The following is a 72,089-nucleotide window of genomic DNA, read 5'->3' on the forward strand; positions in this document are numbered from 1 at the left end:
TACTAATATAATAATGTATAATGTAATGACAACAAGCTTGAAGAGACTTCAGCCATCACACAAATCCAGGTTAACTGTAGCCTTCAGCAGAGTACCCAAAAATGGTAAATATGTCAAATTAAATCACCTCCTCGTAGATCTTTGAACTAACGATGCCGCAAAACTTCCAGACTTCAGCCCAGAATTCAGCATAATTCTCCACTGACCATTGATACAGCTCGTCGTAGGTGGCTGAGGATACATTGTAACAATTAACATGAAAAAAATTAGCGCCATCGCAACCAGTACAGAATCCCGGGACTTAAAGCCCTTTCAAGAGACACGGTTAAAATGTCAGGCACACATAAGTTAGCTTTGGTGCTGCAGTGACAGCGTCCCCCTAGACAGACAACAAACTGAAGAAAATACGGACAGATCCTTAGAAGAGGCGGCAGTGTGCTTTAATGTATCCTTAAATGTATCCCTGCGCTGACACTGAACAGCCAGCTAGAGCTGCCGATTCATCAACACTGACATCACACTTCTCCATACTAATCCCATGCTACTGAAGCTAACCTCCTAGCCACCGAAATGTGTGTCCCATTGGTCCCGCTTTTTACACTTACCCAGATTCAGCCCGAAATCCCGGTTCACAAGGCTCCTGAATCTGTCCATTTGGGTATTTTTCTTGGAGTCCGGGTACCACATTACCTTCGACTCCATGATTTTCTCACTTCTCTCCATTTCTTTAGACATCGCGAATCCTTGTACTGTACCCGAACGTCGTCCTTGCTTAGCTTGGTCTCCAGCAACAGCTAGCTCGATTGATTCATTCACTGTCCTCCCGTCTTCCTCTAACCCTGTAAAATAATTCACCCCTCCCACATTGCGTCGCCTCATGACGTCTGACTAAGGCAAGTTGATTATCACAATCAGAAAACTTTTACGCGTTGGTAATTGCAAGTCGTTTTTTATTCCACTTCAAGCACACATTAATAACGTGCCAATCATATATTACTGAATAAACGAACTCAGCTCTCGTATGAGAATTCTCTTTAAATATTCATGACACTGCACAACGTGCTGTTCTGCCCAAAATCAACTGACTATATAGCTGTTATTCGTTCTGAACAAATGAAAGCAATTAAACATTAACCACATACTAAGAAGAGCTGTAAATAAGAGAATTGTGCTTTGCTAAGCATGCTGATATCGCTTGAGACACGTCTGAGAAAGTCATATAGTAGCCTCCTTCATCCGAGGCCAGGCGGAACAACATGCTTGCTGAGCACGCCACCCTCACGGCTCACATCTGATTGGTGTATTAGCTGGTTCCATATCAGCTGAGACCTCAGTACACAGATACGGCAAGTGAGCGAAGGCAATTTTGACCAATCACAAAACAAATTGGGGTTCCGCCTTCGATATGGAACGCTAGTTATCGACCAATGGTAAAGCTAAATTTTAGAGGTGTGCCCAATGAAACGCCCGAAGGCTAAACCAACGACAAACGGGGAAGGAGTCTGAAGCGTTGTCTGAAGAAATGCAGAAACAAAAAAAGAGAAGAATTTGGCTAAGCGGCATTATTTCGATTAATCGTTTAGCAGTTTTTAAGGAATGTTTTATGGACAACTCTCTCTCTCATATATATATATATGTGTGTGTATTATGTGTGTTTTAATTTAAAAATAAAGTTGCATTTCAGATTTGTTTCGATATTTAGCTTAATGGCCGTTTATGTTATTTGTCTTATTCAACGCGGTTGATTTAAAAAAAAAATGATAAATGGCCTTTATTTGCCATTTGCACGAGTACTAGTATAGGTACACTTAAATTCTTCTCTTCACCTACACAAGGGGTGTCAAACTCCAATCCGGGGGGGCCGGAACCCTGTGTAGCTTAGCTCTTTCCCTATTCCACCACAAATGATTTAGCTTATGACAGGGGTACCCAATCTTATCCGCAAAGGGTCGGTGTGTATGCAGGTTTTTGGGATAACTTGTAGGTCAGCTGTTCAAACCCAGGTGTGAGTATTCTTTCAGCCAATCAGTCCTCTAATTAGTAATCCAATTAGGGAGTTGCAGCGAAAACCCGCATACACACCGGCCCTTTGCGGATAAGATTGGGTACCCCTGGCTTATGAGCTCTGTGGTAATATTAGCCCAAGGAGTTGAATCAGGTGTGTTAAATGAGGGTAAACCCTTTCAGGAAAGTTTCACACTCAACTATTTTGCTGAACAACATTTGTATGTGTCCATATAACTGTTTCTGACATTATGAAATATGGGTGTTGTTTTGTATTAAATAACTACAGAAAATATTTCTTATTCTTTATTTCAACTGAATGAGTAAATGAATATTCATAGACAGTTATATGGACACTTACAAATGTTGTTCAGCAAAATAGTTGAGTGAAAGATGAGAGAGGGCCAGAGAAACTCATTGAACTTGGTTTAATGTTGATTCGTTTAAAAATGAAAGAGTTATTGCAATTTATCCAACTGCAATATTGATAGACTGTTATAGGACACATACTGTACAAGTGGTGTTATGCTGATTGGCATTGCACTTTCAAGACGGTCCCTAAATTTTCCGGCAGTTATGTGTGAGCAGAAGGATATTCCCATCTTGCTTTGTATTTTTAATTCATATTGCTGGAGAATGTGGAACTAACTTAGTGTGAAATATTTTCCTCCTTTAACTTCACATGTGGAGCCTCATCTGAAAAGAATTGCCATCATGATCCCGAAGATATTGCAGTTTAGATGTCAGTGAAATGTAGCGAATATGGAACATAAAACCAACTTCACCGCGGTTTGATATTGTATCACCGGCGGGGAGCATGTACCAGTATGCCCCGCGTGCAATTGTAAATAGCCCTTGCTGTGTTAATGTTAATGGTCCCATTTCCCTATTGTCGCGCGTGTGTTTGCCAGTGTCTTGTGTATACCCGGTCCGATCGTCACGTGTATTTAGCTTATGTGAATCTCCCACTGTATGTGCATCTTGCAGTTCGGCGTCTGACAACCTTGTGTTTCCCATCTGCTTATCTGCTCTTTGGATGCCTGTTGTATTCCTTTTATGGACTGCTAATAAAGAGCGTGTTTTCCCTGGCAAGCAAGTCTCCATGTTTCTCTCTGCTCCCGCGATGCCTCGGTCCATCTGGTGCCACAATATCGAGGGGAAATTGTCGTGATAATTATCGTTATCATTTTGTCACCCAGCCCTAGTTGTGAATGAACATTTCTCGCAGGTGGCTCCTCCAAAGTCTGATTTTGTCTTAATTTAGTGTCTTTACAATGAAATTGTTGGGTTCCATGCGTTTTTCCACAATGACACCAGCCCATATGCCACATCAACCCGTAATGGAGCTGTTTTTGAGTCATAGTATTTTTAACGTGCGTCCCCAGTGACCATTATGCTTGATTCTTCGAAGGCCTTCTGATGGTCTGTGTCACATGTCCATATTGTTGTTTTCATTAATTCCTTCTGTGTGTGTGTTTTCTTTGGCAAACTTCAGACTGTAGGGCATGGTGGCTAAGTCTGTGACAGCCTGTAGAAATGTAGAGTTTTGAACACCCAATTGTCGTTTTACAGGTATTTTAAAAAGCGCCTCCTACTCACCTGCAATGCTACATTATTGTCTGTGTGAAAATAGGTAACCTGTGCAATGCTGACACTGATGGTTCATATGATCATTTTTTCAGTTAAAGCATTTGCATTTAAACTACACATTGGCATAAAAACATCCCGGATATTTTGCATGAAGATTTATATTCATGACAGTATTTCAAAAGACAATTTGTTTGAGGTAATTATAATGTAAAGGGAAATGCAGGATTTCCTTTATCTGCTGTTCATGGACCTGTTATTTGCGATTTTAACTCTTTAATGTATTAGTATCCAAAGAGAAGTTCTTTTAATCTGTGTGTGGAAGTCATTAACAGTAAATCAAGAAATCAAACACTGGGTATGTTACACAATATAAACTCCAATGAAATGCCACAAACTTACACCATATTAACGGAGTTTGAAAATCATTTTGAACAATTGTGAAAGCCTGACTAGATTTGGAAAGAAAATGCAAGCTGACATCCAGCCATATTGGGTGTAGCGGGACCAGCAACCAATCAAAATGTACGGTAAGCACACACCACATGATTATGCAGGTCTGACTGACTAAACAGCATAAATCAGCACCTGTCTGATCACCCCACAACCATTTCATCATAGGAGACTTTGGCAGTCTTTCAGTTGAAGTTACAGTAACTCAGAGCCAGATTTAGGTTAATAAAGGTCAGAAGTGGACAATGATTTTTAATCACACTGTCCCCTTGGTGAATAAATTAGTTTGTTAAGCTGTTTGTGCTGTTACTTGCAACTTGAAACCCATTAAAAAACATTGACACAAAACCATAACAGTAATGATAAAGTAATTTAATTCAATTCCAAGCCTCTACTTCACTTTAAAATTATACCTTCATATCACAACACTCATAACACATCAGTAGTCAACAGCAGGCATTAGATATACCACTCCCAAAACCACAAATACTGGAAATTTTCATATCAAAAGAAGAAAACATACAAAAAACAGAAGTACTTGCTATTTCAAAGTTTTAAACACAAAATTCAGTGTTTCAGTGAGAAAAAAAAGAGTGAATGAGGAAATGAATATTGGCAATAGCACATTTAAGGTGTATTTGTCAAAGAAGTTGTCTCTTTGTGCTGATTCTCACAGTATGCTACTCTCCTTTATTTCATTTACAGTGTCAATACTTCCCTTCTTTAAATAGCAGTCCTTCACACACTACTTCAAAACCTGAATACTTGCAAATATTCTGAAATGATACTTTGGTTGAACCTCACACCAGCAGAACAAATTAACCCTGGTCTCTATACTACAGTGCAATATGCAGAGAAATAATCAGCTCTTCAAAATACAACTAATAGGCCTGCTTTCTTGCATACACTAACACGCACATGAAAAGTGTTGTTGCGACAGCCAGCAGCTACATAGCACAAGAGATGCAAAAATGAAGCTTATTGCCTGGGAGCTCCACAGCTTAACTGATGAAACTAGGAAAGCATAACACTACTACCCTGTGGATTAACTGCTTTTATTTTTAAGCCATTTTTCATTTTTAAATGGTCATGTTTCTACAGCACTGAAACATTTAAAATACTATCCAAAGACTTCCAAATATCAACTTCTTAATCTTTAAGAATTTCAGAATCTAATAGGAGGACCCTAATGTCACACTATCACAAAAAGCTGTTTCACTATGCACAGAACGAAAAGGCCAAACATGCAAAGCAGTAGCAAAAATTTAACAGAAAAAGGACCAGGTAACAAGCATGTCAGAGTAATCCACATGCAATGCTGATTTCAGTATGAACTCGATGGCCTGGACAGAGAGTAGGGCAGGTCGCCCTCTAATGGCACCTTATGGGAATATTGGTTCAGCCTTCGGACTGGGCACCCCCCATTTACATTTATATTTCACACAGCATTTCTGGCCACAATTCAGATGCTAAAATATATCAAACTGTAGCATATACAGTGAATTCCCCCATGGTTGAGAATGAAATGATAACAGCAGAGGTTCTTGAAAACAAAGGAAAAATACTCTTACTATATACAATAATATTCTTGTTTAATAATGAGCACAAAGATGCCTGAGATATTAAATTTAAGTGAAAGGACAAAAGCCAGAGATGAGTATAATCCTTTTGATGAAGGACCACACTCGTTACAGAATTTGGCTCAATGTCTTCAATCAAGTACTGTGGAATCCCTTAGATTTAAAGAATATCTAACATTTTAATAAAAACTCTTGATAGATAATATTTTTATGAAAATGATCTAGTTTTATTTGCTTACAGTTACTATTTTTAACCCCTAATTTGACAGGCCTTTGAAAAATAGAGCTAAAATTAATTCAAGCTTTAAGAAAAGCCAATATAAAATTCAACATGGATTCATGAATAAGCAGAGATCTTACACATTTCCACAGTAGCACATGATGAAAAACAAGAATCTGGACAAAAACGCTAAAGATCTCCTTAGTCGATAGTAAATATAAATACAGAGGCATGCACATGTGATTTGAGATGCAACAGCAACGCAAGGCTACTTGGTCACCTTAAGCCAAGCGTGCAATGAGCTACTGTAGCTGTCTTACTGTACTTGTATTACACCCACCAAAACGGGTGGGGCTGCTTCCCTGGCAAATCTTGTTTAGCATTTCTGCTTATAAACTAAGCTGTACTGGACACATTGACTTAACCAGCACTGCTATAACAAGCTTGAAGTTCTCCTGCCACATTACTAGTATATCTTGTTACTGTAAAATTTTTGAAAACTACATAGATATCTGTCACTGAGCCAGCTGAAACTGCTGTGAAGCTGAGAGTAAATAAAAATGGAGGCCTACATTTTTGCTCAATGCTAAGGTGTAATATAACATGGAAATCTTTAACTTCACTATCATGGTTTGACCCACTAACACATATATTGATAAGGTCTTCAATATGTGTAGAGTTTAATCAGCTTACCCTCTGAAATGTCTAAAAATAAACTGTCGTGTTATTACACATAGACCATATATGTTAAATATACATAACAAATATCTATATAAAATGAATAGCCAGCTAAAATCTGACTAATTTGTGCCTGGAACACATTAAATGCATTGTTCCCAGTGCTAAATGAATTCAATCTAAGGCCAACCAAATCCATTCCCAGGGTATGCAGCTGCCTTTAAGAGCTTTGAATCTAAAAGGAGTTGACAGCTACACTCTCATGATTTACACCTTAAAACACAAACTTACTGTGTGAAACACAGGTGCAGTGCTTCCCAACAGCAATTCAGCAAATACAAGGTGCTACAAGAGATTCTTATAAGCAATATTTAACGAATTCCTTCCTCCGGTATTTGGAACGTGTAACAGATTTGCTATGATTTAACCCTGTGGAGTCAAACTTTATGGGGTTTGCATGTTGAGAATGTTCCTTTAACCTCATTACACATGGCTGACAGATGACGTGTAACCCTGTGCTTCTTAAAAGTCTGCGTTTCCACACAGTGCATCAGAATCGTGCGAGACAAGTCTAGATCATGTTAGCAGTTTTACATTTCAATCATTTTACTCATTTATACACATGCAGGTGTAACATAAATACTTCCTAGGTCAGCTTGACAATCTCTCTCTCTCATACACATACACACACAGAAGGACCAGCCCTCCTATTGGTCCATGACTAAAAAAGACCTGAAATTAACCTGGAGAAATCTATTGCTATGGAGGAACATTGACAGTTCATTCAGGATGGCTTGCTGTTTCTCAGCACTGTCCAGAGAAAGCAATCTATTACGAGCAAAAAAGAAAAATAAAATCCATTACTAACAACAGAGACCTCGACTACTGCGGTTGATAAATGGAATGTACTGACCTCACCACACTCTGCTTCATCATAAACTGACTTTAATAAAAGACCAGACAGAAATACACTGGAATGACTGTTGGCTGTAATTAAACTTGAGTTTTAAAACACAACTGGACTTTTATACAAGGGTGCTTCTTCTGAGCTGTTAAGATAAACCTGATTTTCAAAATCATAAGACTATCATACAAGTTCTAGGAGTAGAGGAGAACATGGAACAGCCAGAGAGCAATAATAAAGAAATAATTACTAATGTTAACCTACAGTCCTTCAAGAATGTGAACAGCAATACAGAAGCATGTCTAGCTTTCCAGTAGTAACACGATTTTCATTACAATGCAGCATCTACCACTTTTAACTTTCCATTCCATTCCTGACAATCATCTTGGAAAGCAAAAATGCACAATTTACCAAATTTAAAAAAGAAAAAAAAATTAACAATGAAAACAAGCTGAGACTTGGTGGCCTTTGGGTGGTATAAAACAGCCAGGCCGTGTCAGAGTGTATGTGCCATTATAGTGTTGTTATGTTGGAAAAGAACGTAAGATGCGGTAAAGTAAACATGGAGGACAGAGCGGCTTTCACTGTGTGGGGCTACATGACAGACACTCTGAAAAATCCAGCCAGTCATTTCCTCTGGCTGAGGAAACATCGATCACAGGCTGTCGGTAAACACTGCAGTGCTGTTACCTTCCCCTCATTAGTACTCTAAGAGCTTCCATGACCACCTTCCTGATCTTCCATACATCCGTCCTCTGACACACCTTCACTGTGCTTTGCAACACTACACTAATACTGAGATACGCCATACTGTACTGAACATCTATGTCCTGTAGGTCCCTGTCGTGGTTTGGAAAGTTTAGAAACAATCCCCCCCACCCCCACCCCCCCCCAGATTCAAGCCCATAAATTCAGTATATTGCAGTAACCCACCCCCCCACCCCAGCCCCCCATATCCCTAATGCATGGCAATCTACTGGTCAGCAGAACGCTCCAGGTTGTCGATGACCCGGCTGAGGCGGATGTTGAGCAGCCGGACCTGGGTTTCCAGGTGGTCGATCTTTTCTTCCAACGAGCTGCCGCCTCCCCGGCGCCAGTGGGCCCCAACGGGCCCCGTCATGAAGTAGACGGCCATGACGGCACACAGCGGCAGCACGGCGCGCTCCGGGTCACCCTCGAACTTGTGCAGGATATAGAGGCAGGAGAGAGCAAAGAGAGCTACACGCACCAGCCAGAAGAAGCGGCCAAACGCCAGCCGCAGCACATAGAACAGGCTGCCCAGGAAGAGTGACAGCAGCCAATAGGCAAGCAGCACGGCGGCCACCAATAGCAGGGCCCGCGCTGGCGAGCTGGCAACGGAGGCGGGACTGAAGTAGTGGCTCAAGTTGGATGCTGGGGAAAGGACAGTGTGACAGAAGCACAATGTTAAGATCATTTTATTTTTAAAATAATATTATCATTACCAAAACTATTCTTCCCCTTTTTCAACTTCCTGTACTCCCATTTAAAATGGTCTGACTGCAAACTGTCCAGAATAAATATATGATGAACTGGGGTTAACTTATTTATAACATCTTATATTAAACAGTGTCAGAGGGGAAGAGCTGAACCATTATCAATAACGCGTTTCCAATTTACTTCAGCTGCAAGCCATCGGTTAGGTCAGGTTGGGGAATAGGCACTGGTACAGTGTGTTGCCGATCCATCTGCTGACTTCATAGGAAGAGTCACCAGAGACATGAATGTCACTGCCGAGGTAAGTGAACCTCACTAGAAACTTTAGATCAGGATTTCTCAATTCCGGTCCTGCAGGGCCAGAGTCCAGCAGTTTGCAAATTTCCCTGCTCATACCATATTCAGCTCACCAGATAATTGGCAGGTTTAGTAAGTGTGTCTGATTAGGGAAATCGGCAAACTGTGTTGCAAACTGGCCTTCCTGAACTACAATTGGGGAACTTTGCCTTAGATGTACCTTTTTAGCTAGGCCTAATGCTAATGCTATTTATTTTACTGTCATTCATCCAATTTCTTGGTTTCTCAGACATAGTCTAACAAAAACAGTACAATTCAGAACCATTCCAATTAAGTACATTAAGTTCTTGATATTATTACAAACTTGAAAATAAGCCTTTGCGCGGGAAATCTGCTTCAATAGAAAACTTACAATCAATTCCCAGAACATCCAACAGGTCTGTCCAAATCTTCCACACAGTGTCCAAGAACGAGTCAACTCCATGGACAAAGCGCTCAGTTGTCTTACTGAAAAACTGAAATTAAGGTAACTGCATGATTATGTGGTACATAGTGTGTCCATTTCAGCACTGGAATGTTGTGCAGCATCAGGCAGCCTACACTTATGAACCCAGTGATGACAATTATGAATTTAAGGCTTTTTCAACACGCCATAGTCTTTTACACGATTTCACAAATACATATAACACATACGATAAATACAGATAGCCTACAAGATGCAGCTATAGCAAAAGATAAACAAAATGTACGGACTCAGAAGAAAATTATGTTAGTTTAGTTCAAACCTAGCTCAAGATTAATTAATTGTGTAATTAATCGATAGCCTTTCTAATATAAAAAATATGTGTTCCCCCACACCTGAGGGTAAAAAATATTGGAATAAATAACTATAATAAGCTAAAGTAAGCGTTAATAATATAAAAAATTTTGTTTGCGCCCGATGATGGATGAAGTGTAAATCAGAGAATACATGTAGCAAATTTCTACACCAGTAGAAGATGCTAATTGCTGTTATACCCTCGATCACTAATTTGCTTAAAATTAAATTATTATAGAAAATGTGATATGTCCGTTTTCTTAGAAGAGTGACGTTTAAGTTTTATAATAATACAATAACATCAACATCTGCTTTCAAACTGTTATTTTATAACAGCGACGAAACAGGTATGTCAAGTAATATATTTATTATGCTGAACTTTCGTTGTATTTAAATTGCCATTAAAACACAATGTCATTTGCAAATAATTTAAAGGAACAATATGGAATTTAATCTCAACGTTTTTCCCGCTCAATGAAGTCTTATAACCCAGAAGGAGTCATACAAAGAAAATGTAGGAAATGACAGCATTATGATTACAAGATACGCAATTGCAACATCGACATTTATGCCAGCAAATAACTGACTCTAAAAGCGCCCGGCATGAATTAGACATTTACCGCAAGATGCATCTGCTGAAATTACTTTCTGATCGAAGGAGCGAATGATCAGTAATCAAAAGCATTAACACTCACCTTATATAAAGCCCTGATATTGTCCTCTCCGAAAATGCTGCTCAGGGTTTGGTAAAAAGCGTTCGCCACCCGTCTGAAACTGTTCTGGCTGCCGAAGTCTTTGCGAGCCCGGGCTGAATCGGCACCGTGCAAAGAAACGAAAAGCACCATCGCCAGGACCAGGATCAGCTTTACACCCTGCATTGTTTTCAGCGACTGCAGCACGAGGCTGTTTATGTGTCAATGTTACCAATACGCCTAAGGTTAATTAGCTTCGTGCTATAAAAAAGAAAAAGCAGAATAGTGACCCCGGAACATGAAACAGTCCATTTCGCTTCCGCCTTCTGACAGTTGCCGCCTGGTGTTAAAACTGGGAAGGTGCCAAAGGTGAAAATCGTTACGTAATCCTTTCCAATTTATTTCATATCATGGCATTTACTTATAATGTTTCTTATTAATATACATGTACCATCCATTGTTCACCACTGCCACTATATCATATTTGTTTAACTGTAATCTGGGGCCAGTTTGGGGAATTTATGGTGCAAGGCAGGATTACTAGGAGCTATCGCATAGTATTCAGATATACAGAAATGTATAACAAATGCTATTTACATTCAAGCAATTAATATAAACACCATGGAAAACTCTCCCTTTAGCGAGAAACCAAACGCCATACCCAACCTGCATTCGAATACATAACCACGGCGTTTTGTGGTTCCTTTAGTTTAGCTATTTAAAAGCAGTGCCAATTGTATGGTGGTTGCGATGATCAAATCCGGTAGTGGATGTAATGCGTTTTTCCAGTTCAAGCAGTATCACTCATTAACATTGTTAACAGAACAATGTACTTTAATTGTACTGAGGGATTAATGACTCTTCATTAATTTAGTTATTTAGATATCGTAGCGGGGGTCGGAAGCTGCACGTCGGAGATATTTTCTGGGTGCATTCGCTGGTCTTTCCGGGGGGGCGGATTGTGTGACGGACCTGCAGCTTCTGCGTGTATGTTAACGTTTGAAAAAATATTTCGTATTTCTACACATATAATCTGGTATAGCTCCCGACTGAAAGTACAGAACCCGATTTTTTGAATTTATCTAACAAGCGTCATTTGCATTCTTATCAAAATGGGGAAGAGACAACATCAGAAGGATAAAATGTAAGTCTTCAAAGTTTTTTGTGCATGTATTTGATGTGTTGCTGTATGATGTATCCCTGTTATTTTTTGCACATTATCTTTTTGCGCAATTGTCAGCATTTATTTTTTTTATGTAAATGTCAGTCTGTGATATACTTTTTTCATTGGCAGTTATTGTGTATATAATGAGCTTCTTCTTGTATCTGACTGTCTGGTTTTGTCACATTGATAATGATTTTGATATTTATTTTATTCCTAGGTACATAACATGCTCCGAATATACAAATTTTTACGGCGGGAAAAAATCTGGTAATACTTTCATATATTTTATGTGTTCGATAAAATGTTTGAGTTCCGAAGTTTAGATTTCTGCTTTTAGCTTCGCTTGGTTGCTGAGCTTGTGTATTTGCATGTAACTTACACGCAGAATGTGATAACGGATTTGAATGCAACATAACATAAAAGACAAATAAATAGAGATTATTTAGGAACCTGTAAGGGTTTTCGTTGGCAAACTATTACAACGTTCTGTTTCATCTCTCTTTTTGAATAGAAATTCCACAGGCCAATTTCCGACGTCTCCCATTTGACCACTGCAGGTGACCAGTGTTACGTCACACGGGGTTTATGTGTTTTTCTGATGTTATATAATCCATGGCACTTCACTGTAGGGAAATCGGTTGTCTACTGTAATAGTAGTTTATTAATCTAAAGACTTGTTCATGAATTGTAGTTCGGATTGGAATGTATAGTGTTTGCCTTGTAAAGTTACAATCTAAAAGCTATTTTAAATGATTCTGACTATTTTTAACTAAAAATTGCAACTTAGTTGTGTTGCGTAAGTTTCAGGTAATTTTACAATGTCCTCATGGTTTATGTCTGGCTTGTTGTCTTCTTGCTTGCCTTCCAGCTTGTCCCTTCAGCCATTTGAGTATCCCATGTGTACAGAGGAGGGGGTCGTATTTGATTTGTTGTGAGTATCTCATGGTGAAACTTGTAGCAAATCTTCGATCAGAAAGTAAGCTTTCAAAATTTTGTAGCATTTTGTAGCCATGTTCTTTACAACCTTTAATAATGGCATTTGTCAGCAACATCTTACAAATCTGAACACTTGAGCCAAACAATCCACCCACAAAGGGAGAGCCTGTCAGATTGCCCCTAAATAACCTCCCTCAGTGGTGCCAACCCTCAAGTGGAAGAAAATAGTGTGAATCACTGCATATCCATGCTGCCCCTAACTGTAATTAATAGAAACATTTTGAGTTGTGGTTCATGGGCACTGCAATTGCTCTAAGGATTAGAGAGATACTGTTTGGTTTGGGGACAGCATGATGGTGCAGTGATTAGCGATGCTGCCTCACGCCATACTAGTGGGTATGGAAAATCGATGGAAGATTATGCTTAGATACCCAGTCATCAATGTGGTGAAACAGCTATATAATGTAAAGTAAGCAATATAATTATGTTTACTAAGTTTAGCCTAAGCTCTAGTTTGCAAATTATTTAAAGCATAATTCAAAATCAATGATAAATTTGGTAGTTTCGGTGTTCTTTGTTAACAATGAATGTTACTGTTAATATTGGCTTGGCTGCTGCGCAACTTTAATTATAGGTCTCACTGAAATGCTAAAAGTCTTCTGTTGCTGTTTGTGTAGGAGCATAGTTCCCTGGATAAAGAAGTATGGCACAAATCCTATTTCTGGGGAGGTGAGTTTTTCATGTTTTGGGCAGTGGACATTAGGGGATGGGTTGTCAGAGAGCAATTTTGGAGTCACCACCCTCATTTTAAGAGATATGAAAATACTTAGTCTGTCCCCCACACATGGTTATTATAATACCTTCCCAGGTGCACAGAATTGGTATGCAAAGGTCTCCGGTATGGTTTCTCAGTAACATTTTCACAGTCAGGTTTATTGGACACTTACTTGCTATGGCCACTAGAGGGAGTATGATACTACTGAAAAGAGGAGACCGCAGTTGCGGAAATGACGGGTGAATGAAGCTTTGAGAGTTGCGGAATTGTACTCATCCAACCCTTGGTGTTTCTTCTGTGTTTGAAAACAGTAGACAAATATGTTTACCCTGCAATGTTGACTTTAACTATTAATTATGTCACCAAATTCAGACTAAAAAATGACCTAAAAGTCCATATTTTCCAAATGGCTACATTTTTTTTTTTTTATAATTGTGCAAGTAACCAATATAGGTAGTGATGTGTCTTTGAAATAATAAACTGAAATCCGGTTGTGGATTCCTCTTATTTTCCCCTTGCTGTTTGGATTAGTTGTTGACTTCCGTGGGCTATGGAACATGCTTCATCTGACTGCCTGACAGCTGAGTACTTGTCAGCCATAGCGAGACCAAGGCTGAGTGCCTTAACAAAGGCACTGTGTGGTCATCTCCGCTTATTGGTGTTAGTTTTTAGAAACTCTGCATTCCAGCTTCTCCTTACCCCTTCTTACATTTATATAGTTAAATGATTATTATCTAAGGCAACATACAAGAGTATGGCTTCAGACAGTACCTGCAGCAGTTCAGTGTAAAGGCTTTGCTCAAGGTCCCAGTGATGACATCACTCTCTCCACTACAGGATTTGAACCAGTGACCTTCTGGTTACAGGCCTAGAGCCCTAACCTGCCGAGCCATTAGCCATCTCAAAATCCCATAATGTTTTTTACTAGAACACTAGTGTTGGTAAATTAATGCAATATGTGCATAAGTTCTGAACTTTTAATTTTTAAGTATCACCATTTTTTTGACCTGCTGTAAGTGGCCTCAATCATAATCGTTTGAGAAAATGTGACTGACAGGAAAACTAGTCGGCATGTTTCTTGTTATAATAAAATCATTCAACAGCTGCTGCTTGTGTGGAAGATGCAGACTGAATTGTGGATATTATTCAAGAAGGCTGTGAGCTTCAGGACAAAAGGTCTGACAGTGTTTCCCTCGCACAGACTGCCCATTCAGCAGCACTTGGCAGTTTATCAGCAGGGAAACGGTCGGCGTTGCTGCTGGACAAGTGAGGATTTTATGTTTGTCAGATTATGGTGAAGGGGGGGGGGTGCTGTGAGCTGGAGCCTGAGGTCTGAGGCAAGGCCGATTTTTTTCGGCGGGGTGGGAAGCTCTCACAGACAAGCCTGGGCAAGTTAGCAAGTAGCTGCAGCTGATACGAGTGGCTGCTGGATCTCAGCAACGTTCAGATCAGATGTCCCGGGAATCGGACTGACCCAGCCTGGCCAGCCTCATGGGCACTTCTGCAGCGATAAGCAGTTCCCTCTCAGATGGGAAATGTCCACATTAACCTCATTTAGACTCCATCTGAACTATTTTGTGCACACAATCCTTAAAAAGGTTTCATGATTACCTTGTGCACAGCTGACAGCTTTAATACTGAAGCTGTGGATGCCGCCGGCTAGGAAGCGGCCAGGATGATGTCTGACTGGTACATGTGAGCATGTCAGGATCTCCGCTGTGCTTTTGAGGTGAACATCCTGGCTGATAGCCGAGTGCTGAAGTGGCAGATCAGCTGGATGAGCGGAGCGACTAGGTATAGGGAACACACAGGCTAAACTCGCACAGCAATGTCCTGCGGCAGGATTGTGGAAGGTTGATTCCTGAAACTGTCTGAGTTTATCATGTCTGTCAGTGGGGTAAGAAGAATGAGGAAAGGATGTGGCAGCAGCCTACTTGCCAGACTCCTGCCGAGTGCTGGGTTCCTAAACACTCTGAGCGTAATCTTTACTCTGTTCGGTGCGACGCCCCTATAGCTGCCAGTCCATGGATGCAGCAGGTTGAGCTTCCAAAGGACTTCTGGGTACCGGGCTGTAAGGAGAAGATGAGGCTTGGCCACTTATGGCTTCTATTTGGAATGGCTGGAGGAGATGGATGTGAATTGCCCTGATGAGCCCTCTGTGATCCCTGAAGCTTTCTCATGCTCTTTGCAGCCGCCTGTATTAGCTAGACGGTGGGGCTCCTGTCTGTCATTTCCTGTGTGCTGCTCACGTTGCGCAGTAACCTTGGAGATGAAGGTGCCTACTATGAGGTCATCAGTGGTGTGAGTGCAGTGTGTTGTTCTCTCTCCAGGTTAGTGACCCATCCAGCATCCCGGCGCTCAGCGTCAGGCTGGGATTGTCACCGGAGTTGGACTGGTACTCGGGGCTGTTTTTGGCCTCTGGTCTGATCTTGCGGCAGGGATGTGGCAGGGGACAGAGGGAGGGTAACCCCCTGCTCACTGGGTTCACCTTCCTCGTCCTGGGGCAGAATCCCTGCACCTCATCGCCACCCTGCATCTTAAATCCCACCCAGTGCTGGCGTGGTTGCCCGGTGCGCTCTCGGCTGCCTCTGACGCACATTCTCTGACCGTCTCCCCCTGTCAGCCCCCGTTTCCATGGCGACCTCTGGGGGGGCCCTCCGCGTCACCCGCGAGCCTGTTGGTCGGTGGCTATTTCTGTTCCCCCTCAGCATGACTAATGTCTGCATTTAAAATTGCTCCCGAAGCTTTTGTGCAATTATCGTTTCAAAGCAGTTGCCCACTGCAGTTGTATGTGTTCGGCAAGCATCGGCTGCTTTCTCCTCGGTAGCCCTTAAATTGGGCTGCTTTTTGTTGCTCCTCGCAGACATGAGAGATTGTGTGTCCAGAGTGAGCCCCATGGGGGCATCGCGTTCCGTCCCGCCAGCCCTGTCACACATGCGCTGTCCCCTCTCTGTCTGAATGACTGGCGGGCAGAGACGCCTACTGTCATTGGTGTATTAATCTGTAGATTTTCTTTTTGTTTCCTTCCAGAAACTTGAAGCCAAAGCTCTCATCAAGCTGAACTTCGCCAAGAATAATGATGGTATGTCTGGGTGTGAGTAGCAATATCATGCAAAATAAAAAAAAAAACGACACTTGGTTCTCAAATCTGTACCACGGTGTGGACATCATGTTTTCACCAGGCTTCTTAAGGTGATTAGTAAACCTTCTCCAGTCATACAGCTGGATATTTTTGCCCAGGGAAAACCATTTTGGCTCATGGCTTCTCCCTGAATACCTGTTGTGTCAGTGGGTGTGTGCAAATGTAAGGGAGCTGCATCCTTTTGCCGAGGACCTTGTTAGTGATGAACCACGTGCTCTGATGTAGTGACATGTTTGCACGATGGCTCTGAAAATAACGCTACCCTGAGGTTTCTACATTGATTACCCCCCCCCCCACACACCTTCCAAGGTCAATGTCCTTGTCTTTAGCCGACTCTGCACTTTATTCAGAAAGGTTGTGAGTCATTCCCTTGGCAGTGGTCGTTTTTGACCCACAAAAACCTGGGTGGGTGTTGGTCTTGGTGTGGGGTTGAGCACTGGGGGGGTGCCAATCTGTGTTTATCACACCTCACCGTATAACACGCCAGGCGGGAGCCACTTACTGATAGACATTCACGTTCAGTGGTAGTTCTAGCTTGTATGGCACCCTGAGCGAACCCCACTTCACCCCCCCAAAATTCTTAATAATTTTGCCAAAACCAAAAAAAAAACTAATTTTAAATCAACAATGTGTCTTTGAAACTATATATTCGCAGTATTATGATTTATGGAGTGTGACTGATTTCGCTATCAGCGTTAGCACTGCACAAAGTTGGAGCTGTGCTATTTGATAGATTCCCCCGCTGCCCCTACTTCAGGCTTCCAGTGGGGCGACCTGAGTTTAGCCCAGTCCCGCCCCCCTTCCCATCTCCTACTTCTGAGTGGTAACCTGACTAGCTTACAAACTAGAATCAGGGCGCCTGCTCCGACCCGGCTAATTGACCCACACAGAGACATATCATTGTGTGAATGAGCAGTGGCCCATGTCATTCATACCTAAATCTACCAGTGTTCACATTACTGGAAGGTACACTGGGTCACAGGGCTCGCAAAATCACTAGCCTGACATCCCAGGACAGTCAGGTTTTTGCATTGGGCTACCAAAATGCAACAACACCCTGCCTGATGGGCAATCAAAAATGATTGCCTAAGAAAACTAAAATTTCCTCTCTTATTAGCCTTTTTTCGCTCTTTTGACTTGCTATCTGGAGAACCACCAAGTTGTTGATCTTGATGATGGTTTGTCCGCTGGGAAGGGTGCACTTAAAGCCTTGATTTATAGGAAGCTTTATTTATTGCACAATTGTCATGGTGCATTGTCGGTCATGGTAACGGACTACTCCACCAGTCAAGTACAGCTTTATTATCACATCAGTACACTGCAAATGGTGATTAAAAGCAAATGCTTTAAAGAGAAAACTGGTTAATTCTGGATGAGACCCATACACAGCAAAATGGTTGTGAGCTGCCTGCTATGTGTTATGGAACTAAAAGTCTGGAGGATGAATTTCTTTATTTCTGGCTGGGTACAAAACCTGCAGATGGAAAAAGTCTGGACGAAATGTTTTGGTGTATTCATAGGCAAGCATTATGTTATTTTCATCGTGTAATGGTCGTGTTGAACAATTACGTTGCTCTGTACTGTACTGTTAAGGTTACAGTGCTGTGCCTCTTGTCATTATTACTACAGATCTGGTTTGATCACACATAAGTGAATGTGTTTTAGAGGCAAATTGTTGATCGATTTATTTTATCCCTGTATGTGCGCCTGCACGGACTGTCTGAGGAGTTGTTTCTATTTGCTCTATGTCTGTGATGTTGACAGACTGCTGTGTCCTATGTTCACTGCTGGTGCCAGTTAATTTTGCCTCTATCATACATAGTGGCTGGTTTGCCTAACATGAGCAGATAAGAATGGTCTTTAGGATATGTTTCCACATTTTTTATTGCTTTCTCTAGTATGTATACATAGAAATTGTATTTTTTTTTATTTGAGCTAGCCAAAATTTATTTTGGCTGCTAAAATCTTAGGAATGCCTGCCCAGATTTTGTGAACCCTGGGTTAGACTCTTAGTACTATATATGTGTAGTTATGTATGGTCTTCATATTATGTATTTGTGTTTATGTATATACAGTACTGCACAGAAGTCTTACGCAGTCAAAGAAAATGTTTCAAGGTTACCTGGGTAGTAAGTGTATATTTGCTCAGAAAAAACACAATGTAACATTAGAACATATGTAAATTAACAGTAAAACGATAAACAAGGATTTCTCCTGTTCTCCAAAAAGTTACTGATATTTAGTCTGATGGCTAGATGAACACTGCTTTAGTTCCCTAACCTCTCCACAGGGGCACCTCAGTCATTCCATGTATTTAATTTCACCACTAGTTCAATTAATTAATTTAATTAATTGGTTAACTGAATGAGGTATTGATTAACCAAGCAAGATGGTGTAGTGGTTGAGTAAAAAAAAAACTTGGGTATATTGGACTGTTGTTGCAAAACGTTGCACAAGATAAATAGGATTCAGACTGTATAATATACACAATGTACACAATAAAGGAACAACATTACAGGTTGTACCCTGTACAAAAAGATAATGGAACAGTTATTGCACTGCGATTTGCATTTTGAAGTTCTAGTCTGGTATCCATAAGAGGCGTCGTACCAAATCTGCTGTTTAAAGGGTTGTTACTGCACTGACCCGCACTCATAAAGATATCACTATTTTGATACTCTGAGACCTTTTGATATGGTAGACCGGAACATTCTGTTTGAAAGGCTCATACATTGGGTGTGTTTTTGTAGGAACATGTAAGATTCATTCCCCACTCATGTTTTTTCCCAACTCAGAAACACCTCTAAATTCTCATGCTTTCTTTCATGATTCTGCATAATTCATGTTTTCACACAATTTCATTTAGATTATTGTAATTCTTCCTTCACCTGCTTCTGAAACACTGTTCAAAAGAAACTACAGTTGATTCATAATGCTGCCGCTAGACTTTTTAGCAGAAGTGGCTGTAGAGCACGTTTCTCCTCTTCTGGTTGCTCTACACTGGCTCCCACTGAAATATAGGAATCATTTTTTTGTTTACTTATAAGGCTCTTAACAATCAGGCAACCACTTGTATCCATGACCTTTTGTCCAAATACGCAGCCAACAGGACACTCAGGTCTTCTGATCAGGGCCTTCTTATTACCCTGCCAGGTTCAGGTTTAAGACCAGGGCTGATGGAGCCTTTGTTGCCCCAAGGCTGTGGAACAGTCTGCCTGTGACATTAGATCAGCCAGCATTGTAGCTGTTTACATGCCATCTGCAAACTTCTGCGTACAAACAGGCCTTTAGTGATATTTGAATATCTGTTATGTTACCAGTGAAGCACTTTGTGACATTTGTGCTATATAAATAAACTGCTTACTTGTTTACTCCAACATGAAGATCATTTAAACTAGGAATATGGTTGATTTTTTTCAGTTCCGATCACAATACACAACCGCTGATACCGATACAGTTTCTGATACAAGATCCCTTTTTATTTTAATATAAAATATATTTATACTTTAATATTTTTCAACTAGAAAATACATTTTTCATGTGCATGCCAAAAAAATCTTTAATCAGGCTACTAGACACATACATAACGTACTGTTCCACCTCTTGTACATCTTGTTTTATGTGTTTTTGAGGCATTTTCAGTTCAGTTTGAATATGTTCCAAGCGAGGATATGGAAGTGGGAAATGCTTAAATTGTGGGGCATTATTCTCTCCCACTGGCAACAACGTCACTCACACTTCATTTTGATAGCAGCCCCTCATGTACCACAAGCTGTTGCAAGTGAGCAAAACAGCCCAAGCTAGCGACTCCCAACCATCCATTGCCTTTTCCTTATTACTCTTGTGTCACACAATTGTGTGGGCTTTGTTTAGTGAGTTTCTCCACTAAATGCTACATCCACCTCTCAAAACTTTAGTTTTTACAAAGACTGTAACTGCAACTAGTTGTTCATTTAAAATGTAAAATACTTCCAGATTGTCACCCTTTTATCGGGCTTTCTTATGCTCCTCATTCATCAAAGGGTATGCATGTGACATCACAGCAGGTGGAAATCACTGCGCTCACCCCTACTGAGTAGCAGAATAACTGAGTGGCAGCTTGAATGCCACAAAAACGCAATAAAGAGCTGTCGTGTGACTTATGAATCAGTTTAACAAGACATAGAAATCTTTAAAAATAGGAAAGAAGAAGAAAAGAAGAAATATTTTTACAGACTACTTTAAACTAAATAAGTATCGGACATGGATTGGTTGCATTTGGCCAATACCGAATCCATGTAATGGGCATTGATTGGCACCGAATGTGATTGATATTATAGGTCACTACAGTTTATTTTTGTAACTAATAGTTTAAAATTAGAACGCAGCATCTTCATTCATAAATGCCAACTTGTATTTCTGTTTATTCCCTCTCTTCTCCTGTTTTGGATCAGGAAAGTACCACTGCCCTGTGCTGTACACCATCTTCACAAACAACTCCCACATCGTGGCCAATAAGGTCACAGGAAATGTGTTTTCCTATGAGGTGAGCTGCAGATTGAATTTGACTGTGGCCGTATTGCGCCCCCCCCCCCCCCATATCTGCTGTAAATGAGTCATTTACAACCATGACTGGTCCTGAAGATTTTCTGTTTTGTGTAGGCAGTGGAGCAACTCAACATCAAAACAAAGACTTACAAAGACCTGCTCACTGATGAGCCTTTCACACGGCAAGACATCATCACCCTTCAGGTGCGTGCGTGCGTGCGTGCGTGCGTGCGTGCGTGCGTGCGTGCGTGCGTGCGTGCGTGCGTGCGTGCGTGCGTGCGTGCGTGCGTGCGTGCGTGCGTGCGTGCGTGCGTGCGTGCGTGCGTGCGTGCGTGCGTGCGTGCGTGCGTGCGTGCGTGCGTGCGTGTGTGTGTGTGCGCGTGCGTGCGTGCGCGTGTGCGTGTGTGTGGGTAGTGATATGCATTTTATATTGTGGGGACCAAATGTTATTTTTGTTTGATTAGGGCTGAGCTGGGGTTAAGGTTCTTATAGTAAGGATTAGAGTTATGTCTATAGAGTCCCCACAAAGACAGGAATATGAACTGTGTGTTTGTGTGTGTAGTCTACATCTGTAGAAAAGATGGATGAGAGAAGGGTAAAACTATAGCCTGCTGCTTAAATACGGCACCGATCAGGTCTGTTTAGAAGTAGGCCTGTCACAATTATTAAATATTAAATATCGCCTGATTGCGATTGATGACAGATTATTTTGCATAATTGCTAGAATTGTTTGCATTTATCTGTATAAAAATTACTGGGTGAAACATCAGCATCATATTTCTGTTATTTCCACGGATTGGCTGAGCTGTACGGATTGGCTGAGCTGTACGGATTGGCTGAGCTGTACGGATTGGCTGAGCTGTACGGATTGGGTAGCGTTGTACCACTTGCCCTATTTGTACCTCGCACATCAGCGCATATTCAGCATTATACTTCACGGCATATTTTACAATGGTGCCAGATTTGTTTTACTTTATTTCATGACATTTAATTTCTTTTTATGATGTCAGTTTTTTTTTTTTTTTACGGACTACTTGTAAGTGACCTCCACCAAGCTATAATTGTATATTCAGCCAGATATTCCGATTTTGGATTCTTGTTTTCTGTTTACTGAGAGTTCTGCATAGCACCTGCTCTTGTGTCCGTGTGCGTTTTTATGCGTCTCGTTCGGTACCCTAGTTACACTCTATATGTCCCTGACAGCTGCCACTATTTTTGCTGCAGCAAAGTCAGTAGATTATGCTAATTGGGAAAATGTATATTTTGGCTATTTTTTTTCCTGATCCCACTGATTTGCAGTGATATAAATAACAAATGCAAAATACTCCAAACTTCATATTTCAGTTTTGATTAAACCAAAGCTAGAGGTATACCAGAATACCATGTCGACGTTCAGGAGCAATTTCAACTAATTGAAATGTAAAATAACATTTCATATATGGGATTTTTAGGCAAATGTTGATCCAAAACTGGAAACAGATGACCAGAATTAACACTTAAAATGAAGCAACGGAAACTGATTTTTTTTTCTTTGCTCAGTCAATGGAATCATGAACAGCAGGGGCCTGCATCATGACTGATGAAGCAGAATTTCTTGCTTAGCCAGAAAACTTGTGGGATTTAAGGAAACCCAGTTGAAATGGACTTTCTTTGTTCACATATTTAGCCCAGACTACCTTAATTCCGACAAGTTATCCGGCTAAGGAAGACATCCCGCTTCACAATACAGTTCTCACTAAACAGTAAAGCGACTATTGCAGTTTGTTGTCAATGTAGACAATACGGTTTGCCATAAAATAGCAGGATGAATGGATGAGACAGTGCCAGGTAATGAGATGCAGCGTATGTGTGCGGAAAATGCTGTTCATGCGCAAACATGCAAGTTACAAATAAGGCAGGTGGTACGGATCCGGTAGTGACGACGGCAACTGATTATCTCAAGGGGTTTAACTTCGTTTGTTATTTATGTCATATCTGCCCTGTACAATTTTTGTTTAAAAAGCTTAAAAGGCAAACATAAATCCAGTTTTTATTTATAAGTTCCAGTGTTCAATGCTAATAAATAGCTCTTCTTCATAAGGCGTATGTGTACAATAAAACTATGATTATGCTTACTCTATAATAGTGTTATAAACAGTATTATCCAGAAAGGGAAATTATTCAGATAACAGATAACATAAATCTTTAATCACAATTATTTGTATGACAATCATTACCTAAAATCTCATGATTGTGACAGCCCTACTTGGAAGTGGTATTTGGGAGCCTGTATGCATGATGATGGCCTGTAGCCTTTACTGGAATTATCTGCTAGGCCGATTAGTACTGCCGGACATATGCTCACATCATTAATGATTAACCTGTGAGGACCAGGGGCAACAGCTCATGCTTTTCTAAGTGCTCAAACTGCACAATGTGATGGAAACTTCATCAGGATGTGGGAATAAGGATTTCACCTGTGGAATTTGTGTGTGTGTGTGTGTGTGTGTGTGTGTTGATTTATGGTCATCTGGGAGGTATTCCGCAAAGCAAGATTTCTCAGTTAACTGGACTAACTTAAACTAGAAGTCATGATTGTCCAATCAGAGTTTAGGTAAGGAGCATTCCTATTGGACAATCATCACTTTTAGCTTAAGTTAACCCAGCTCACAGAAATCATGCTTTGTGGAACACTGCCTTGGACAGCGGGGGCAGCTGAGGTGTAGAGAGGTTGTGGCCACGCTAATCCTCAGCAGAAGAAGCTTTTCATCATGGAGGAGGCTCCCATCCTGTGGGATTTTGTCAGGCTGGTCTTTGAATCCCTGGAGGCCCTTTGCTATCCCATAGTGCTCAGCGGAACAAAGCCAGCAGCCCCAGCCAGACCACATGACATGCTCTCATTTGGGTGACAGGTGGACAATTTATTAGTCTCTTGTTGTCATGCAGAGCACATTACAGTTCAGCTGTATATGCAATCAGCTTGTGTCTCATTTGCACATACTAGAACTCGGCCCCTGATTGGTTGGTGCACAAGAATGTTCCCTCACTACTAGGCACAGCCGTAAGCCAGCTGTTTCTGGTTGTGATTGGCTGTGGATTCACATGTGAAGCCTGCCATAAGCACTCAGGAGCCTAAGTCTATGGGAGTGGCTGTATAGAGAGGTCTTTGACTGGAAATGGTTTATTTATGAGAGTTCAGGTTAAGTGATTTATGGTGCCTTTTTCTAGAAAGTTGTCATCCTGCCTCTCATGGGGAGCATTACAAATACATGATGGCAGAATGTACCAGTGTGCTTTATTTAAAGGCTTTTTGGCAGTATTTGCCTATGAATGTCTCCTGCCATTCACCTCTGGCAAGGTGTGGGTGCTAATTTGACCATCTGCTTCTGAGAGCTTTTCTAGATTAATGTTCTGACGCCTCATCCCACTTAGATTCTGTCCTCAATTTTGAAGTATAGCCCTTTTATTAATGAAGCTAGATGCTGGGAATACTAATAACCGTAAAATATAATTATTAAAAGTTAAGTAAAACTATATGCTGGGTATATTGATATGGTAAGATTTAGTAACTAATTTCAGGAAGTGACTAGGTATATTACAAAATCTTATAATGAAGAGTTTTATTAATTATCATCTAATGTTCAGTATATGAATGTTGACTTCCACCTCCATCGTGGAATCTTTCTTAAGCTAATTGGAATCTCAGAATGCATAAATCTCACTGGTGTTGTGTGTTTCTGCCCACCGATTGCCTGGCACTGTACCACCCCCACTGTGCACCCTGTGCTGCCTGCCACAGGCTCCAGCTCCCTTGTGGCCATGCCCAGGAAGTGCGGCTGGAAGATGCCTAATGATGAAATAATGCTAAACTAATCCTCTATGATTCTGATGTGAAATAAATGAAACTAAAAACTGAAACTACCTTTAAAGGTCTTGCAGAAATAAACAACGTCCCTGAGACAGGTTACCCTGAGCGGCTTTTATTTTGTATGGCTGGTACATGACTGAGAGAGAGCTGGAGTGGCCCAGCCCCCCATGCTTATGAGGAGTATTATTACTCCTATGCTCGTGAGGAGTATTATTGCTAACGTTCCCTTCAGGAGTATTATTACTGTCATGCAGCTGCTGCCATCTGTTCATGTTTTATAGGATCCCACCAATCTGGATAAGTTTAACGTCTCCGACTTCTTCCATGTGAAGAACAATATGAAAGTTCCAGATCCAGGTCGGTGCACTTTTCATTAGAGCAAACACGCTTTAAATGAGGTTGCGTAGATGGTCTGCCAGGTTACAGAGGACATCCGTAACTGGTGATGGAGAACAAATTACATAATAATGTGCCTCACCACAATGAGCCAGAAGAAGCCTAGAAAAGCATCATTCTGTCAAAAAGCATCAAAGTCTATGTGGACCACAGTGATTCAGATCAACCAAATGTAAATACGTATTAATCTGAATCACATCCTGAGTTTTAAATGGTTTTCGTTTCGGTGACCAGCACTAGTAACACTGATATTCCCTTATTTGCAGTTGATTCTGATTTAGAGTATTTAATTTGCTCTGTCATAAAACGTGTTATAGCCAGTGTGGATCTTCACTTAGAAGCACTATGTGACAGATGTTTAGTCTTTCAGTATATTTCTGATGACACAGCTGTGATGCGACGTCGCCGTGACGCTTTCGGTTTCCCATGTGTTCCTCTGCACTCAGATGAGGAGAAGGCCAAGCTGGACCCAGCATATCACCTGAAGACCACCAACCTGGAGACCAGGGAGACCCTGGCTGAGCTTTACAAGGACTACAAGGGGGATTCACTGCTGGCCTCTACCATGAAGGAGCCAGAGAAGAAGAAGACGGACAAATTCAATGCCGTAAGCATGACAAGAGCACCTGAGACGGCTGTGTACCTCAGGCACAGCCTGTTCCTCATGCAGCTCTGTTTCTCCTGTCCCTTCCTCTGTCGAAAACAAGGTGCACGTGGCACATTCTCACAGCTAGCATTGTGGAGCAGAAGGTCATTAGCACAGTAGTCACTATCCATGGGCCAACCATTACCATGGCTTTTGGGGCCAGTTTGTCTAATCCTAGTCCTGCTGTTCCTTTTTGTTTTACCTCCATGGCTGGGTTTTTTAGAGTAAGCAGAAAGCAATATTCTCTGTGGAGCGTAAAGTGGTTCAGCACCTGACTAAAAATCCTTTTTCTTTCTTTTGGACTCCTTGTGTTGCATTGAGTTGCATTTGTACCGGATAGCACCTGGTTCATTACCATAATTAATGATGTCTCCATTAACGCTGCTGCTCTTTGTGGACCTGCAGCATGTGCTGTCTGGGGACATTTGTGCCATTGTGGAGTTAGTCTAAGGGAGTGACCGGACCATTGTTTCAGGAAACTCTTTTCTAATCAGTGTGAATTTAGCAACAGCAGGAAATTGTGCTATTTTACCGGTCGCTCCTATTTTGCTGGAGGGAGACGGAGGGAGCCAGGAAGCCATTTAGATGGCCCTGGGGTGAAAGCCACATCCCCACTGAGTGAACAGTGCTCCTGCCCGCCTGACTGCATGCCATCCAGAACCTTCAACAGGAAGGCCAATTAAGACAAAGTTTCTACAAGTAGTTACTCCCTGTACAAAAAGTACAATGAACTGCTTCAGTATGGGGACCCTCCCCAGTATCAGTGCTGATTATCATCGATTTGCTTTTGGGCTGGATTTACATACACTAATAATCTCATTTGGTGGGTATTTTTGCCTCCCTCTCAACAGTAGGCTTATAAAAAACACATCTGTCCATTGGGTATTTGGTCTTTTTATATTTGGTAATGGGATGGTGTGTGTTCTTCTGTCCAGGCCCATTATTCCACTGGTCGGGTGTCGGCCTCTTTCACCTCCACTGCCATGACCCCACAAACGACTCACGAAGCAGGTAAGTCCTACTGCCCGACACCCATGTGCATCCCGAGTCTAAACACTCCGAATCAGTCTGGAGAAAATGCTGCTGAGCTCTATAGCATAGTATCCAGTGTAACTTAGTAAGTGGTATAATTACTTACTTAGATGAGGATTTTTGATATTTTGTTTTGATTAAACAGTAGGACAAAACTGTGCTACCTGTTCTGAAATATGAACAGGCGGTTTTTGGGCTCAGGCTGTCAATGAATATGCCAGCATCTCCTGCTGAATACCTTCCTGAAGCACATAGAGACACACCAGTATCAGATAGCAGGACCGATGATACCTGTGTTCCTCTCTGTAGATAAGATCGCAGATGACGTTGTGCGCTACCAGTATGTGAAGAAGAAGGGTTACATTCGCCTTCATACCAACAAGGGCGACCTCAACCTCGAGCTGCACTGTGACAAGGTAACAGTCCCGGGAAAATCACCAGAGAGGCGTGATCTCCATGCAGATAAGCACCAGCTTCCAGCCCAGGACACTTGCTGTGGTTAGATCAGCATGAACCTCCGTGGGATGGGCTGCTGTATTTCTGCCTTCGAGGCGGCACCTGTGGACTGGGCTCACCGCCTTCACCCGCAGCTCTTCACATGGGGCTCTTTGCTCTGATGCAGACTAGCCAAAAGGTGCATTAACATGGCATTCCACAGGAATGAAGACGTTCTGCTTACTGTCAGCAGACTCGGCCCTTATTTTGTTCGATTTATTTTTAATTGATTGAAATGGTTTTTTGGGAGACATTGTATATTGAGTGTGGCTATAAAGGTTTTCACTTACCGGTTTCTTAATGTAATGAAAAGCCTCGGGACAGAACAGATCCACTTCACATTTTATGTTTTCGATATCCTAGCCTTACTTTTTGGCTAATATAATTATACAGCAATTTTTTGCATCCTTCTCCAAAGATCCATTCCATCTGTGGATCTGAGTGCGTCATTCTTCGCTTCCCCTCTCAGCATTGTTACTTGGGTGTTTTTTTTAAATGACCAAGCAATTTTGTTGTTTTTTTTTTCTTCATAAGTGGAACTAATACATAAAATCCACTAAAACCAGCTTGTCTCGTTTTGTAGTTGCGTGTGTAAGAAGCAGCTACGTCAAAATCTAGAATCCATGCATTCTTGTCTGTCTTGTTTTACACACCCAGTACACAAGTAACAAGTTTCACTATAATCATGTAATTTTTAAAAGGTCACTTGAAACACAACCAGTAAATTCTTTAGATGGCTATGAAAAATTAGTGAGATTCATGTGTCCAGTCATATGTACACATGTCAGTTTAATATGTATATAATTTTAATTTGAACTTAATTTAACAATTAAAATTTTCAAAAAGAAAAGAGAAGGCCATAAGAGCACTTTCTTATGGGGGCTGCATATTAATTCTCGATTGGCAAGTAATCTGTTTAACGTCTTTGTGTCTTCCCTGTTTCTTTTGCTGCATGTGTTTAATCAATACTGCCCCCATAAGAAAGAGCTCATATCGCCTTCTTGTCCACGTGCACCATCCTCCCCCGACCTGTGTTAATGACATTTCTGTGCTCTGGATGACATTGTGGTTTAGTTATGCTCTCTCTTTAGTTCTGTTCTTCACAAATTTCCTAGGAATGAACAGGTATAAATGGGAATGACTCCTTTTCCCTTTAAGTTAGACTGGGCTTGTGGCTGCCGCTCCCTTGATTTAAATGTGCGACATAAGGGCTGTCTCTCGCCCTTTCTCGTCAGAGTGCTGGGCGTGATTAGAGTGAGTAATTAGGATTAGGTAAGTGATTAATGGTGCACTTATTCTGTTTTGTTGTATTCATGTACAGCTGTTGTATGTCTGTAATGCACGCTGTTGTGGGCTTTTGGGAGCTCAGTGTGCATCTTGCTCTGTGACTTCCTGATCGCTGCGTATCCCGGTAGTACGTATCCCAGCCCCAGGTCATTGTCGATGGATTGGTGGGCAGATGAAGTGCAGCAGGGTTTCGTGTTTTAACCTACTCTGTTATTAATGAACGCTCTGTGCACTGGGTGTGTGTGGCTGCTGTGCCCTCCGTCGCCTGCCATCAACACGGAGCATCTCCGCTGGTGGCATCGTGGAGAAATCATGGCCCGGGCAGCGGTAATGGAAGCCGCTAAGCCTAACTCCCGTGTGCCCGGCCATGTACAGGCTGGTGCTACAGAGCGGGCAGATCTCCCAGCCCGCCCTCTGTTTGGCGTATAATTCATGCCACGGTGGTCCTTTCTCAGGCACAGGTGGCAGGAACAGATAACTTGTTTAGGTGGCCTATTTACATGGAGTCTTTTCATATCTCTTTGTCCCCAAGTTCACCCTATTTATCTTTCTACTAAAAATGGCATCCCATAAGACACACAAAGCATTGGTGCCCATTGGCCCTGTGCGTGGGGTCAAGCAGCTAATATGGTCATCTTATTATTCACCAATAAAAATGAGCCCCTTCAGCAAGTGTGTTTTCAGCCTCACTTGAGGGACAAAGCCAGGCTGGTTGTGCCAGTCATTGGGCCGCCCAATCAGCCTCCATTTGTGAGGCTCTCTTGTACCTCCTATATCCCTGGAAAAAAACCCAGCTGATCAAATTTCTGTGTTCTCATCACTACTCGGTTTAAAAAGGAAAAAAGGGGCAAGCTCTTTGTGTGACACTCACTACATTTTATAGACCAATAACTGCCTAGCTAGCTGTCATAGATACAGCTTTCCTTACCCTGGTGACCAGCTGCTTGGTGGAATGTTACTTCCCTCGATTGGCTCCCTCAGCGTCCAATTAGGATAAAAACAGGAAGTCCTAGTGATTAGAAAATAGCCCCAGCTTCCATTCTGAATATTTTTTTCTGTGATCTAGTGATCTGCATTTGTTCAGCTTTATTGCACCTGGTTTTATGTTCCTGGTGTTACTGACAAATAAGGAAAGCATCACTTTTGCCATTTTCATGTAGTTTTTTTTTCTTAATTGCTTAGAATTATTTAATAAAATACATTTAATGATTTTCAGATGCATGTATTCATGATAAATAAAAATTACACTATTTACACTAGCAGTATGTGCTCATTTTAACTACCTATATTTAGTTCATACATAATTTTTGCCAGGTCCTATATATGCCTGCCAACGAAATATGTATGCTTTCTAAAAATTATGCTTTACATTTTTCCCCCACAAACCTTAATCAGCCAAGGGCAAAAGTACTTTTGGATGTTTATAGCGTAGTTGAATTTAGTGTAGATGCGGCGTGTACCACAGACATGTCCGTGCGTTTCAGCCACTGCCGACGCACTCATGCATCAGAGAGCTACAGTTGCTTTCTCTCTTTACACTTGCATATAATCAGCTGACGCTCTTGTCCAATGTGATGTACGAGTCTCCACAGAAGTAAAAAGTGATTATTTATGACTAGTACAACCCTGCTGTAGCCATGGATAGTTTTTTTTTCCCCCTAAAGCATGAAAATGAATCATTTTTGTGCAACTTTTATTAACTGTTAGCATAAAGTTTTTCTTTAATTTGATCAGCAAACTGCCATAAACTGAAACTGACTTTTTAAATCCTTGGTCAGTTTCATCATATAGATGAAATACAGATTTGGTGTATTTTTGTTTTGCTGTTGGCTTTGGACTATTTAGGCCGTGTCTGTCATGAATAACTTTTCAATGTGGGGTAACACAGTGACTAGTGGGGGGTCATTTCTGGTTTGCACCTCCCCGGCTGCCGGTTCGAATCTTCCACGCCGTCCCCTCCGCATTTGTCATCTTGGGTCACTTGGCTTTGCTATCGCTTAATTGCCTCTTGTGTATGGCTGTGAGTGAGTGCCCTGTTATCCTGGGTGTCTGCAGCTCATGACCCTAAACGGCATGAGCAGTGAGATGGTGCATACAAAAGGTACATCTTCAACTAACCATTTAAGGCTGCTTTTATAACACTCATTTCTATATAACTTAAGTCAACCTCTCCAGCCACACATCCAGTATAGACTAGGCACAAGCAAAGGATCATGTTTTTAATCAAATCTGTTTAATATGCTGTCAGCAGAAGTGGCTGGGATCTTAGATAATTTCCCAAGAAGAAGGAGTTTATATGACCATTGGCTGGACTGTTCTGTGTGAAGTCACACCTAGGGTGCATGTCGGGCTGGGTGGAGGTGTTCACGGTCGCGCTGGGATTTCTGCCTCTGAATGAGGAGCCATTTGCTTGAATGAATCATTTATTGCCTCATTTGATAGTTCTGTTCGCAGGTATCCCTTTGTGGTGATGGTGATGATGATAATGATTTTCAGCCGGAGCCAGTATCTTCTGTTCAGTCTGTATTTTCGCCCTTTTATTGCACTGGCTCTGGGCTCTACCTGTTGTGGTTATTTCATTATGCCAGTGAAGTCATTAGATTTGCATGAGTCATTAGGCTGCCTCCCTGGCTCTGATTACAAGCTGTTCACACGAGAGCAGAAAAAAATTATGTTCATGTGAAGTTGAATGTTTGAAATCCAAAGGAAAAATAAAATCATCAGTCACCAGCTGCCTCAATAATATGGGCCCACTGACCAAAACGCTAACACTGGGAATGTTGTCCTCCAACAGAACAACTGAGCTCATCTGATTTTCCATAGTACAGAACCCATCCAGAAAATAGTTTTGTTTGTTTTCAGACCTTTCATCCTGGAAGTTGAATAAAGCCTTCTAAAAATTTCAGAAGTATCTCCTCAAATAAGTTTTGCCTTAACTGCAGTGTAATTTTCACCGTCCTGCTCTTCATTTATCAGGTTCCCAAAGCTGGTGAGAACTTCATCAAACTCTGCAAGAAAGGCTACTATGATGGGACCATCTTCCATAGATCCATACGCAACTTCATGGTAAGTAGCCAGTCATGGGAGATGTAATATGCATTGATATAATTGAGGCTGTAATAAGTTTCCATGAGATGATTTAGCTTCTTTAGCAGACGTCCCTCGTGTGAGGGAGATGCTCGTAGTGTGTCTTGGTGGCCAAGCGGGGTATGATTCATTCATCGCACTGCAGAGCCCGATCCATGGAGTCTCCGCAAGTTCAGCAGCTCACCGTAGAGTTTTCTGCAAGTTCTTTATCAAATCATCGCAAAAGCCACCTCACTGAATATCCTTTGCCGCTTGCAGGATAACTGTTACCTTGGCCGACAGCCGGCGGTGCCTAATTAGTGCCTACCAGGTGCTGCATCCTGGATTTCTCACTTCACCGTGGCGGGATGTGCCCCGGGTTGGGGGGGGGGGGGCTTTGCTGCCAGCTCCTGACAGCTGGCCTTGTGCTGCTCTGCCTAGGCGAGCCTGTGTGCCCCTGGCCCCCACCTCCCTTTGGGTTGGCACCCTTTTGTCTTTGGTGTCCAGCAGATACTTCCAGTAGGAACATGTTTCACTGTGCTGCTCCCCGCACCTTGTACCACGGTATCAAATCGCATGTGGTCAGGCGGCTTATTAAGAGATGCTCCAGTGGGCTCACTGGGCGCAGTGTCAATCAGGGAAACTGCAGCATCCTCAGCATCCTTTGCTCATCCAGTCGTTTATTAATTAATTAATCTACAGTCATCGGATGAGTTTATTTAAATATAATAGAAGTTAACAGAAGTGATGGACATGGGTTCTGAGTGAAATGACGTGCTCATTGAGGTAGACGTGAATGATGATGACCTGCTCCAGAGGGGTTGAGGAGGTGCTGTGTTTTAAGGCTAGTTAAGGAATTTGTGCTTTTGTATTCCAGATTCAAGGAGGGGATCCTACTGGATTGGGGACAGGTAAGATGAAATCATATTTGTATAAACATTGCCTGAAGAATTCATATTGCAGTAGTGGATGGAACACAGGGCCTTTATAAAGGTTCTCTCCTGATGTGTTATAAAGAGAGAAACCTTGCCAGTGTACACAAGCACTGCTGCTTATGGGTATTTCAGTGGGCACATACTTGGGGGGTTGGGGCACATTTTGTTTTTTACTTTTAAGTTTTTTTTTTTTTTTAAAGCTGCGAACTGATTGCATGACATTGTTGGAAGGGAGAGGTGCTTCTGGAATATAAATGTGTACATGTGTGAAATTAGCAACCTTTTTATCACATGTACGTAAAGCTGGTGGGTTTCACCTTTTATGTCACGGCTTTTATTGTGAGGTGTTTGCATTGCTGCAGTTTGGCCTGGGGGGGGGCAGGTGCTGTCCTGGGTTTATGTGAGGGACAGACGTGTCAGTGAGCACGCAGTGCTCGTCTCCGTCATCCTCTACACCAGACCTCCCCCCCCCCCCCTCAGATTACATACCCCCCACCTCCCCAGCCTATCACTGAGAGGATACAGCGAGTGAACGAGCATTGGCAGTAGAGGAGTAGAGGAGATGGTGTCACTGCCAGCGCTGCAGACGTGTACGCCTTAGCGCTCAGAGACCGGGGGGGTCCAGCCATCTCTCATCCTCTGCGAGGCTCACAGCAGCCGGGCAGCAGTAGAGCACCTGGCCAGTGCAGAAGCTGGCGGCCCTGCAACTTAGGAACTTACAAGATGCTAAAGTTACCAGCTTTATGTTCTGCTCCTGCTGAGTAGGTAAAATAAAGCAAGTGGAGGTTGATTTATTCACAGACTTAGTCCAGGTCAGAAGAAAGCTGATAAGCAGCATCCGCTTAATTATTCTGCACTGTCTAATCAGTTATTAGTTTGGCATATTACTGTACAAAAAGGTACAGAAATCAGTGGAGGAAATGCCATGAATGCTGAGAAGATTAATGGATGAGAGTCTCCATTCATCTGTGGGCATAATCCTAATCACAATCATGACCACCCATACTCAGCCCTAACCTTTAACAATAAGTAACAAAACGAAATACAAGACTAAAAGGCATTTTTAATTTTTTGTTTGCACACAGATTTTTCTAATATTGTGGCTATCGATCTGGGGACCAAAAACCACAATGTAATAATTACAAAAATGTGCATCCATATACACACACACACACACACACATTCACCGGCCAATTTCTTAGGTACACCTTCCTCGTACCTGGGTGGTTCTCCTTTTTCCTCCAGAACTGCTTTAGTTCCTTGTGACATAGATTCAAGAAGGTGCTTGAAACATTCCTCAGAGACATTTGTCCATGTTGACATGACTGCATCATGCAGTTGCTGCATTCCACGTCCCATAGGTGCTCTATTGGATTCCAGCTCCACCATAGGTGCTCTATTGGATTCCAGCTCCACCACAGGTGCTCTATTGGATTGAGATCTGGTAACTTTGAAGGCCATTTGATTACAATGAATTCATTGTCATGTTCAAGAATCCTGTGTGAGATGATATGAGCTTTGGGACATAGAGCTTTATCCTGCTGGAAGTAGTCATTTGAAGCTGGGTACACTGTGGTCATAAAGGACATGGTCCATGGTTTTTTTTTTTTTTTTTAAGCGTTTAAACACAAAATGAACCGGACAAAACAAGAAAAGCATATACTAAGCATATAAGCATATAATGTGGTTTAACTAGTTCGTGTTTCTTGTTTGTTTGTCTCTCGGAAAAAATGATCTCACCCCAAATCTGCTAAAATATAAAGCAACAACACACAGCGGCGTGTTCATGGAGGCAGCCATGTTTGTTCCGAGATGTGGTAGCTCGAACGGGAGATTGTCGGATGTGATGTCACTCAACTGGGAATTTCCGAGTTCCAAGAGAAAAACGAACGCACCATTAGATAACCGCCTCGACAAACATTCACATACACGTCTGAATCCTTGCCTGGAGCATGTCGTCGTGTTCTCTCTTTCGCGCTCGTCACAGTATGGATAGCTTAGATCTATCTGATTTGATTTTGTGTTAAACGGACTTTTTCGTTTCAATTCAAAACTCATGTAGGCCTAGCCCTTGTCACGTTGAGAGGTGCATAGAAAAAATAATGCAAGCGGTATCAAGCGGAATGTTAACGGGTCCGGGCGGGTGTGGATTTAACTTTGAAATAATCACGGGTGCACGGGCGGGTGTGGTGCTGTACTGTGCGGGCGGGTGCAGGTCTCCAAAAGTGGACCCGTGCAGGACTCTGCCCCAGAAGATCTATGTTTTTGCTCCCTCCCAGTTTCAGTCCTTCATATCGCAATTTGAACTCGGGGCATCTTTCGGTAAATCTATTGACTTTCACTTCTAGGTGAGCCATTCAGTACTTCTAGAAGTTGTACAGGTTGGTGAGTGAGGGATGAGTACAGCTTAGATGTGCGGAGCAGCTGACAGCTCCCATTTCTAATTTATTACAGTATTAGTGTAGTTGCTTAACAAGTAATCTTTCTACAATCATACTCTGCCTCGTCAGTTGCTGCTTAGTGGTACATGTGCATGGTATGCCTCAACCTGTCCTGCAGGGGGCCTCAGAGACACGGGCAGCACCCGCTCTGCGTGACTCGCAGGCCACCTGCCTGCCTGGCATCTGCCGCTATGTGTGCCGGTGGTGGGCAGGGCGCAGGACGTCCCCCAGCAGCTTCCTGGCCTCTGCTCCACTCTGCTCGCTCTGCTCCACTCCTTTTTCTTTCATTTCGTTCACTTTCCCCCTTTCCTTCCAGGCAGCGTGCTGCTCACCCTCCCCCCCTTATTTATACCCCAGTGTCCCATTTAAATAACGCCGGACACCATAAATCCATACTTTTCTTAAGTGACATTTGGAAATATATTTATTTAAGGCTCTTTCCTTAATGTTTTGCAGTTTTGGTCAACAATATTTTGAAATAAACAGGTGATTTGATTATACAATTGTCATCTTTAGCTTTTGTTCATTCATAAATTGCAAATTAAATAATTCCCTGTGACCCTGAATAGGATAAATGGTTACAGAACATGGATGGATGGAAATTAAACAATTCGGTGGGCCAGCATTTTATCCCCAAAGACTGACCCTGTATTGTTCTCATCACAAGCATTTCTAGCTGATATATTCTCAATAATGTACCACTTGCAATGTGCTCGTTATGGGCAGGGAGTCGCATTCACTTTCTGGTCGTCTTAACAGTTTAGATTGCTTGAACCAAAATGCATGATGGGATGGTATATGTAGGTGTTGGTATTGTGCTGATTGGTGCATAAACAGGAGCGGTGGCTTGTTTGCAGGCACCATGTCCTTTCTGTCCCCTCCTGAGCAGGATTTGTTTTAATCAGCTTTGCTTAGAGGATGCTGTGAGCCTACTGAAAAAAGGAGTGTGTATGGGGGTGCATAGGGGGGTGTGTGAGGGCTACGGCAAGGCCACTGGATCAGCAGCATGATACCGAAAGGTGTTTGAGGGCTAAGACAGGGCCACTGGATCAGCACTGTGATGCAGACCATTAGGAGCCTGTGCTCTTCCTCTTTGTCCACCTGCACACTCCCTGTGATTTCACCGACAAAGATGCACACGCTTGCATTTCATTTGACACTTTTTATCTTGTCTGCAATTTTACATTCATCCTTTTAAGAGCCTTAAATTCAATCGTAGGGAAACTTGTATTGCTATAATACATATAACATGGGTGGACAAAACAATGGAAAAGGGACTTAAACTTACTAGCTGAAGTAGTGGCCATAAGTGGAAATTAGCGGGAGAACATTTTAAAACAAATTTGAGGAAGCACTTCTTTACACAGCGTGTAGTCAGAGTATGGAATAGTCTTCCTGCTATTGTAGTGGAAGCTAAAACCAAGGGTTCCTTTAAATCAGAGCTAGATACGATTTTAACAACTCTGAGCTATTAGTTAAGTTCTCCCCAAACGAGCTTGATGGGCCGAATGGCCTCCTCTCGTTTGTAAATTTCTTATGTTCTTATGTTCTTATGTTCTAGCTAAACCACTAGCCCTATGTGTCTAACAGTCAGCAATTTGATATGTTTTCAAAGCAACATTAGTCAACGTACCAAGTTAACGAAAGAGTCAGTCATCAAGCTGCAGATTCATAAAAACTGCAAAATTTATTCAGTGTGACAAGGGGAACGTTGTATACCAAATACGGATAAATTATATTAATGAGGAGGAGCAATGCTCTCAAGTTGAAAAGTGCCGACAGGGATAGGAGCACATTTTATAGGATGGTTGCTATACACCACTAATGTGAGTGCAGAGGGCTGCCATTCAGAAACACACAGCCTGGTGTGAGGAACAGAGTGCCTGGGTCACAGAAAAGGGTCTGAGTCACCTTTCGGCCTGGTCCTACATCTGGAAAGCTTTACAGGAAGACAAAGGAAGCCTTTGATGTTCGCTGTCTGCTGGGACGAGCAGCCTTCTCCTGCAGATCATTAGGTGCAGTGATTACCCTGCCTGATTGTATAAAGGCCAGGGAGCATGAGGCCGTCTTGCAGGACCAGGTGCGGCCCGTGCAGATACTCCTCCCCGATGATAATGCCCCAATGCTCTCTGCTAAACAGATTCCGGAGCAGCCGCCCTCCTACTCACCAGAACCTAACGTCAGTGACCATTTAGAGAAGCTCTGGAGCAGAAAGTAGACGTTTACCTTCATCATCCTACAAGGAACTGGAAGCTTTTCTCCTTGAATAATATGCTCCAATATCCTTCTACACACAGGCCAGGTCTCGTATGACAGCATTCCAAGAAGGACTGACATGTATGGAAGCTGTCTGGCCTCCTCCAATATTCATACATTGTTTTTCTGTGTTTGCCTGCTCACATGCTATGGACAGCCTTTGTTACAGTACACCATGCATATGCGGTGTGGAGCCTGGATCAGTGCACACCTTCCCTCACACTTCTCAGGGTTACAGTGCATTTCACCATGGTAGTTCACCATCACAGAAAAGGTATCTTGCTAAAATAAGTCTCACTTATGCCTCATTTTGTGGGACCATGTGGTGAATTTAATGGACCAGAACAGTTTGTAATTATGTGTAATTTACATGCCAGACTGAAAAATGATCCCCGCTTTTGAAATGTAAAGAGTACATCGCCGCACTCGCGCTTTCATCAATTGCGGCACATAAATCAGAGGCGTGCCGCCACGTGAACCCACGTTTAATCCGCCGCTCCTCGATACGAGCCTGCCGTATCCGTGCTGCCAGTAGCTCTTTGCTTCCTTTCCGTTATGGTTTGGATGTCCTGGTGCTTCGGTATGGAGGAAGAGAGGTTTTACCTCACTGACTATGTATGGGTTCATTTTATTTGAAATAATTCTTAAGGAAAAGGTTAATCCATTGATCTGAAAAGTCATATTCGGGGATGAAATGTTTATTCTCTCGTTTTCATTGTTTGCTTTTATAATGACTCATATTCTTATTGTTCTGCTGCTGCAAGGTGAGCTCGTCTGGCCGCTGCTCAGCCAATCCCCTGCAGCTTTTTAATCGAGGGTCGTGTTTGGAAGCAAAATGCCAGGGCGGCCATAAATAATGCACAAATGTCACCAGGAGAAGGTGTACAGCGGCACGCTGCTGTAAAACTGAGATTACCAGGCAGAAAGGGCCCCTCCACATGTGATTGGCGTTTGGGGAGTTATACAGTATAGCTGAAAAAGGTCATTGACGTGGAGAAATTGAGCACAGAGTAGGTTGATTGGCGTAGCTAGCAGTGATGTGATAGCCACTGTGTCAAATTGTTTGTTTTGTTTTTCCAGTACTTGGTTTTTATTTTTAGGGTGACTTATAAAGTTTTGAAATGTTTGTGGGGCTTTCTGAGATCCTTGGACCAATTTCATATACATGGTGGTTAATGGTGTGTATTTAAGTAAATTATTAGTACTGACGATATCACACTGAGACGTACTCAGAGAGGAGGCTTTTGTACCAACATAAAATACAGGTGTGACTAGAATTTAATGATTTAACTCTGAGGTAACGAATAAAATTAACAAATAAAAGCAAGCACAAGCTGAATGCTTTCAAAAAGGCTAGATGCACAGATGAGAAAAGAAAGGGAATGTCAAATGATTTTTTTTTTTATCACAACTTTACATGAATTCAACAGGCAGATCGAAATGCTTTTTAATTGCGTGACTCCCCAAACTCCCACTCGTGGAAAATGTTAGCAGGGGTAGCAGGGGGTGGTGGGGGGAGTGGACCTTACCTTTATGTGGTAAAATTTTGGGAACCCAGCCAAATAGAGTCATGTAAATCAAAAACCTATTTGGCCAATTGGTTTTGAAAACAGAAGCATGTTAACTATTGAAAGTGCACTTAGTAACTGGAAAGACCCTCCTTTTAAGGCATTAGACTTCAATGGAGTAAAAGCAAATATTGCTTACTACAATATATGCATTGCAATTATGCTTCCATCTGGCAAATTTTTAAAGCGAAATGAACCAAGTAACCGTGATTCCTCACCTCTCCCCCCACACCCACCCCCCCCCCCATCCGCTCCCTGTGAGGCTGAAGGTTTTGATTTTAGCTCTGAATTTTGGGATTCTGTGCAACATCACAACTGAAGATCTCATGTTGTTTACACATAGGAAGGTATATTATAGGTCCTCATAAATTTTTTTTTGCTATTGTCCCATTTGACTGTCAAAAAATGCTTGTGTTGTTGATGTGATTATAAAAACTAATAATGCATTTATTACACTCCGTTAACATATTGACTTTCCTGGCCCAAATTAGTACATAGATAAGCTACAATTGTGAGAGATACTTGTGATTGTGCCAGTGCAACACTGAAACATGTCTATGGTCAGCAGGGTACAATGTGAGCCATGATACTGGCCTGTCATGTTTACCTGCGGCATCTCCCCCTCTATGGCCCTCTCTGAATCCAGGTGGCGAATCGTTTTGGGGAAAGCCCTTCAAGGACGAGTTCCGGCCCAATCTGTCCCACACTGGCCGTGGGGTCCTTAGCATGGCCAACTCTGGGCCCAACACCAACAAGTCGCAGTTGTAAGTTTGTCATTTACAGTTTGCATGGCATGACCAGGACATTCTAACAACATCTGCGAGCTTTAATGTAGAAACAAAACTCAAAACCTGAGTAAGTGCCACTTGTGTAGAGCCTACAGTGTCTTTGTATTTGAACCTGTTATTCACGCATACTTCATCTCTGTTTGGGAATGCTGGTCAGGTGACCCAGCTAGCAGGTTTGGGGGGCTGCTGATTGCACCCCATCCTGTACAGTTTCATAGTTTCTCAATTTGCCATCAGTGTACATATAATCTCTTAATGGAATTAAATTTTGTTAGGAGTAATTATTCTTATCCACGTTGTGCCTTTTAAATGTGACAATTTGAACTGTACAGTTAATACTGAAATAATCTGAATCACTTGACAATTATTGACAAATGTTTGATTTGTTGCAGCTTTATAACCTTCCGCTCTTGCACGTACCTGGACAGGAAGCACACGGTTTTTGGGAGGTATGTCATATTCCTTGTATGGGGGGGGGGGGGGGGGGAGTTGGACGGATTACCTCTGTTACTTCAGTGGCAAAATTAAGGGCTGATTGTTGGTGCAGTGCTATAACAGTGGTGTCGGTTTCAGGGCTGCTGGAGTACCGTGTCTGGGAGAGCGTTCAGGTGGTGCCTGATTAAAGCCCATATGGGACAGTACAGGACTGAATAACAGGAAGTGACAGGGTTTGGTTAATTCAGAACAAAAGCAGTTCCGGATTTTATCCCTCTGCTGCGGGATTGTCAGCTTGACTGTTCAGTGCTGGGGGGGTTCCTTGGGGTGTTCACTCGCACAGCATCTAGGGGCGTTCTCTCCCACAGCATCTTGGGGGGTTCTCTCCCACAGCATCTTGGGGCGTTCTCTCCCACAGCATCTTGGGGCGTTCTCTCCCACAGCATCTTGGGGCGTTCTCTCCCACAGCATCTTGGGGCGTTCTCTCCCACAGCATCTTGGGGCGTTCTCTCCCACAGCATCTATGGGCGTTCTCTCCCACAGCATCTTGGGGCGTTCTCTCCCACAGCATCTTGGGGCGTTCTCTCGCACAGTAATTTCTCATTTAGAGCACTGAAGGTCGCTTTCCAAAAGGCCATAAGAAGCCTGGTCTGTCATTATTTAACCCCTAAGAGGAGACTCCTGCTTGACGTTTCAAGCTGGGGGCGCCCACCGTGGCCGTTCTCACCGGGAATTCACCCTGTGAACACATCTTACACGGTGTTGCTGCTCTTAATAATAGCCAGCAGGCCTCGTCCGCAGCCAGGTGCGATTGTGTTACACGACGGAAGGCCTCGTATTACATGTAATGCCTTCTGCTCCAGTATTACACTCATTATAGAAGAAGGCCTCACATTACATATGGTACAAATCAGGAGTAATATTACATGTAGTGCAGGGTATTTTCTGCTAACTGAAGGAAAAAAAAAGTAGCTGGGTGATCAGACGGAAGCCCCCCCGGTATTGTTCCTAAATGGTGGCACCTGATGAGCGTGCGCAATCTCTCACTGTAGAGAGATGGCCGTCCCCTGCACCTCTCCCATGCATTGCTGGTGACTCGTCCAACATCGCTGTCCCTCCACCAAACAAACGGGGGGGGCAATTGTTAATGCGCCATCAGCTGCCAAACTGTACCCATGGGCATAAGAACATGAGAGATTTACAAACGAGAGGAGGCCATTCGGCCCATCAAGCTCGTTTGGGGAGAACTTAACTAATAGCTCAGAGTTGTTAAAATCTTATCTAGCTCTGATTTAAAGGAACCTATGGTTTTAGCTTCCGCTATACTAGCAGGAAGACTATTCCATACTCTAACTACACGCTGTGTAAAGAAGTGCTTCCTCAAATTTGTTTTAAAATGTTCTCCCGCTAATTTCCACTTATGGCCACGAGTTCTAGTATTTAGACTAATATTGAAATAGTCATTTGGCTGAACAGCATCCAGACCCGTTAGAATCTTATAGACCTGAATCATATCCCCCCTTAGTCTCCTTTGCTCAAGGCTAAACAGATTCAGTTCTGCTAACCTCTCCTCATAAGACATTCCTCTAAGACCAGGAATCATTCTCGTAGCTCCTCGTTGCACCTTTTCTAAGGCAGCAATGTCCTTCTTGAGGTATGGTGACCAAACCTGCACACAGTATTCTAGGTGGGGTCTTACCAAGGAATTATATAAGTGTAACATCACCTCCCTTGACTTAAACTCCACACACCTAGAGATATAACCCAACATTCTGTTGGCCTTTTTTATTGCTTCCCCACACTGGCGAGAGTGGGACATGGAAGCATAAACATACATACCGAGATCTTTCTCGTAATCAGCTACCTTTATTTCAGTGGAACCCATAAAATATCTGTACTTTATATTTCTGCTCCCTGCATGGATTACCTTACATTTATCTGTGTTAAATTTCATCTGCCAAGTATCAGCCCATTCGCTAATTAAATCCAGATCCTGTTGAAGCCTCTCTGCTGCTAGATCAGTATCTGCTACACCGCCCACCTTGGTGTCGTCTGCAAATTTAACCAGTTTACTGTATGTATTTGTGTCAATATCATTAATGTAAATTAGGAACAATAGTGGTCCTAAAATTGAACCCTGCGGTACCCCACTATGAACGGAGGCCCACTGTGACATTGTGCCTCTAATAACTACTCGCTGCTTCCTGTCAGTTAGCCAGTTTTTGATCCAAACTGCCACAGTTCCTAAAATCCCTGCAGCTTTAAGCTTTAGCAAGAGCCGTTTGTGGGGGACAACATCAAAGGCCTTCTGGAAATCTAAGTAAATCACATCATAGGCCTTTTTGTGATCAATTTCACTTGTAGCTTCCTCAAAGAACTCAAGTAGATTTGTTAAGCAGGATCTACCTCTCCTAAATCCATGTTGGCTATCCTTTATAATGTTATTTGCATCTAGGTAATCTACCATTTTCACTTGAATTATAGCTTCCATTATTTTTCCAGTAATGCTAGTTAAACTGATTGGCCTATAGTTTGCTGGATTACTTCTATCCCCTTTTTTGAATATGGGTGTTATATTAGCATTCTTCCAATCTGATGGTACCACACCCGCAGATAACGATTTCTGGAATATTAAAGTTAAAGGTTGGCTAATAATATCCCTCATCTCTTTTAAGACTATAGGTAAGATGCCATCAGGGCCCTGCGATTTATTTATTTTGAGTTTAGCTAGGCTTAGTGAACATGAACATGATGTTCTACAGCTTTTACTGCCAGTGGAATGCAGACAGGAAGTAAACTGAATGTAAACTCCTCTATGCTTTATTGTTGGCCATCATATTATCAGTCTGTAAGGCAGCAGCACAAGCATAGCGGTTCAGGAGCTCTGCTAAAAAATGCTCTACCATTCAGTTGCCCTTTGCCACCCCCAGCTTCTCTAGAAGCTGTTCTGTTGCATATTCTCCACCTGTTCCTCTAGGTACTCTGGTCTCAACCTGCAGTTTAGATAATCCTGTCTCTAAAATTAAGTCATCCTAAGTGTGTGGCTTTGTGTTTGTTGTGTGCAATACAATGAACTGGTGTCCTATCAAGGTTGTCCTCAGTCTTGGGTCCTGTCTTTTCTAGGACAGCCTCTAGGGCCACCATGATCCTGTCCTGGATAAGCAATCATGGTAGATGGAAAGACTGTAACCAACAGTATAAGTAATCAGTGGATTGAAATGGCTGCTATGTATCAGACTTCAGTTTAAAAATTAACCACAAACAAAACTTGTGAAAAATAAAAACATTGTAAGTTGCCTTTAAGAGCATGAGCAGTTTCAAGTGATGTCATCTGTTTTGATTACAGCAGGCAGGCAGGAAGAGAGAGCGCATTATTCAGGCTGTATTGCGATTTCCCCCCCCCCACCGTGATGTGGGCTCCTTGCTGAACAGCAGAGCCTCTCTGTCTGGGCGGATGCTTGGCTCTGTGTGCCCCCATCCCTCAGCAAAGACCTCGTCCGTCCGTCCACCCGCCCGCTTGCTCACTCGTCCCCCACGACATTCCTGACCCCTTCCACCCACCGCGAATAAAGGGACAAGTTGTGGAGCTGACCTGCCCTTAACCCCCCCACCCCCCACCCCGCCCTGGGCAGCACGCCTGGAACCCACACTGTGAGGGAGGAATTTGGCGTCTGCCTGAGACTGGCAGCTTGGTGCCTGTTTAAACAGCACCCCTGCCCCATAGGCCCAGTGTCAACAGAGGCATGCGGGGGGTGGGGGTGCATGCGCAGGGGTAGCGGTGCTCTGGTTGGAGGAAATCATTAAATCATTCTGGGTCTGCTTGGCAACAGTCGCCGAGGCAACTGGCAGATGCGCAGGGCCACCGGGAGGGGCTGTGCTGCATCGTATATGAGGAGCCTGAATGGCTCTTATCTCTGGCAGCATGAGCTGTGCTGCACTCCAGCTCGTATCAAGCGGATGCACAGTGCCCTCCAGGCCCCTGAGTGGGTGTGAGAGAGAGATGTCTGGGCAGGCACGAGCTATGTGGGTGGGGTTAGGCCACACTGCCCCCCAGTTATTAGGATAAATGATAGCACAGAGGGAATATGGCCACGAGAGCCCGATGCGAGGAGAGCCACCCCTGTGGGGCCCACGAGCAGTTTCTGACACGTAATGGCCTCGGTAGTGAGATCCAGCTGTGTAAACAAGGGTACAGATCTGATCTTTGAAAGGCACTTTGAATAAAGTCTCTGCTAAGGAAATGTACTTCTTTTTTTTTCTTTCGCAGAATTGTTGGTGGGTTTGAAACGTTGACGGCCATGGAGAATGTTGAGAGTGACCCCAAAACAGACAAACCGAAGGTATGGCATTATGTGCTTAACTTCATACTAGTGGTTAGCACCTCTGGGAATTGGCTTCAAGTCTCCGCCAGGGTTCCATGTGTGTGGAGTTTGCATGTTCTTCCCGTGTCATCGTGGGGTTTCCTCCAGGTACTCCAGTTTTCCCCCACAGTCCAAAAACATGCTGAGGCTAATTGGAATTACCAAATTATCTATGGGTATGCATGGTGCATGAGTGTGCCCGGTGATGGCTTGGTGCCCCATCCTGGGTTGTTCCCTGCCTTGGGCCCGTAGCCTCTGGGTTAGGCTCCGAACCCCCCGCAACCCTCAATGGGATAAACGATTTCAGAAAATGGATGGATGGAATGGAGACTGACAAGGTCAGCTATGGAGCCGCTACTGCATGTTTTTTGCTTGTTTTTCATAGCATTAGACACTGTTATGTGTGAAAATCGCAGGACATTGGCCGTTTCTGAGGTGCTGGAACCATAGTGTCTGACACCAACACTCGCAGCACGTTCAGAGCTGTAGCCGACCCCCTGTAGCCGACCCCCTGTAGCCGACCCCCTGTAGCCGACCCCCTGTAGCCGACCCCCTGTAGCCGACCCCCTGTAGCCGACCCCCTGTAGCCGGCCCCCCCTGTAGCCGGCCCCCTGTAGCCGGCCCCCTGTAGCCGACCCCCTGTAGCCGACCCCCTGTAGCCGACCCCCTGTAGCCGACCCCCTGTAGCCGACCCCCTGTAGCCGGCCCCCCCTGTAGCCGGCCCCCTGTAGCCGGCCCCCTCTGTAGCCGACCCCCTGTAGCCGGCCTGTGTGCCATATGTATTCAGCCAACATCTGCTTTTGGGACATTAGATCACAGATGCTATTTATACTCCTGTAATAAGTAAGTAAACAGTGAGTCATAACACAGACGCAGGGTCCACAAGCATGAGTTGGCCATCATATTATCTTGGAGAATTTCTGGGAATCCCCTAAATTACTGCTTAATCAATTTATCTGTTTCTCCAGCCGACCTCTCATCCTTCCATCCATCTTCTAAGCTGTGCTACAGCAAACCTCTTTCCACCATGGATGTTTTAATTAGTGATGTTCTGCTTTTGAAGCCTTAATATATGACTGTCCCATTAATCATTTCATGTGATGCTGGTAATTGACCTGTAGCAGATGAGCTTTAACAGATCTTACCTGCCTCTTAAATTAAATATGGGCTATATAAATCCACTATTTTTAGCCCATTCAAGGTCTGTTCAGTAAATAACTAGTTGATTTCAGTTAAGAATTTAACATGTACTAAACACACATCTATGTAATGGCCTTAGGTTGGCCCTGGACATGGGGGAAAATTAGACAAAAATTTATAAATGATCTGTTGAGCTTCTTGGAGTTTGTATCTATCAGAAAACCTGATGCATACGTGTCAGAACAAACAGGGATATGGCTGGACAGGAACGGTGACCTGCTTGATCATACATCCTGGTGTGTTTTTGTTGTAAGTAGGGAGGAAGTTGCAGGGGACGCCTCCTCCTTTAGGGGAGACATGAAATGTGCCTCACGTTTGAAAATCAGTTTCATACCTCAGCTGTTCCATCATTCTCCCGCTTGACTGCCATGTAACCATCTTTCAGGATGTATCCACACAAAAAAAACCCATCACCCCAGGGGAAATCCCACTCAGAGTCTCTCACACTTTTCCCGATCTCTAAGGATCCTCCAAACACACCCTTCCAGGGAGAATACTGCTTGGGAAGCTCCAAATCAAAAATATATAATGTTAGGAAGGCTAACTTCAATTGTATGAGATTAAAACTAGAAACCGTGAACTGGATGGAGTTAAATAACAAAACTGTTGAAGAGGCATGGGAATTTTTTAAAAGCACATTATTGCAAGTACAAGAGGACTTCATACCTGTTTCTAGCAAGAATAAATCTAGGAAATTGCAACCTAGGTGGTTTAATAGGGACATAAAGTATAAAGTAAGGAGGAAAAGGGCTTTGTTCCAGAGATGGAAAATAACTGATGATGACATAATAAAGCAAGAGTATCTAAATCTACAGGCTGAATTAAAAAATGACATTAGACGAGCTAAAAGGAATGTCGAAAGGAAGATCGCATTGGAGGCTAAGGATGACGTTAAAAGTTTCTTCCAGTATTTTAACTCTAAAAGAGCTCTAAAAGCTGAAATTACTAATCTGCAGGATAGTAAGGGTCTTATAATTGAAAACGACATTGACATAGTAAATGAGTTCAATGATAGTTTTGCACGGGTATTCACTGTCGAGGACACTAGTAACTTACCAGTTCTTATTACTAATTCAACATCGTCTATAACTAATATATATATAACTGAAGCTGATGTTTTGCAAAGCCTAGCTAAGCTCAAAATAAATAAATCACAGGGCCCTGATGGCATCTTACCTATAGTGTTAAAAGAGATGAGGGATATTATTTGCCGACCCTTAACATTACTGTTTCAAAAATCCTTATCTGAAGGTGTGGTACCTTCTGATTGGAAGCATGCCAACATAACGCCCATTTTCAAAAAAGGGGATAGAAGTAATTTGTCAAACTATAGGCCAATCAGTCTAACTTGTATAACTGGTAAAGTTATGGAGGCTATAATCAAAGAGAAAATGGTAGATTACCTGGACTCAAATAACATTTTGAGGGATAGCCAGCATGGATTTAGGAGAGGTAGATCCTGTTTAACAAATCTGTTGGAGTTTTTTGAGGAAGCTACTCAGGAAGTTGATGATAAGAAGGCCTATGATGTCATCTATTTAGATTTCCAAAAGGCTTTTGATGTTGTTCCCCACAAGAGGCTCTCACTTAAACTCAAAGCGACAGGTATTTTAGGAACTGTAGCGACTTGGATTGATAACTGGTTAACGGATAGGAAGCAGCGAGTAGTTATAAGAGGCTCGATGTCACAGTGGGCCTGCGTTCATAGTGGGGTACCGCAGGGTTCAATTTTAGGACCACTTTTGTTCCTAATTTACATAAATGATATAGACACCAATATATACAGTAAACTGGTGAAATTTGCAGATGACACCAAGGTGGGTGGTGTAGCAGATACTGAACTAGCGGCTCAGCAGCTACAGCGGGATCTTAATTTAATTAGTGACTGGGCCGATACCTGGCAGATGAAATTTAACATAGATAAATGTAAGGTACTCCATGTAGGGAGCAGAAATATAAAGTACAGGTATTTTATGGGACCTACTGAAATAAAGGTAGCTGATTATGAGAAAGACCTTGGTGTGTATGTTGATGCTTCCATGTCTCATTCTCGCCAGTGTGGGGAAGCAATAAAAAAGGCCAATAGGATGTTGGGGTACATCTCCAGGTGTGTGGAGTTTAAGTCAAGGGAGGTAATGCTAAGATTATACAATTCCTTGGTGAGACCTCACCTAGAATATTGTGTACAGGTTTGGTCACCATATCTTAAAAAGGACATAGCGGCCTTAGAAAAGGTGCAGCGTAGGGCCACAAGAATGATTCCTGGTCTTAGAGGAATGTCATACGAGGAAAGGTTATTTGAGCTAAATCTGTTCAGCCTCAAGCAAAGGAGACTGAGGGGGGACATGATCCAGGTCTATAAGATTCTAACAGGTTTGGATGCTGTTCAACCGAATAGTTACTTCAGCATTAGTTCAAATACAAGAACTCGTGGCCATAGGTGGAAATTAGCGGGAGAACATTTCAAACTGGATTTAAGGAAGCACTTCTTTACACAGCGTGTAGTCAGAGTATGGAATAGTCTTCCTGATAACGTAGTGCAAGCTGAATCCTTGGGTTCCTTTAAATCAGAGCTAGATAAGATTTTAACAACTCTGAGCTATTAGTTAAGTTCTCCCCAAGCGAGCTCGATGGGCCGAATGGCCTTCTCTCGTTTGTATAGTTCTTATGTTCTTATGTAGTTCTTATTTCGAGTAGTTTGTCTTGACTGTAAACAATCCCCCTTGACCCCGTAGTCAATGTGGTCAGTAGAATATTGATTATCATTAATTATTGATATTGAATCTCTGTCTTACACTTTGTAAATGTGATAAAGGGGAAGTCAGGATAAGCAGCTTTAAGATTAGCTGTAAGATACCTCAAACACTGCAGTACAGGCCGGCTGTCTGGAAAGGCTTCCCCTTCTTGCTGGCGCTGGTGTCCACGGCCCCACTTGTGAAAAGTCACGGGCTGACAGCAGTTTTATTGTCCCGTTTGTTACCACCCCATTCCAGTCAGAGATTAAGCTCCTGAGTGCCACCGTGTTCGTGGATCCCTACGAGGAAGCAGATGCCCAGGTGAGTTCATGTGTGCATGAGCGCACACATCTCTGTCCGCCTGTGCGGGTGTTTGTGCCAGCGTGTGTACTAGTGCCTGTGCGGGTGTTTGTGCCTGCGCAGGTGTTTGTGCCAGCGTGTGTACCAGTGCCTGTGCGAGTGTTTGTGCCTGCGCAGGTGTTTGTGCCTGCGCAGGTGTTTGTGCCTGCGTGGGTGTTTGTGCCTGCGTGGGTGTTTGTGCCTGTGTGGGTGTTTGTGCCTGTGTGGGTGTTTGTGCCAGCGTGGGTGTTTGTGCCAGCGTGGGTGTTTGTGCCAGCGTGGGTGTTTGTGCCAGCGTGTATGTGACTGTCAGCATTTCCTCTCCTCTCCTCTCCATCTGTATCTGCATTTTTATGCATGTTTGCTCCCAGATAAGCTTGAACTGTCTTGCTAATTACAGTTGCGAATAAATAATGTTCAGTCCCCTGTGGTTATCAGGCTGTTAACCGAAGGGCTGGGTGTCAGTGCTGGTTATCTGGAGATACTCATAAATGGCTTATGAATCATTTGTGTATTGTTGCTGATGAAAGTGTGCTGACCTTTTCAGATGCCCTGAGGGTATCTGCGCAGGTTTGAATCGCTGCTAAGTCAGTAGGTTTTATGGGAGATCACCACCACATTTCCCTCTTTCAGATCGCTGAGGAGAGGGAGAAGGAGATACGGAAGCAGCAGGAGGAGGCTGAGGCCAGCGCCGTAAAAATCAAAGCCAAAGATGATGAGAAGCCCAAAGTGTTCCGGCCTGGAGTGGGAAAGTACATCAACATGACTGCAACGTGAGGCCACTCCGCCGAAACCTGTCCCAGCCTCATCACTGCATAATACCGTCAGAGCATGGATAGGGCAAAAGAGCAACCACATTACATACCATATAGATGACTGAAATGACAAGAGAATGACAATAAATAAAAGCTCATAACTGCACCTGGGCTATTCTGAGGAGAGTGCGTAAGGGTTTCAGGTTGTGGCCTGTAACTGAGCTGCCTGACAGAGGGTATTATGGGAGAGTGCAGCTGCTGATGTGGTCCGATGAGCTGCCCCCCGCATCCCCTTGGGACAGTGACGGGTGGCTTTCCTGTCTATCTGGTCACCTCAGCCACCTGCACGTCATGCTGCATGATGGCCCAGGCCCAGCCCTGCATTATATCAGCTGCCACTTTTATTTTAGGGCCTGCATCATTTCTCCTCCACATTCGTAGGTAAAACGCACATCATCTCCTTACTTTTGATCAAACTACTAATTGTGCTGCTTTATTAGATTAGGTGTTAAGTCCAGTTCTAGGAAAACTGTTAGCAAACTGTTTGTAAGTAGGTCCTGTAGTAACTTTTGATTCGCATTCTGGTGCATTTGGCAGTTAATGTCAATTTATAGCCGCTATCAAAGATATCAAGATTCCAGCACATGCTAAAAAAACAATCCCTGTTTCCATAAACTTATATGCCATTAATTTTCCATTTTAATTGGATTTTTAAAGATGCCTGAAGGCTAAGGGAGGTGTTTCCTGGTTTTTTCTCTTTGTTCCCTTTTTTAATTTCTTTTATTTTAGGGGGGGGCTTTAAATGCCTTGTTTATTTCTGCTTCCATTCTTATGAAGAGTAGAGGTTCTCTCTGTATCAGTATCCAGTGCTACAGGCCTGCAGCCTGAACATTTCTGCATCCAAAATGCAGAGGATCTCTTGGGTTCTTTCCCCACACATTTTAATCAATGGTACCTGCTGTTGCACTTATTTCAAGTGACCATGAAGGTCCAGGTCTCCCCAGTTTTACTGTCTGGGGGACCTTAAGCACTGTGGCAGGAGCGATGTTGAAGGCGGTCGCTGTTTTCATGCTCTTGATCTCCAAGAGGGAAATTTCTGGGGCCAGGAAGGGAGGCGCCTCCCAGAGCCAGCGAGGTATTTTCCCTGGAAAGCTGGTAACAGAGCAGAGCGTTGATGAGGGGAAGCAAAGGGGAGGCTTTCCTGATGATCTCACAGTCACCCCCACCCCATCGGCACTGGTTTTTACCATTAGAAATGCCAAAAACCTGTGAGTGACAGGCACTGCATCAAATTAGATGGCTTTTTAAATGTCTTTCAGAGAAATTCAGGCCTCCATAATGGCCCCTCTGGAAAGCCCCACAGATACCTGGTGTTCTATATTATGTTGCTATTCAGCAACAAACTTTCCAGTTCAGACCAGTACAGAATGACGCTTGGCCCACATTCAGCTCCAGCATAAAGTGGGCTGGCTTCTCTAGCAGCTCTGTTTCCTGTTAACGGTACTTAAATATAATGTAATGCCTATATGGCTGCTCGTCTTTGCCAGCAGTTTGTTTTTACATACATAGCCATTAAAGGAAACGCTCTGGTAGGTGTTTGCCAGCACCTCCAACCAGACATAAAGCAGGAAGAGCTGTTAGCTGCAGCGTGTTGGATTTAGTTGGATTTTAAGGTCATGACTCCAACCAAGGGCCAACCATAATGCACCCTTGGAAATTCACTTGTATATTTTCTTTTAAAACTGCGTTGTTAACTTTTGATCAATGCGAGATGATCATACAGGGAGCCTCCTGGCGCCCAGTCTAGTCTAGCTGGTGCTGTCAGGAGGCCCGGCAGGGTGCGGCGCCCCCTGTATGCATGTGTCACTCCTAAGTCCTGCGGCTATGCATTTTCAGGAAGAGGCCGGCAGCAGAGGAAGACGACAGACCGTCCACCAGCTCAGCAGCAAAACGGCTCAAGGGCAAGAGTGGCTTTGGAGACTTCAGCTCCTGGTAGACAACAGTGTGCGAGCTCAAACATTTGTAATTTTTATACATTCTTTCAAATCTGAAGCGGCATAGTCTTTCTTTTTGTTTTTGTTTAATGTTTTTTTCTGGGCATGTAATAAATTTCCTTTTGCAAAAAAGCTTCCTGTCCTGTGATATAGTGATTCATAGCAATGTTTGTGGGATGCGGGAAGTTAACATACAGGGTCAACAGTGTGGAGTGATGAAGGCCATCAGCCTATCAGAGACCCTCATCAGACATGTGCAATCACACTGCATTCATAGGAGGCAGATTAATGGACATATCCTGTACATTTGTGGTGGGGCAGGCACTTAATAAAGGGCTCACAGTAATGCTTAGCAGTCACTGCCTCTTGCAGAGTGATTAATACCCCAGTTTAGCCTCTCCCTGGACTTAGGCCATCTTGCCGTAAGTAGGCATGAGTCAATGGTCTTCCTTTGTTACAAGTGGGCTGGGAAATCAGATGTATAAACTGGTAATTGCCAGTTTATGTACCTGTAAATTCCCTGCTTGCCATGAGCAAATTGTGTAAATTCTGTTCCAATAAAAATAATCTGCCTAAGAGATGCGTAACATTTGTTTTTTTCCATATATCAGTTAAGCAACTATAGTCATTTTGCTGGGACAGAAGTGCTTGAACAGAAGCTTTATATTATAAAACTTGTAAATCTGTTTTGGAGATATTAGCGTCTTGCTCAGTTTATCTAGAAACTTCAGCCATAATTAGATATTTAACCTTAGCTTTATTACTTTTTCCTGTGGAGGATTTGGAAATTTTAATGTTGAAATTGAATCGTTGGATAACTCCATGAAACCGCTGTAGGTTAAGCGTCTCCACATGAATGCTGGGATTTTCCCCGGAAATTTAATGTCTGGGATTTTTTTACTGCATGTCACTTCTTTCCAGGTGAGTCCTGCATGAGCAGGTGTACAGGAGAAGCTTCTCTCGACTGTTAAAATATTCAGCAGTCCCACAGAATCCAATATGTGCTCCAAGTCTTAGCCTAAATAAAAGATACATTCACCTTTTCCATTATTTATCCCCACACGTCGGCTTTGTGCCGTGGAAGGAGCGATGCTGTCAAGCTCAGCCTAACCATCCAATAGGGTGGGGCTGCCCAGCAAAGCAGCCCCTCCTTTGCATAGCATCCCAGCCGAAGGAGATTTGTGACTCTTCCCAGATTTTCATTACTGATTATACATCATTATGAAAGCTGGCAGGGATTCTAGGCTTTCTAAGAGCTGCTTTCTGAGTATTGTTTCCTGGACACATTGTTTCTCAGACACAGTGTCAAATCGCTGACCAGCAGTGGCAGAGACGATTACTAACCGTTCTTACCTATAGCTTTTCCTAATTGTTTCTGCTGGGGTGACATGTCAGATAAAGAAAGGAAAGCTTGAACCTGACATGTCAGATAAGCGCCTTAAGGGCTACATTTAGCTATTCAGAGCATTATTAAGGGGATTAGACTCCTGTTCTCGTTGCTGGCAATCAGGTTGAATGCATTTTGCCAAAAAATGAGAATAACATGAGGTCTGTTGTCACATCACTGAATCGGTTATTTCAGACCAGGGCAGGGAAATGAATGGGCTCAGGGAGTCTCAGGCAGCTCCTTTGGTATTTACTGTGAATGGGGAAGCTGGCAGTGTGGGCTAGCAGAAGGCTCTGCATGCATTGCTGTCACTTGCTATCAGTTTTTATGGTTGTGATGCTAGAAAATGCCTCAATAGGCGGTAGAGGTTCTTTGCCTTTTCCCATTCCCCATAATGCCGCCTACGGATCAAAATAGATCTCTGTAGGCTCTATATACCAAACGAAAAGGCACGCTAGCTTTTAGCATTGTGAACATCCAGGCAGGTTTGTTTCTGTGGCCCCAGTGAAAAAGTCACTTCGGGCCCCCTCACCCCCTTAACTATGTTTGCAAAGTTTGCTCCATCATTATGAGGTGTTTCACTGGTTAAGGTGAAGAAACTGATCAGTTTAGGCAAATTTTGAATAAGAATAGTTTTTTTTTTTTTTAAATCAACTGCTTTTACATATGAGGAATTTACTTTGGGCTATCATGCAAAACAAGCATGGGCAATCCACATAATCAATTAAAAACACAAAATAAGACAATGTACATAGTATAAACATTGTAGCAACAGGTTTCCTATATGAGCTGGGGGCTTAATACGCTTGGTATAATGCAGCAGCAGGTGTTTAGAAGGGCACTGACAAAGTCATTGGCTATTGATGAGGCCTACTGCTATAGGGAAAATACTGCTTTATAGGTGTGCGGATTTGGTCTTGATTGACCTCAAACTCTTGCCGGAAGGGAGTGTTTGGAAAAGTCCATGGCTGGGGCAGGAGACGTCAGCTGCAATCTTGATGCTCACTTTGTGGTCCTGGAAGTGTATAGGTCCTGAAGCAATGGCAGACTGCAGCTAATCACCACGCTGCAAATTATACGCTGCAGTTTGCTTTGTCCCTGTCAGTGTCAGCAGTGAACCAGACGGTGATGGAGGAGGTGAGGATGAACTTGATGGTGACAAAGTGGAAGTACACCATCACTGGTGATTAAATTTCTTCAACTGCAGCAGGAAGTACATCCTCTCCTGGGTTTTCTGCATGGAGGAAGTGATGTTCAGCTCCCACTGAAGACCTTTGGAGATGATGGTGCCCAGGATGCTGAAAGACTCCATAGTTCTCACTTGGGAGTCACACAGAATAATGGGGGCCAGAGGTGCTGAGCTTCTCCTGAAGACCACAACGGTCTTCAGAGCGTTGGCCATAATATTGTGCCGACCGCACGAGGATACCAGATGGTCAATCTCCCATCTAGAAGTAGAATCATCCCCATAAGTCCATCTGTGCCTCATTTCTACCAACACAGAGCTGGTGCTGGTGCTGGGGCTGGGCTGGTTCTCGCTTGGTGTCTCTTGAGGAATAGCCCGCATTTCCAATTTCGAAAAAGAATGGAACAGAAATGTTACGTAGGCGGAAGTGAAAGTAAAGTATAGATTAATCTGTATTTTTTTTTTTTTTTGCTGAAAGTTTGTGGATTATGACTTTTTGCGCCCTGTCTGTATTCACTTTTGTCTCCGTAAAGTGAGTGAGTTTATTCTCGCTTGCTGTTTTACCGCTGTACTGTTAAGGATACTGCAGTAATGCTAAAAACTGAACTTTGCTGTCCGCCTGATGATTTCTTCGCCACTCAAACACCATATTTTATTTATTCTACCTGCGACATATTTATGTTTTGTTTCACTGCCAGCACCACGATTATTAGATTAACTATCAGTTATGGATTGAATTTTCCAGTTTTACGGTGTCATCTGTGAACCTCGGGAGTCTGACAGAGTGGTGACTGGAGGTGCAGCTGTTTGTGTACGGAGGAAGGAAGTAGAGATGGCAGGCAGCTGTGAGGGGAACCAGTGCTGATGGCATTCACAGCCGCACATGCTGCTTACTAGAGAACGTGTCATTGTATCAGAGCTACAGATGTGAAGGTGACAAGGATGTAGTCATTAAGTCCAATTTTCTATCAGAGACTTCCTATCTAGCCACTAGCTGCCAAATCTCAATGGAGTCAGAAGATGGTGGCTACCTTGCTGCTTAGCAGAACATGCTGCTTCAGCATCACCTAAATAAGGAACGCATTTATTTATGTGGCCAACAGGGGGCCCATGTAATGTGTTGTTTGAATGGCGGTAAACACCGCTGCTGTAAGGAGGAGCCTCTGTTCTGTCTCTGTTATTGCGCGTAATTCAACACAGCTGGTTTGCTTTGAGCCGACTGTCATGTGGCTCATTTTAACCCTGGGTGACTGTGTGTCCACTTTATCCATTTTGCTGCTCACTTCATGGACTATGGGGGCTCTATGGGGGCAGAATGTTCCAGCGTGGTTTCCACACCAGTAAGCTGGGGGTGGGCTGCTGTCCGATAGCTACTCTGCATCTATATGATGGTGAAAAAGGCTTGAAATGTATTGCATTACCAATAGAGTTCTATGCTTATTAACAAATAACGTTTATGTTTAGTTTACTGGATTTAGCAAAATAACAAAAGCCACAAACATGTAGAATCCAGACTGTGCTCATCAAATTCATGGCCTTGTTAACAATGCAACATGGAAAATGTAATAAATGATGAAATTCTTTGCCCTGTAATTAAGTGCTATCAGGTTGGGCCTCGGTAACCTCAGTACTCAAAGCCCGCAGCCTTGCATCTTTCAGGAAATGTTTATTTTTAGCAGCTAATTTGAAGCTGAACCACTACACCAAGGTGCCTTCTTATCCAAACAATGTCAAATTTTGTACCAAATATTTGAGTATCAGAGAGTCCTGGCACACTTTACGTCCCTTGAAGACTGGATTTGTGCTCTGCTGACAGTGAGTCACGGCTGTGGTGTTTATGAATGGCAGAGGCTCTGGCTGGGCACAGGCCTCTTTCTTCAATCGAGAGGGAGTGAGATCGCTTAAGCGAAGATGACAGGCTTTCAGGCCCGATTATGCCTCCAATGGGGAGTGATTCGGTCTGTGAGAGATTGTGTCTCAGATGCCAGCAAGAATCAGCATCAACAGCTCAGATGTGCTCTCTAAGAAAGCCCCATATGAACAGCCTGATGGGGTGACAGCCAGCTCATTCTGCAGGTTAATGTGCCCTCACAGTTCCTCTGTACCCTCAGTATATGCTGAGTCCCCCTTCCCTGAACCCTCCGACCAGAGACCCAAAGGAGCCCCTCTTGACTTGTGCCTGTTTGTCTTGTTTTGTGTTGATCAGTATTGTCTTTTCCATTGTGGAATAATGGTAAGTTAAGTCCAATAACCACCTGGATATTCTTAGCTTGTGAAACTCTGCATGTTCACAGTCACCTCCTGCTTCTGCTGGTGTTTGACAATGAGCTGGAAATCTTGGACCCACCCTTTGAGGAAATGGGCAGAGCAGAGCACCCTAGTGCCCCGTCCAGCTGTCCGTGTCTCATGTCCTCATATCCGGGTACCTTTGGCCTCCCAGCCTGGTCTTTTCTGTTCCAGCTGAAGGGGAAGCCAAACTTTGGAGAGCTACACTGCCAGGCAAAGGCAAAACACCAGAGCCACACGATTTATCACAATTGAATTATGACTGAAATCAGGTCTCTCTGGCTCTATTTTATCTCATGAGAAAATATTTTAGTTCAACTGTGCTTGGTTTTTAAGAAAACACTATCATTTTACAACCTGCTGCACATTCAGGTGGGCAGTCAAAAATCTTTGAAACTCATTTTCTGAGTTTTAGTATCAGTATAGTCACTCTGCGTGTGTTTTCATTGTCATACTATTCCATTTGTTTAATTACAGATATAATTAGTTCCATTAATGACTTGGATTAGATGTCCAGGAATCAGAGTGAAGACTTGTAATCCATACCATTAGCTCCTCAAAGACAGCAGAGTATCAGGGGGCTTCTGTGCAGTTGATCCCCCCGGCAAAATGAGGGTGAGGATGGTGAGAGTGAAGCTCATCATGCTGCAGAGCTGATCACTCTCTCACTGGCAGCTGTGCCAAGAACAGGAATGACTGCTACAGTGAGTCACTAGAATCAGCGCCATGCTGCTAGCTGGCCTGTGCCTGGAGGGTGGGGAGTGCTCGGACCAAAACAGCTGACAAACAGCTCTTTGGGGGGGGGGGGGTGTCCATGAAGTCAAGCCAGGCATTGTTACTGAGTCCAAATATGGAGATTTGAGTCCTCGTACTACTGCACTTTCGAAGGATATGCCTCTCTAGGTAGCTCCACATGAAAAAGCAACTGAAAAGGCAGGCACAGTGAATGACTGCTGACAGATTATTAATACCAGCTCTCAGACAGCTGAAGGAATAGTCTTGGCAAAAAAGGCCATTGGCTGAAAGGTTGGAATTAATTGGAGTGGCAGACGTTAAGTATGGTGCTCAGGCATAAACATTTAAAAATCCAGCTAGATGTGAAATAAAAATGAATATGATCACCCTCCAGAGCCCTAGAATGAATGTTTCATGAAAGGACCGACTAGACCTAAACGGAAGCCTTAAAGAAAGCAAGGAATATTCTTTTTTTTCCAAAATAAGCATACTGAAAAAAAAATGCAAGTTTAATAGCCAAAATGGTAAATAAACAGAAAGGTGTCTTATTGGATTTGGGGTGGCATGCGAGTGTGCAGGCTGGCAGCCGCGTGGGTGCCCATGTGCTTTCACTCTCCTCCAAATAAACCAGCAGGCTAAATTTAGCATGAGCAGCAACCCCAGAGCTGTAGTGTGGGCTGTACTTAACAGAAGCCTTTCTCAATCCTCTTTTTTTTACCCTTCTGGATTCCCACCCTGTTAAATTATGATTTAAGGAATAGCCACAACACACACACACACACACACACACACACAAACATTAATGGCTCTCGCTGTGCCATGGCCTTCATCTAGCAGCCTGGCCTCTAGGATAAAGGATGAGATTAACATTGAGTTTGATGTGGATAAGGGATGTGAGAATGGCAGAGAGAATCAGCATGCTAATCTGCAGCGGAGCTAAAGTGGCTCAGCAGGACAGACACTGATCAACACCTTTCCAACCAATCAGAACCTTCAATAGTGATATCAGCTTCCTGACCTCCATTGGTCAATAAGTTTAACACATGCACACACCTAAAGAGGGTCATATTAGAATTAGACATATCAGCACTAATATCTCTAATTCAAATGCATTTTTAAAAGCGAACCAGCAGCAGATGCTCTAATATGGGATTTATTAGCTGGGTATGGACTGGTTGTGAGGCTCAGTGTCGACAGCAACAAGGACATTTGTCACATTGCGGTGACTGATGAGCCTTGTACCACGGCTATGAGGGAAACGGTATCCAGTGTTTGATTCCACACGTTTTTATGCATATTTTGCATACTGAACAACTAATCCTGTGAATTTTTCAGCTATACAAAGTAAATAAATACTAACAAACCCAGAATCCCATGTTACCAACTACTTGCATTATCTTTGTTATTGGTTTTTGCTATTTCTAACTTTTTCCTTGTGTTGTCAGACATGGAGTGGTTTTTTGAAACAGTAAGCAAACAGTAACAAAAATATGGACGACTTGTGTCCATAGCAACAGGTGCTCTGCTTCATCCGACAGGCATCTGCATGAAGGGCTGTGATATGTTAGTTCCCTTGATGCTGAGTGGTAATTTCCTGCTGTTTTGTGTTTGCAGGGCAGAAAAATCATCAGATTTTGTGCTGTACTACTGCTTGCTTGAATCCCAACCCTGGCCTTTGTGTGTGCAGTTTGCATGTCCACTTTGTGTTGTGTAGGTTTCTCTCAGGCTTCCTGATTTCCCCCACAGTCCAAAGACATGCAGTTTGGTGAACAGTCCTTCTAAATTTCTCACATTGTGTGAACGCGTATGTGGCCAGTAATGGACCTGGCATCTCATCCAGAGTGACACCTGCTTTATATCCTGTGTCATTCCCATCCCCCCCGACTCCATGCTGGATAAACAGTTGCATGATTATGCATAAATCTTCCTGTTCTTCTCTTAAGATCTTCCTTCCTGTGAGCCACTGTCCCCTCCATCATCACAATTACCAATTATCTGTCTGAACAAGAAATGGGAACAAACAGTTCTGAACTGGTGAGGCCATATTCAGAGCTGCTGCACATCCTGTGAGCTCCTTTCGGTTTCGCTGAAACACAGTGAGCCACAGACTGACGCCACCTCTTCCCTTTGTGTTGTTTGCTGCTGAGGCTCACAGCAGACACCCTGGCTGGTAGCCAGCCCCACCAGTAAGTCTACTCATATCAGATGTCAGTTATTCTCAAGCAGCTCACGGAGGACTGATACTGTGAGCCCGTGAGGTCACAGTCAGGTTGCTGCCCCAGCGTGACAAAGCGTTCTCCCAACTTCCTGTGCAGTCAGACAATCCCAGTGGTGCTTCGTCTGACACCTCCAACCTCAGTTCCTGCGCACACTCCCTCCTGAAACCGTTAGTCTGGAGAGTTCAACCTGCAAAGCTGTTTGCATTAACCAGGCTTTGTCTTTGTTTGGTTTATGGGAAATGATCCAAAAAAGAGAGTAAGGGTGTGATTTTTATTCATAGCTTCCTTAATAATGAATCATATCTAAATAATAAAGTTATCCTATATCGCTTTGGTACAATCTAAACAAAATCTGATGATGCTGCTGGTTTTTTGCTAAGTGTCATATATGTCATATATGTAAGACTGAACTGAAATGGAACCTAGTTGCCATTTTGGAGACAAAATATCGTCATGATCAACTAACTCTGGCATTAAACGAAAATCTTTCTGTGAACTTTTTTGAGATGCTAAAGATATTAATGGGGATGGAATCTGTTTTAGCATCAGGAGCAAAGTGAGGCCTCTTGTTCTCCTTCATGATCTTAACCATCCCATTTAGTGTTTTCCTGTTGGATTAATTTCTAAACAAAAGCAAGCTTATTTGGTATGGATTTTTAATAAACACCAAATTATGCTGTTTATGAAGCACTTTTGAAAGGTCTTAAGGGCTGGGTGATTTCAGTAGGAATTCAGGCATGGTTTTACGTGAACAGTCATTTTGCAAATGTTTACTTGCATACATTAAATGGACTGATTAAAAAATATGCACATTCTGATTGGCTGCTGGCTCTGTACTTTAATGCCCATCAGGTAACTACTTACATAATTAATTAAACTATTACAACCCACAGTGTTAAATTCAATAAATATTCCATGAGTCATGAGCAGTGACCACTGACTGGTCTGATGTGCATATTCCTAAGCTTAAACTGATGCCTCTCTGCTGAAGCTGATATCTGAACCATTCTAAACTGTTCCTCTATTGTTAGATTCCATTGCTGGCAAGAGGCCTTCATCCAGACAGGTCTTGTTAGTCTCTATCTCTGCCTTTCACTGCTGCCAGATATGCATTCCATAGAGGAGCAGCCATTTAGCCATGTTCGCTTCAGTATCTGCTCATACCAGTCTTGGAGAGCACCACATGCCTAAATATGCACTATGAATGATCCAATTGTCATGCATGGAAAAGTGTCCCCCTCTCCCCACCTGTCAGTGGTATTACCTTCAACTCGCTAATGGAATGGATTGGAATGAAACATAATTAAATGGAATGGATTGGACTGGATTAGAATGGAATGGACTACCAGCTATCTTTGTATAACTGATATGGAGCAGGCTAATATTTTTCAAATCTTCTTCTGGTAAGGGTACAAATTCATTACAAAGTTATTACCCTGGTTCATTTCTAAATGTGTGCACCCCAAGACAGAGGCCAGGACCAGGCTAAAGTCTGACGTACATTGTGATCAAAATGCAATTTTTACACACAGACATGGTAACCTGTTTTTGTTTTGTTTTTTTAACCACAGGTTGCCTCAAAACACATTTGATACAGTTGCAGGTTTCAGACTGACCATGGTAAGGACCACATTGTATAAAACATAAGCCAGAAATGACTAAACAATCACTGAACTGTTTTTATGTCCTGACACTGAGTGCAGAGAGGGTGAGTTTAACTACTTTCTCATGGATGCTGTTCCTAAGGCTGAAGGAAAAATGAAATGTCTTTTCAGGAAACAGCCTTGAAAGACAGAGATATATTTATCTCAGTATAGAGTATAGTCTATGTTACATTAAAACTATAATCTGGTGTCTATACAACTTTAGTTGATTTATAGAAGAACATGTTTTCCTTATTATCTGTAGTATCAGCATGCAATTGCTGTTTATTTCAATTAATGTTTCGGAACCAAGCACTCAGCTTATTAGTTGATTGGATTACTGTCTGGTGTCACTGTTAAGCAATGTAGCTCTCTCTAGTATTGTGGGAGGGCATAAATTCCAAAATATGTGGCTGAAATGATGTTGGCATGTTGCTGGTTGGCTAGATTGTTGCCTGGCAATACAGTTGGCTGCAGCACTGACAACCGTTGCCATATGCACCTTAGCAACACAGCTATTTTGCCAGAGCGTTGCTGAACTGATATGTACAGCAGCCTAAGCAGAACTGCAGACACCTAGCAGAGGGGTTGTTTAAATGCTCAGATGATGTTATTAACTGTGTGCTTAAAAGCCCACTGCTGTAGCCAGAATGGCTCCTGCCTTTGCCTTCTTAGCAGTGCAATCAAAACATTTCCAAAGTGTTGCCAGGATGTTTTGGGAGTGTTATCTACTGCTGATTGTGCTGTGAATGCGGAGCAGTCCCATGCGGTCCCATGCAGTCCCATGCAGTCCCATGTTCCTAATGTGCCTCTCACCTTGCACATCCCACCAGGCTGGTAGATAAGTGACAAAGGCCACAATTCATGATTTCAGACTTGACATTACAGACAAATAGCAGAGATTGGTTTGATTACTTAGCTGCATATGCATCATATACCTCTGCACTGGAGCAGCATGCAGCTCAGAGGCTTTGGGAGCTGAGCACATGTCTGGTAGGTCCTGGCCAGCAGAGTAATCATATCACTGCTGGGCCCTTCGGCAAGGCCCTTAATCCCAGCTACTCCAGGGACACTGTCTGACCTTGTGCTCTGACCGCAAAACTTTCACCTCACTGACCGATTTCTCCACCGTGATGAATAAAGTACTGCTGTTTTATATGAGTTCTTCAAATGTGATGGCTTATACTTTTGATTCAATGAATGCTTCAGAATTAAGAGTGATTTGCTTGCAATCAAAACATTTCCAAAGTGTTGCCAGGATGTTTTGGGAGTGTTATCTACTGCTGATTGTGCTGTGAATGCGGAGCTGTGACTCACTGCACTGGAGATGGCGGTGGGAGGGGGGGTCAGCAAGCTGATGACATCATCTGCTGTAAATAGCAGCAGCACCAATGGAACTGTGAGATCACACAGGCCCGTCTGGAGGTGTTTGGCTGTAAATCACAGGAGAGCCCAGCTGTGGAGCAGAGTGAGGAGCAGCAGAATCGCTGGCACAGTCCTTCACCATTCCGGAGACACTACTGTTGACAGTCTTTTCTGTTTATCTTTCTGCTCCATTGCAATTCTGCTGAAATAGTGCAGAGACGAGTAAACCCACCCCGAGTCATACCTCTGCAGTATTGGGGCACAATATAATTTACAGGGAAATGGGCATAGATCTTTATTTTTATGTAGCTGTTTCCAGAGTAAAGGCTGAACAAGTGTATTATATTGTTATAACATACGTGTTCACATGAGTGTATTTGTAAGAGAACAAGGTATTTTACCATGATGGTACATTGGATTATGATATGACTCACTGGCTATTGACAGGATATGTAACAACTGACTCACATTAAAAATTATTAATTCAAATTGTTTGTATGGAGCCAGTAATGCATATTACGCTCCCATGCAGTTCCTTGCAGTCCCATGCAGTTCCATGCGGTCCCATGCAGTCCCATGCAGTCCCATGTTCCTAATGTGCTTCTCACCTTGCACATCCCACCAGGCTGGTAGATTAGTGACAAAGGCCACAATTCATGATTTCAGACTTGACATTACAGAGAAATAGCAGAGATTGGTTTGATTACTTAGCTGCATATGCATCATATACCTCTGCACTGGAGCAGCATGCAGCTCAGAGGCTTTGGGAGCTGAGCACATGTCTGGTAGGTCCTGGCCAGCAGAGTAATCATATCACTGCTGGGCCCTTCGGCAAGGCCCTTAATCCCAGCTACTCCAGGGACACTGTCTGACCTTGTGCTCTGACCGCAAAACTTTCACCTCACTGACCGATTTCTCCACCGTGATGAATAAAGTACTGCTGTTTTATATGAGCTCTTCAAATGTGATGGCTTATACTTTTGATTCAATGAATGCTTCAGAATTAAGAGTGATTTGCTTGCTCTTCATCACAGGAAGTAATTCATTAGTTACACAAAGGTGATGTGGGGTCATCTTCAATAGGCACCAACAAGGGGAGAGAATAAGTGATAGCAGAGGAACCCATCGTTCCAGCTCATCCTGTGATTGACTGGATTTACAGGTTGGTGCTGATGCAGGTGGTAACAATGTGCGCTGTATAGCCTCTGCTGTCTTCCCACACAAACAGCCATCACAAACTATTGTTAGCAAAGTTTGACAGTCCTCATGGCTTCACAAGCATCTGAAACACATGCTCCCTACTCTCTCTTCCTCTCTCAAAAGTGAATCATTCCTCTTATCTGTTCTTAGCTACTGTCACTCTCTTTTTGCACGGCACCACTGATTACTTGCCAATTTTCCCAAAGTTAACAGCAGACTAGAAAAATAGGATTTGGAACAAGTTTATCTCTATTATATTGAGTGGGATTTAAAAATTGTGTTGTGGATACATATAGTATTGTCACTGTCTCCCACGAAGAGGCACATGGAGCAGACGTGCTATGCAGCTGCTGCTATCTTGGGTGAGCATTGATTCCTGCCCACCACAAGAGTGCTGCTCATGTGACTGTTTATTTTAAGGTAGCACAGTATCTCATGTTGTCTGGTGACAGCCTTCCTGAAGCAGATGCCTGAGCTTGATGTGGCTTTGATGTACTATGATGTGGTGATGTACTATAATGTGGTGATGTACTATGCTGCCTGCAAGGGACCCACTCTCAGTTACACTGGAATAGGTATCAAACACTCTTCAAACAGGCATAAAGCAACATTTAAAATATTTTGCTTACTGTATATGTAACATTAAATCTGAGGTTCATCCTGCACTATTTTCTCAAGACATTTCTAACATGATATGGAGCCATGGGGTACGGTACTATCTGTTCTATAAATATGGACAACAAGACCTATTTTTCTTAGTGCTGTTTATATATGTCATATTACAGCTGAACAAACGCTCAGGGAAAACTTGTATTTATATGTACTTACGGAAGCTTATGAGGATGGGGGGAAGGTGACAGGTTTATCAGGAGAAATTTGCTAATGCTTCCTTTTCAGTGATGGTACGAATGGTAGACTAATGTAATAATCTAGTGTTCCGAGAGGGACAATGAAGTTTGATGACTATAATCAAGTGTAGTTTCAGTTCCCTGCGAGAGGTTATTGTCAAACGATGACCTAAGGAAGCTGATGATACTGTAAAATGTTTTTTTCTGGTAGCTGCTTTTGTACACAGTACTAAGGAAGCATGAGGTTCTTTACATTCTCTCATCAGGATGTTCGATACAGCTTTGTCAAAAACATGGTCTGTTACTGAATCACATGTTTAAACGGCCATTAGTTCGGCACCTTGGAATGGTTTTGTAAAGATCTGCTTAGGGGGAGGTTTTAGTTTGTCACACTGCCAGATATGAGCCAAAACAATGCATCCTGATGAAGGATGCAACCATAGTTGAATCTTCCTGCAGATGCAACATTTAGGCTGCAGTTTGTCATTCATTTTGCTGTAACGCTTTGTACAGCAAGAGCTAATTTTAGTATTTAAAAAATAAACCGAATGCTTATGTGTTCCATTTTTAAAAGTTTACCTAACTGAAAATTCCCTGCAATTCCCAACAGTCCAAGAATCTAATAGTAGACATAATTTACACAAAATGCATATTGTTCAAGGTCTGATGAAGTTCTCTCTGCTGGTGTGATGAGGTTCTCTCTGCTGGTGTGATGAGGTTCTCTCTGCTGGTGTGATGAGGTTCTCTCTGCTGGTGTGATGAGGTTCTCTCTGCTGGTGTTCCTCGACCAATCAGACAAAGGTGATATTCTGTCATGAGAACAGCTCTGTCCCCATATCCTAGCAGGATGGCAGTGTTGATTAAGGTCTACTGTAGCATCTACTCCAGTCTATAATCTCAATTCTGTACGCCAGCACCTCTGAGGGACGATGTGTCTGTTTATGATTCCTTTTCTCTTTGGTCTTGTAAGTCCTTCCACATCAGTCTCCCTTTTGATGTGGCTGGTGCTCAAGCTTGGGATCCTGTAAGAGCATTTGGGGCTTTGGATGAACCACGCCGCTGCTCGTTAATCATATGAACTGCCAGGGAGCAGCAGTTAGCGTCTGCACAAAGGAACCATGTTAGGGACCGTCATTTTGGGGGAGATTAGCTCCCAGGATTAAGTTCTTTCAGGAATCCTGTTCTTGTATAACATTCCACTTGAGCTTATTTTTTGTTCAAACTGGCAGTGAAAACCTTCAGGGAGAATATCTACATTTTTAAAAGATTTAGTTTCTTCTCCTTTGTTGTTCATTGTGTGTCTGGTCAAGTGCTCTGTCTGCACAGTAATTTACTAATCTTACTATTTTATATGTGCATGTAATACAATTACGAAATAGTTAGGCATTAGGTATTACCTAACATAGTTAGATATTATATTGTTTTAACAAACACCTTGAGAAAAGGATATACAAATAATTGATGTGAACTGACTGCCCTGAACTTATTGACTGTCACTTTAGCACTGAACACATAAGGTCGTTGGCCTACAAATATTGGGAGCCAGAATGAACAGGAGCATGTGGCAGAGTGCTTAAGGATATTATGGTCAAACTGCAGGCACTGTTTGTTGGGCTTTATTGGGCTTCAATGAATCAGCTGCTGGGGGTAACGCTTTACATTAACTGCACCTTTGTAATGCTTTTATATTCATAAAAAGTTCAGTGCACCTTCATAATGTATTCATGAAGTATTCATAAAACATTCATAAACATCATGTATGTATACCGTAACATCCGAACAATCCCTTAACAGCTGTAATATAACAAACAAACATTATATAATAAAAACAAATAACAAACATTATAGTTGTATAATCATGTAATGTTTGTTATTAATGTATATTGAAGCTGTTAAGGGATGTTAGGATGTTAAGGTATAATTGCATACTGCTTATGAATGTTCTATGAATGCATTACGAATGCATTATGGAGGTGCACTGAATGTTCTCTGAATGCATAATGGTGCACTTAATGTAAAGCGTTAGCAAATAAAATAATAGTTAGCTGCATGGTACATTGGTTACCTGATAAATAAATAATAAATAATGCCTGTTGGGCCATGCGTGTGTGTGCCTGTGTAAACAGTATAAAGGGTTTAGACAATGTAAAAACCAATAGGATTTACACTCACTCTGGGGACTGTGTGTGTGTGTTTGTCTGTGTGTGTGCGTGTGTGTGCGAGCAGGTATACCTTACCTTATGGGGACACAATGTCCCCACAATGTGATGAATACCAGTTTTTTTCCCTTATGGGGACCAGTTTCCTTTAATAAAAATCTGTGACTGCAATGAAAAAACTAAAAATGCAAAAAGTTGTATTTTGCTTGGTTACTTATGGTTATGGTTAGGGCTGGGTAGAGGTTAAGGTTATCATAGTTAGTGTTAGCATTTTTGCCATAGAAATGAATGAGCGATCCCCATAAAGATATGTTTACCCGACCTTTAGGGATGGGGGGTAAGTGGGTACCAGTGGATCATACCATGCAAGAGGGAGACCTTCTGTGACATGGTGAGGTCACCTCGTAACATAATCCTTATTTTGCACTTACCATCAAGCTTGACACACCTTCACACAACCCATAGCATGTGCAGCAACTTTTTGTGACTGGGACGGAACGTAGGACAAACTGACCAATCGGGCAAGCTGACAAATTAAAGCATACTGGGCTCATCAGGGGTGGAGCTTAAAGCTCTAACAGAGTGTTTCAGAGAAATAGAGTTCAGACTTATAGATAGAGTGAATAGAGAATAAATAGAGAAAAATAATGTGGTTTTGGAACAATGAATCATGTAAATCTATTCTAGCAGACCCAAAAAAAAGGAAAATTATGAACAATGAAGATGTGCATGAAGTCCCATTACGAATGCTGGATTTATCACTAATTATTTGAAACGTGGTTCTGTAAAATACAGATGCTTCATGAGCTTCATGTGGCAGTCTTGGAAAATCAATCAAATGATTGCTGTCACTGACATCAAACTTATTATAAAGACAGTGCCTCATTTGTACATATTTTCAGAAATTCCCATTTCCTCCAATATAATATTTTTTTCTTAAAGTCTTAATATGTTAGGAATACCCCATTCTCATTCAGATCACTGACAATATTTACTCCCTTAGTCTGCCAGTTTCCTGTAAACTGATGTTTTACCAGTTTTTATTTCAGGATTATGGTTATTTTATGGTTGTGATATTTTACTCCACAGATTCCTGGAATGAGCTATAATGGGATTCAAATCCATCCATCCATTGTACAACCTGCTTATCCTACTGAGGCATAGGGAGCCTATCCTGGAAGCAACAGGCATGAGGCAGGGAACAACCCTGGATGGGGGGCCAGCCCATTGCAGGGCACACTCACACACCATTCACTCACACATGCACACCTAAGGGTAATTTAGCAATGTCAATTAGCCTCAGCATGTCTTTGGGCTGTGGGGGGAAACTGGAGTACCTGGAGGAAACCCCACGACAACATGGGGAAAACATGCAAACTCCACAGGCGGAGACTCGAACCCAGGTCCCAGAGGTGCGAGGCAACAGTGCTAACCACTGCACCACCATGCCACCCCCGGGATTCAAATTCACTTTTTAAATATGTTGTGAAAGAGTATTAGACAATGAGGTGAGAACCAACTTTGCCCTATAATTAAGCAATCCACCCCACAGTAACCCCACACCACTGTTTGACTAATTTTATCATTTCAAAGGCTAAATTATACAGCCTGGCACAGGTAACCCTAGTTCGCCCGTGTCCCTTGGGATATACATTTTACTAATTTGAATCCTGAGCTTCTTCCCTTCCCAGAGGATATCTTTAATGATTTTGTCATACTGCTTAAAAAGCAAGTCTGGGATATCCACCAGAAGCATATAGAGAGGTAATTAAACTGGGGTGAAACAGCCATTTTAACAATGTTCACTATCCCCACAAATACAGTTGTATTTTTCCCCCATTTATCAGAATTATATTTAATCTTGTTCAACAATATTATGTTCAATGAGTCACTTTTGATAAGTGACAATATTTTATACAGGCCTGAAGTCTGTATTTTCATTCGAATTGTTTTAGATGTGACTTGCTGAACACTGATAAAATTCAATAGCAAATATGGCTATTTCAAAATTAAAAAGACAACCCAATATTTTATTTCTACTTATTTGAATTGTGTACTACAGGAATTGTTTACTTGGGGATATGCATATTAATGTATATGAAAATGATTTGTATTAAACTGACCACTTTTTAATTTAATCACTATTAAGTGTATTAAATTATTATTAAAGCAATAACTATTACATTTATCATAGATATTGATGGTGTGGTTACTTAAGGATTTGACATGACTTGCTGAACTAAGTCTCTGACTTGACTCGCTTGAATAAGGTCTCTGACTTGAACTGACTTGTTTAATTCTAGGAAGCATGACTTGAGATTTTACTCGAAATTTGATAAATGGTTTAGACTTGTGACTTGGGTATATGTGACTTAGTCCCATGTCCACTGGAGGGAGACCTTTAGGGATGTGGGGTGAGCGAGTACCAGTGGATCATACCATGCTGGAGGGAGACCTTTAGGGATGGGGGGTGAGCGAGTACCAGTGGATCATACCATGCAGGAGGGAGACCTTTAGGGATGTGGGGTGAGTGGGTACCAGTGGATCATACCATGCAGGAGAGAGACCTTTAGGGATGGGGGGTGAGTGGGTACCAGTGGATCATACCATGCTGGAGGGAGACCTTTAGGGATGGGGGGTGAGCGGGTACCAGTGGATCATACCATGCTGGAGGGAGACCTTTAGGGATGGGGGGTGAGCGGGTACCAGTGGATCATACCATGCTGGAGGGAGACCTTTAGGGATGGGGGGTGAGCGGGTACCAGTGGATCATACCATGCTGGAGGGAGACCTTTAGGGATGGGGGGTGAGCGAGTTCCAGTGGATCATACCATGCAGGAGGGAGACCTTTAGGGATGGGGGGTGAGCGAGTACCAGTGGATCATACCATGCAGGAGGGAGACCTTTAGGGATGTGGGGTGAGCGAGTACCAGTGGATCATACCATGCTGGAGGGAGACCTTTAGGGATGGGGGGTGAGCGAGTACCAGTGGATCATACCATGCTGGAGGGAGACCTTTAGGGATGGGGGGTGAGTGGGTACCAGTGGATCATACCATGCTGGAGGGAGACCTTTAGGGATGTGGGGTGAGTGGGTACCAGTGGATCATACCATGCTGGAGGGAGACCTTTAGGGATGTGGGGTGAGTGGGTACCAGTGGATCATACCATGCTGGAGGGAGACCTTTAGGGATGGGGGGTGAGTGGGTACCAGTGGCTCATACAGGGACGGATTACGGACCGGGCCAGCGGGGCCGCTGCCCAGGGGCCCTTGGGGTGCAGGGGGCCCATGGGGCCCCTAGCCCAAAACAATTTGCAACGCTTATCAACAATGTATTTTTGTTTGTCTATTTTAGAGGGCCTACATTCTTTGATCCTCTGCCTACATGGGCCCCTGACCCTATAGGGCCTCTGATGGAAACATGGAGGGAGGGCGTTTGGCTGCCAAGGGCCCTTGAATTGTGGTGGTTGTGGTGGTGGTGCTGGTGGTGGTGGTGGTGGGGGGGGGGGTTCCGCTGTTTCCTCCTGCAACCATAAGACATGTAGTTAGATTTAGTTGTGCAAGTGTCTCTGCATAACGTTCCCCGGCCTTGCGCTGGGATTGGCTCCAAAGCCCCTACGATCTTGTAATGGATAGAATCCAGAAGATCAACGGATCTTTTCAGTAAAATAATCTCAGTGTTATACAGTTACATTACTTAGTATATCTATGAGTCATTCATACTTCATACTTCATACATCATACTTCTGTCATCAGCAATTTTATAGTTTTACTACACTGGTTTTTTTGTGATAATTATTTTTTTGGGATAATTATCTGAGAATTTGTAATGTTCATGATTTATCCTCTGACATACTCATTGTTCCACTGTCATCCAGCTGCTTCCTGTAATTCCTTCACATTCTCCTTGCTTTATATGGCTGGATATCACATAGTACCATACAGTAATCTTGTGCTCGCCCCCCCCATCACATAGTACCATACAGTAATCCTGTGCTCGCCCCCCCCCCATCACATAGTGCCATACAGTAATCCTGTGCTCGCCCCCCCATCACATAGTGCCATACAGTAATCCTGTGCTCGCCCCCCCATCACATAGTGCCATACAGTAATCCTGTGCTCGCCCCCCCCATCACATAGTGCCTTACAGTAATCCTGTGCTCGCCCCCCCATCACATAGTGCCATACAGTAATCCTGTGCTCGCCCCCCCCCATCACATAGTGCCATACAGTAATCCTGTGCTCGCCCCCCCATCACATAGTGCCATACAGTAATCCTGTGCTCGCCCCCCCCATCACATAGTGCCATACAGTAATCCTGTGCTCGCCCCCCCATCACATAGTACCATACAGTAATCCTGTGCTCGCCCCCCCATCACATACAGTAGTACCATACAGTAATCCTGTGCTCGCCCCCCCAATACATAGTGCCATACAGTAATCCTGTGCTCGCCCCCCCATCACATAGTACCATACAGTAATCCTGTGCTCGCCCCCCCATCACATAGTACCATACAGTAATCCTGTGCTCGCCCCCCCAATACATAGTGCCATACAGTAATCCTGTGCTCGCCCCCCCATCACATAGTGCCATACAGTAATCCTGTGCTCGCCCCCCCCATCACATAGTGCCATATAGTAATCCTGTGCTCGCCCCCCCATCACATAGTGCCATACAGTAATCCTGTGCTCGCCCCCCCATCACATAGTGCCATACAGTAATCCTGTGCTCGCCCCCCCCCCCCCCAATCACCCAACCTGGCCACCTTTATCCACAATTTTGCCTGATTTTTGGACAGTTCAGATTCTCAGGCTGTGTTTAATGATCCAAATTATATTAATATCACACAAAAAAATTATAATTTCTTATCTATCATTATGTGCTTTTTGGTGTGTCTAGAAGATATTATATAGTTTCTCCAGGGCTAAGAATTCCATATATGCGTAAATCTTCAAACTGGACCAGCCTCTGTGGATACCATAACTGATTTAGACACCTGTGTGGTAGAGGAACGCACAGCAGGCTGCATTCTCTGTGTTTATAACGCAGACCCCAGTGATCTGGCAGAAAGGCCAGCTAGCCACAGGCTGCACACCGGGCCTGTTTGGGTCGCTTTCTCATTCAGCTGATGATGCAGTTGCAGTGTCACCTAAACATCTCCCCTCTGCTTCTTTGCCCACAGCTCAGTACAGCCTTTCCAGCAGCTGGTGCAAATGCAGCTGCTGAAACGCTTCACAAGCTAAACCCAGCTA

The 72,089-nt window shown here is 43.0% G+C and overlaps 3 protein-coding genes across 4 annotated transcripts in view; 1 reads left to right on the forward strand and 2 right to left on the reverse strand.

The window, feature by feature from the left end:
• Positions 1 to 1,267, reverse strand: part of aacs (acetoacetyl-CoA synthetase) — a 41,107-nt gene extending 39,840 nt beyond the window's left edge. Inside the window, exons 1-2 of the mRNA XM_023838955.2 lie at positions 606 to 1,267; positions 128 to 231 (exon numbers count right to left, since the gene is read on the reverse strand). Coding sequence (XP_023694723.2) covers positions 128 to 231; positions 606 to 879 — 378 coding nt within the window. The 5' untranslated portion in view covers positions 880 to 1,267. The remainder of the gene's footprint in view (positions 1 to 127; positions 232 to 605) is intronic.
• A 6,183-nt stretch (positions 1,268 to 7,450) lies between these two features.
• On the reverse strand, positions 7,451 to 11,159 carry bri3bp (bri3 binding protein). The gene is made up of 3 exons (XM_023838959.2): positions 10,691 to 11,159; positions 9,591 to 9,693; positions 7,451 to 8,818 (listed from the first exon to the last, which is right to left on the reverse strand). Exons 1-3 carry the CDS (start codon positions 10,871 to 10,873, stop codon positions 8,400 to 8,402), a joined length of 705 nt encoding a protein of 234 aa, XP_023694727.1. The 5' UTR covers positions 10,874 to 11,159; the 3' UTR covers positions 7,451 to 8,399.
• Positions 11,160 to 11,420: 261 nt separating this feature from the next.
• Positions 11,421 to 52,384, forward strand: ppil2 (peptidylprolyl isomerase (cyclophilin)-like 2). 2 transcript variants are annotated; one of them, XM_023838957.2, is made up of 20 exons: positions 11,421 to 11,831; positions 12,070 to 12,119; positions 12,364 to 12,409; positions 12,721 to 12,783; positions 13,466 to 13,517; positions 16,594 to 16,645; positions 21,139 to 21,230; positions 21,347 to 21,436; positions 25,361 to 25,436; positions 25,922 to 26,082; positions 27,057 to 27,132; positions 27,463 to 27,569; positions 31,912 to 32,001; positions 32,879 to 32,912; positions 39,848 to 39,965; positions 40,382 to 40,438; positions 44,692 to 44,764; positions 48,979 to 49,041; positions 49,693 to 49,832; positions 51,711 to 52,384. In XM_023838957.2, the coding sequence occupies exons 1-20, from the start codon at positions 11,800 to 11,802 to the stop codon at positions 51,808 to 51,810; spliced, it is 1,572 nt and encodes a 523-aa protein (XP_023694725.1). In that variant the 5' UTR covers positions 11,421 to 11,799; the 3' UTR covers positions 51,811 to 52,384. The 2 variants fall into 2 exon arrangements, with proteins under 2 accessions (XP_023694725.1, XP_023694726.1); XM_023838958.1 differs by lacking the exons at positions 11,421 to 11,831; positions 12,070 to 12,119; positions 12,364 to 12,409; positions 12,721 to 12,783; positions 13,466 to 13,517 and adding an exon at positions 14,670 to 14,829 and having other exon boundaries at positions 16,571 to 16,645.
• Positions 52,385 to 72,089: the final 19,705 nt, after the last annotated feature.

Source organism: Paramormyrops kingsleyae, chromosome 2 (assembly GCF_048594095.1).
Source record: "Paramormyrops kingsleyae isolate MSU_618 chromosome 2, PKINGS_0.4, whole genome shotgun sequence".
Taxonomy (NCBI): Eukaryota; Metazoa; Chordata; class Actinopteri; order Osteoglossiformes; family Mormyridae; genus Paramormyrops; species Paramormyrops kingsleyae.

Bases quoted from the DNA above. Each gene is read 5' to 3' on its own strand.
- bri3bp (XM_023838959.2), bottom strand. From the start codon at position 10,873: ATGCAGGGTGTAAAGCTGATCCTGGTCCTGGCGATGGTGCTTTTCGTT. The intron at 9,694-10,690 runs GTGAGTGTTAAT...CCTTAATTTCAG, and splicing joins ATATCAGGGCTTTATATAAG to TTTTTCAGTAAGACAACTGA. The intron at 8,819-9,590 runs GTAAGTTTTCTA...TCCTTTCCCCAG, and splicing joins GGATGTTCTGGGAATTGATT to CATCCAACTTGAGCCACTAC.
- ppil2 (XM_023838957.2), top strand. From the start codon at position 11,800: ATGGGGAAGAGACAACATCAGAAGGATAAAAT. The intron at 25,437-25,921 runs GTCGGTGCACTT...CTCTGCACTCAG, and splicing joins TATGAAAGTTCCAGATCCAG to ATGAGGAGAAGGCCAAGCTG. The intron at 49,042-49,692 runs GTGAGTTCATGT...TCCCTCTTTCAG, and splicing joins ACGAGGAAGCAGATGCCCAG to ATCGCTGAGGAGAGGGAGAA.